Consider the following 72089-nt stretch of genomic DNA (forward strand, 5'->3'; position numbering starts at 1 on the left):
CCCACTGGAGCAGGATGGAGGGGGAGACCTGCTAAGGGTGATAAAAAGGTGAGGTGGAATTACAGTGAGTGTTAAGAATCACATTTGTGCCCTGGCCAGTTGGCTCAGTGGTAGAGCGTCGGCCTGGCGTGCAGAAGTCCCGGGTTCAATTCCCGGCCAGGGCACACAGGAGAAGCGCCCATCTGCTTCTCCACCCCTCCCCCTCTCCTTCCTCTCTGTCTCTTTCTTCCCCTACCACAGCGAGGCTCCATTGGAGCAAAGATGGCCCAGGTGCTGGGGATGGCTCCTTGGCCTCTGCCCCAGGCGCTAGGGTGGCTCTGGTCGCAACAGAGCGACGCCTCAGAGGGGCAGAGCATCGCCCCCTGGCGGGCGTGCTGGGTGGATCCCGGTCAGGCGCATGCAGGAGTCTGTCTGACTGTCTCTCCCCGTTTCCAGCTTCAGAAAAATACAAAAAAAAAAAAAAAAAAAGAATCACATTTGTTCCCTGTGTTACAGGCCTCAGGGAGGAACATGTAGACTGTGGTGCATGTCAGGGCGCAAGCCTTTGGTGGGCACATTGAATGTGCTTGTTTTTCCTGTGGCCTGTTTGACCCTGGAATCAGAGGCAGATTAAGGTCAATTGAGGCCCCGGGCACAGAAGAAAATATTGGGCCCTTTTAAAAAAAGAGAGAGACAGGGAAAATAAAAAATACATGTTAACCATATTTTTAAATAAATAAAAATATTATGAACTATTAATGTTAAAATTGCACGTATGAAACCAAACTTGGCATCATTAGGAAAAAAGTGTCAAGTTGGAGTTTTGCGGGGCCCTTCAGAAGTCGGGGCCCAGGGTGCACACCCATTGCACCTGCCGTTAAATCCGCCTCTGCCTGGAATGAAGCTGCCTCCTTCAAGCCCTTCCACAAGGTGTACCCACCCCCGAGGTCCACCCCTGCGAAGCCACAGCACTGGCAGTGTCTTCCCCTCTCTTCCCCTGGAGACTGCAGGCTCGGGTTGACCAGGAGAAGCAAGATGGAGGATTTGACTGGGAAGGAGATGATAGGTTTAGACCTTTGCCAGGCCAGGTAGCTAACAGGTCATATTCTAGGAAAATCAGCCAACAGCAAGGAGCAGTAGACAGTAAATACACATTTATCTCCTATGACCCACAAATCAACTCTGAAGCAAACAGGTAGAGCCCCCGTTCTGCGTAACTCCAGGGGTCTCCGTGAGCAGCCCAGGTACATGCCTCCTGGAGTCCTGACTTGGGCAGTGCCCAGCCTGTGCTGCTCTGTAGGCTGGGAAGGTTTGCTGATTCCTAGGTTTAGAAGAAGAAACTGAAGTCAAGAGAAGTACTGAGACTCATGCTCAAATGTCTAGACTCCAGCCCTGTGTGCTATTACGGCCTCACACTAGCTGCCCCAATGGCCTCTGTCAACAAATGCCTTAAAGCCATAAAGATGTCCCATAAAGACCCAATAGGCACTGAGCAGAGACTCCTCTTCTGTAAGAATAGAGAGAACCTAGGTAATGCCAGAGAAGCGGGCCTTCAGCCATTATGGTAGACTCCAGGCCTGGCTTCCAAAAACCAAATCAGGAGGCCAGCAGAGTTTAGAGCATCGGGAAGAGAGCCTAGGGAAGGCCTGGGGAGAGGAAGCCAGACTTCATCTACAGGGAGCATGTCGGGGAAGCCTGAGCAGGCGTAATTGCCTAATTGTGTAAGCCCTGCCATGTTTTCGAGACAGAGGGACGCCAAGGTCTCGAGATGCCTGCCATTCTGTGCAGCCTGCGTATCCCAACCGAAGGTCACACTCATTAACGCTGCCAAAAAAAAAAAAAGCTATCTTTCCCCACACCCAGCTGTTCCACTAATAGAACTTCCACCTCTGCCAGGCACAACAGAGTGAACACATGTGTGTCAGCGCTGGTGTCGTGCACGCCCCTCTGCGTGTCTGCCTCTGAATGTGTTTGCCTCTGTCACCAGACGTGTTTTCCTTTTCGTCTGGTATTTTTTGCGCTTACACAGTCAAAATTAATAGAATCAGGTTGATATTCAGATGACATCACAGTGGTGACTCACATCTTGATAGATAGATAGATAGATTTTTCCCTCTGCATTTCATTCAAGGTAACCTTGACTTGCCACACAGCCATTAGGGGATACTAAGAAGCAGATTTTTTTTCGCAGACATTTGACTTGGGCATCCACAGTTATCAATCCCAGCTGCTGGGGAAGAGGGACAGGAGAGGACAAGGAGCAAAGGCTGCACTTAGTCTCGCAGGGGCTGAGGGGTGAGCTAATTAGTGGAGTCGGGGGGGCCCCTGGTCCTGCCAGTACTGAGCAGCCTGTCACTCCTTCAGAGGTGGGGACAGCCAAGGGATCATCTCAATGCAGACAGCATTGTTCTTGCTTTCCTTTCTGGGAGTGACCTTTCTTCAGCCTCGTTTTTACCGAGATCCTCTGCTCAGGGAAAGTAAACAGGTACTGAGGGGATAATAGTGGGAGCAGCTGGAAACCCTGCAACAACAGGACAGGGTTGCAATTAGGCAATCATTTCCACTACTGGAATTTCTTTGAGAGAAAGTTTCACTGGGAAAATGCAAAGGAGAGAGGATGACTCACACTACTCTTTTAAGATCCAACCTGCCCCAAAATGTGCAAATCCAGAGGTCAGACTAATGTAGCGGCTGACCTGTAATTCTCAAGGCCAAAGGCATCAACAAAGACTTGTTTTTCCGCTTAGCATTTTCCCTTTTTTTTTTTTTTTTTTTTTTTTTTTTTTTTTTTTTTTTTGCACGAGCTCCTTTCTCTGCCTAGGGACTGGGGAGGTGTTCTTTCCTCAAACTTTAACTGCAGACACAGGGCCAAGTGAAATCAAACAATCTAGATGGTGACAAGCAAGCTGCTTGTTTGTTTATTTTTGTGATAGCCTAGTTCTGAAAGCACCCCCTGTCTGAGCACACACAGGGCAAGCAGTCGGCCTGTGTCCTGCTTTGGAGCAGCCCAGTGTGCCCTTGCCACCAGGAAGAAAAGACACAGACACGTAGACTTCCAGAATTGGAAAGCCTCTAATCAACCATCACGGCCAGGCTTCTCCCCTGACAGGTGAGGACACAGAGAGGGCAAAGAGTCACCCAGGGTGAGTGGCAAACGAGGGACAAGAGCTCTGGGCTTCTGGAACCGGCAGCACAGAGCTCTGCCTCCTTTGCTGCTGGGGTGCGCTCAGCGCTCCTCCGCCTGCCTGCTCAGCACAAGTGACAACACTCACCGTCTGCAAAGTGGAAGGAGCTTCCTCTGGTCAATCCAGAAAAGATGCCCAAGCCTGTTTTACCAGCCGCGCAGGGAAACCATGTGGAGGTGAGCCCCAGAAGATACCTATCAGGTACGGGACATGTTTGCGTCGTGGGCACGACCTCTGACCAAGGCAGGAGGCCCTGATGCCTGTCCTGGCAGAGGAGGCTCCACCGGGCCACCCTGCATGTGATCACAGGGTCCCGTCACGGGGGAGGCAAGGCCTCGACCTCTACTCTTCCCCTAGAGAACAGAATCGCCATCCAGCCCCCTGCTTCTTCTCCCCACCTGTGGTCACCTCACCACTCCTCCCCCGCCCCATGTCACCCGAGTCTCTGTGTCTCTGTGGCTCAGGACCTCCAGTCAAAACCAGCGCGCTCCATCTGCCCATGACCTCACCCCATTCATGAGCCTCAGCTCATCTCCACTGTCAGGATCCCCCTCTCTTTTCAAGACCCGTCTCCAGTGCCACTGCCTTCATGAAGCCCCCTTGGTGCCCCAGTAGCTTCTTCTCATGTTTCTAACTCTTTGCAGCCCATTATCATGTGATAAGAGTATCTCTCAGGCAGAGATGAGTCAGTCCAGGACAGTGTTTTTAGAAGGAAGCTCCTGCCTTGCTCAGACATCCTTGGAACACAGGTATCCTGAGTCTGAGCGTCAGTGACATCCAGCAGGTCAGGTTCACATAGAGCAGCGGTTCTCAACCTGTGGGTCGCGACCCCGGCGGGGTCGCCTAAAGCCATCGGAAAATACATAATGCATATCAGGTATTTACATTCCGAATCATAACTGTAGCAAAATTACAGTTATGAAGTAGCCACCAAAATTATTTTTTGGTTTGGGGTCACCGCAACATGAGGAACTGTATTGCGGGGTCACGGCATTAGAAAGGTTGAGAACCACTGACATAGAGCAACATACATACGGTTCTGGTACTTAGGCTTTCATGCACAGGAAAAATGGATTTGTCAAAAATGAAGCCACGCTGACTCTGAGGGCAAACTCTGTCTATGTATAACACGACCTGTCCGTAGGGGACCACCAGGTCATCAGCAGCTCCTGTTCCGATTTCAGCTACCGGTTCCTCCACACAGGAAGGAGCTGGAAGGAGCTCTGACCAGTGGTGGTGGGGGCCCAGTTCCGTCTGCTTAGGTTACCTTCTGCCTGTGCCAGGCTGCCCTCGGAGCCAGGGCCCCTCTTTCTTCAGGACCCGTGACACTGTGACCCATCCAGGTTGGCACTTCACCTTGGTACTTGGCCACAGCACTGCCCTCAGTGCCACCAAGTCTTCCCCACTGACTCTCCCCTCCCAGGGCCTGTTTTCCTCATATTCTTTGCAGATAGCGCCTGCCTTCTCTACGTCGATGGGTGCGGCTGTTGGATACTGTCGGTGCTGTATCTCTGACAAGAGATCCTTGTGTTTGTCTCCAGGTTCAGCACCACGAGGCATTTACATCTAGTTTGCAAGCAGCTCCCTCCTTGGACGCCATGCCCGCATAGACTCCCCACAGTGCAGTGCACTAACACTCCCAGGTCACACAGTTACACACCTTCCCAGGTGCGGAAGCTCCAGTGTCACTGTTTGTCAGTCCAGGGCAAGCATGCAGGCAGTGTTAGTAGTTATTCTGCCTTAAATAGCAATAACAACAGTGAAGAGTGTCTATCTATCCACTGTCTGTTAAGTATCAGTACTCCCATTTCACTGGTAACAAAACCAAGGCCAGCAGGTTAACACGAACTGCATAGAATCACACAGTAAGTGGCAGAATGAGAGCGCAAATGCAGATATCTCTCTCTCTTCAAGCCCCTGATATTGCATTGCTTTCTCATTGTAGCTTCTTGAATCCCTCCTTTCCCCAATTATCAAGCTCCCAGGTAGCACTGCATACCCTGATTCCACCTCTCCCCTTACCCCTCCTAGCATAACTAGTCAGTATCTCTTGTAATCCGGAGGAAATCTCACAGACATTTACCATGGCCCTGGTATAGGGCTGCACTGGGGCAGGCATTGTGGGGCTCACCGCGTAGCTGTTAGGTTCCCGAGGCTCTTGAGCCAATGACTAAATCTATCCCAAGTTATATGGGTGAGAGAACATTAAGATATAAGCCATCCACCCACCCTAGAAATATTTCCATTTGGCAGAAAACCCTGGCACCTACAAGTCTCATCCCAGAAGAGAGGAGTCCCCGTGATGGAAATCCAGACTGTGAAGTACTCCAGCAGAGGAGATATCTACCACAGAGTTGCCTTTTGGGTGATTTCAAGTTTTTTGTGATAACACATTTCCCTCACTTCTTATATCATGTCCCCTAGATATGGATTGGTCACTGTGAATGCCAAACACAGGCCCGGTCTCCAGCTGCCCTGGACATAGTCTACCAGAATCCAGAAGGATCCTCAAGGGCATCTAAGACAGCTCTCTCCAAGGGCAAGCAGGACATGAGCCAGGTGCCTCCCGCCTTGCAGAATCTACAGACAGCTCAGCCTCTGATTACAGGAAGGAGTTGATTCCTCCCATTTCCTAACCAGAGCTCTCCTCTGACCCTAATAACAGGGCTGTTGAAATCAGCAGTTCCATTTTCTGCAGCCAGAACCACATAAACCAAAATCAGCGGGTCAACCACAGCGCTGCATTTAGCAAGGGCAGGTAAGACTTCAGGGCAGAAATGTCATAGCATGGGAAGTGGGCAGGCAGTCCGCCCTGAACCTGACTCCATAATGTCCAAAACTGAGGTTGATCATCAGTTTTCTGCTCCTTAATAATAATACCACCATTTAAGCTGGTCCTAGCAGCCTCTCTAATGATCCTGCCCTTTTCAGATTTATCAGTGACCGGCACGTTCACCCACAGCCCCTCATTTAGTCCCCACAGCCCTGCTGCAAGGCGAGCATCATTACGATTTTCAGAGAAACTCAGGGCGGTGGCGGAAAGAGCAGGAGCCTCAGAGTCGGAGCCTGCACTGTAATACGATTTCTGTCTTTCTCCTGGGCCCCTCTGCTTCCCAGATGGTAACAACCTCTATTTAAATACTTCCAGAAGATTCAGGTGGCCAGAGAACAACATGGAGGGCCGAGGCTGAGGGGTACTGGGGACTTGTTCTTTGAAACTGCTCCTGAAGGTGAAGCGGCAGGCTCTTTGCTGAGGAAACAACCTTCTCCCGCTGATGAGAACGTGGTTGTCCAGGCCAGGCATGGTCACAGCAGACTCTGTCTGCTCACTGCGGCCAGAAGAAACAACAGCTTCAGATCAACCACTCTAAACCCAAAATTGTTTCCACGGCAAAACATCCTTTGGCATTCTATTGCCCCAACAACTCTACACCACAGTTTAAAATGTTCGCTTATCAGGAAATAAAATGTGTAAATAATGCATCATGGTGGTTTTGCCAGGAAGCTACATTGCTCAAAAGTTAAAATTCTAGGGGGCAGTATTTCTCAAAGTGTGTTCCAAGGATTGCTCCTAAAGGAGATCTGAAATGGGTTGACATGTGTCTCGCAAAAGAGATGTTGAATTCCTGACCCCAGTACCTATGAACCTGACCTTATTCGATGGCAAGGTCTTCACAGGTATAACCAAGCTAAGATGAGATCATACTGGAGGGAGTAGGGTGGGCCCTCTGCCTAATATGACTGGTGTCCCTACAGGGAGAAGAGAGAGGCACCCAGGGAGAAAAGCATGTGACGACAAGAGACAGAGGTTCGTGTGATGCAGCCATAAGCCCAGGAGTGGCCAGAGTTGCCGGCCACCACCGGGAGCTGGAAGAAAGAAAACTTTGAGGGAGCACAGCCCTGAGGACGCCTTGAGTTTAAATTTCTGACCTCCAGAACTGCTGTTTTCAGTTTGTGGTACTTGGTTGCAGTAGCCACAGGAAATTAATACAAGGTCTATGGTGAAATAAGCTTTTAAAAGCTGATGAGTTCACCAGCGCCTCTCAACCTGAGGAAACTTTAGTTAATATCATGCCATACACCAGTTAAATCATCATTTATGAGTGGTGAGGATTTTTATAGCATTCCTTTAAGACACCCATGAGATTCTGATACACAATGAACAAAATTAAACAGGTTTCCTTACCTATAAACCTCCCAGCATGACTAGCATGCTCTGAACCACTAAGAGAAGATATTTAGGATGCAGAATTTCTCAAACTGCTCTGACCACAGAAATATTTTTATGAAACAGCCTCTCCAAGTCACATGTGTAGCAAAACACACTTCAGAAAACTGCTGTCTTTTATTGGGTTGCTTATGGCCTTGGTGGGTAACACCTACTTTGCGATCTCTCCAGGCTGAACGGATAGCTGCTCTGAGGCACATGCAGAACTTGGCCCTCTCTCACCTCATATGCACACTCTGGAATAGATCAGACATTCTCACAGAGGATGTGTGAAAGGACGGAACCCATTTAGCCTGTCACATTTCTTACACAGACTCCTTTATTCTCCTGAGTAAACCTTGACCCTCTCCTCTATCTGGTAGGTTTCCAAGGCATATGGTTCTGTCTTTAAATGCCAACACTGGCAAGCTGTGCTCCCTCTCACCAAGAACTTTAAATAGTCTGTGTTCAAGCTATGTCAGGCATAGTTACAAAATATCATGCGTGTGTTTGTGTGAGCGTGTGTGTACCCATCCACATTTGTTTATAGAAGATGTCCCAAATCTCCCTCTATCCCCCTCAACAGGTATTCTTAACCCGTGGTTTTTAGAGGAAGAGGAGTCTGGGACTGTAAAGAGAAAAAAACATCTTTAGTTTTTCACTCAGTGAATGAAGGTAACAAATTACATATTCAAAAATAGTAGAAACTTTGACTTCGTCACCAACAGAAATCACAGACTTTTACATCACATGGCATCAGAGGGGTTGCAATTAACTCAAAATATCATTCATACTCATCATTTCTTCAAAACTCTTGCAGTTATGAGACCTGCTACCCGAGCTTGTTATTAAAGTGTTACTGACAAAGCTCAGACACTTTTTTTTATCAGAATTTTACTTTTGCTGAATATTTCAGTCATTGTTTTCCAATCTATTTGGTTTTCTTTGTAATCTTAAATACTTGATTCCCTGCTTTTAAATGCAGTATTCTGGTTAAAACGTTTCCCTGAAGGCCAAGGTGTACATAGTATAAAAAAAGATAAACTCTGTCCTACATCATCAGGTGTACATAGGTCACCGTGGAGACTTGTTAAAAATACAGATTCCTGGTTCTTACCCTCAGAGAATCTCATTCAGTTAGTCAGAGGTGAGGTCCAGAAATCTGCATTTTTTAAAGCACACCATACTGACACAGATGTTAAACAGACTCCATTTTGAGCAAAAAATGTTCTAGCTGTTCATAAATTTACTCCTGGGTCAAATTAGATCATCAGAGTCAAGTCCTTGAGAGATGTTTTAACTTACTACCTAATTATTTTGGTGGTTCCCACTTAGCTATGTCAATGGTTCACATTGAAGATGTCATCAGCAGTGGTTGTATAAAATTTGGTCCTGTACCCATTGTCAAGATTTCCTGAATATTATGAACTTCATCATTGTACGTTTCTGTGGAGGTCCCTGATAGAATTTTTATGAATCTCAAATCAGAAGATGTGCTATTCCTAAGCACAACTTTTTAAAATATCTTTGAACATTATAAATCCTGAAACATTGGCCATAGAGACATAAACTCAACTTTATGTCTTATCTCTAGACTTCATTGAGAACAGATGATAGGCATCTGTGGCCAAATAATATTTTGAATGACTCAAGCTATTCTCCATTCAAACCATATTAAAAGCATGCATTTGTTACCTCGGGACGCACTCTTACAGCAGAAAAAATATAAAACACAAAGTGCAGAGGCTCAGCTCTGAGCTTCAGTATCAACTACAGGGACTTAGAGCAGAGAAAAGACATTTTTAAGTCTCAAAATCCTGGCATGTCAGTATCAAATGCCACACACTAAAGCAGGGGTCCCCAAACTGCGGCCCCCCGAGGCCATTTATCCAGCCCCCACTGCACTTCCGGAAGGGGCACCTCTTTCATTGGTGGTCAGTGAGAGGACCATAGTTCCCATTGAAATACTGGTCAGTTTGTTGATTTAAATTTATTTTTTCTTTATTTTAAATATTGTATTTGTTCCCGTTTTGTTTTTTTACTTTAAAATAAGATATGTGCAGTGTGCATAGGGATTTGTTCATAGGTTTTTTTATAGTCCGGCCCTCCAATGGTCTGAGGGACAGTGAACTGGCCCCCTGTGTAAAAAGTTTGGGGACCCCTGCACTAAAGGAATTATAGCATAAAGTTTATGTTATAAATAATCCATTTAGACCCAGTGAGTCTACTTCTGAGAATTTATCCGAAGAAAACTGAGGCACTAATTCGAAAAAATATATACACCCTTATGTTCATTTCAGCATTATTTACTATACCAAATGTCCATCAGTAAATAAATGGATAAAAAGCTGTGATACATTTACACAGTGGAATACTACCCAGCCATAAAAAAAAAAAAAAAAATCTTATCTTTTGCAACAGCATGGACAGACCTGAAGAGCATTATGCAAAATGAAATAAGCCAGTCAAACAAAGACAAGTACCAGGCCCTGGCCAGTTAGCTCATTTGGTTGGAGTGTTGTCCCAAGTCACCAAGGTTGCAGGTTCAATCACCAGTCTGGTCACATATGGGAAGCGACTGATGAATGCACAGCTAAGTGGAACAACGATTGGATGCTTCTCTATCTATCTATCTATCTATCTATCTATCTATCTATCTATCTATCTATCTATCATCTATCTATCTGTCTATCTATCTATCTGTCTGCCTTCCTATCTATCTCTATCACACCCTTCCTCCTTCCTTCCCTTCTTTCTTCTCTCTGTCTAAAATCAATCAATCAATTTTTAAAAAGTACCATACGATTTCACTCAAATGTGGAATCCAGTGAACAAAATGAACTAAAAAGAAAAATAGAGACAGAATCACAGATAGAGAGCAGGCTGGCAGCTGTCAAGGAAAAGCAGTTAAGAGCTGGACGAAGAGAAGGGATTGGGCAAAAAGAAAAAAAGACTACTGGGTATATACCCACAAAACTCAGAAACATTGATATGTAAAGACACATGCAGCCCCATGTTCATTGCAGCATTGTTCACAGTGGCCAGGACATGAAAACAACCAAAAAGCCCGTCAATAGATGACTGGATAAAGAAGATGTGGCACATATACACTATGGAATACTACTCAGCCATAAGAAATGATGACATCGGATCATTTACAGCAAAATGCTGGGATCTTGATAACATGATACAAAGTGAAATAAGTAAATCAGAAAAAAACAGGAACTGCATTATTCCATATGTAGGTGGGACATAAAAGTGAAACTACGAGACATTGATAAGAGTGTGGTGGTTGGGGGGGGGAGGGAGAGGGAAAGGGGGAGGGGGAGGGGCACAAAGAAAACTAGATAAAAGGTGACAGAGGACAATCTGACTTTGGGTGATGGGTATGCAACACAATTGAACGACAAGATAACCTGGACTTGTTATCTTTGAATATATGTATCCTGATTTATTGATGTCACCCCATTAAAAATAAAATTATTAAAAAAAAAAAAAAAGAGAGAGAGAAAAAAAAACTCATGAACATGGACAACAGCGTGGTGGTTGCTGGGGGACAGGGTGGAGGGAGATGGAGGCTTACGAGGGATAAATAGTGAGGTGAGGACAGAGAAAGCAGCAGCAGCTCTCCAGACAGAGTCCTGCGGTCCCTCCCCTCCCTCAACCCAGGCCAGCGAAGGCCAAGAGGAGGCCAGGCCTGGGTGAAGCCTGGGAAGAGCTCTCCACGTAGGGCTCGCCCACGTGATGCCAGAATGCTAAGCAGCACCTCCGCCCAGAGGGCCCGGGGCAGTCCTCTGAGCTCTCAGCAGCCCGAAGAGATGGAGTCCCCCATGTTCTGCACCCTCAATGTGACTGACGGAGGACCTGTACACCCAGGAAGGCATGGGGTTCAAACAACAGGAACTCTGGCTAATCCCAGCCCAGATCGGAGCCCAAAATCAGATACAAACACCTCACAAAAGGCAGGAATACCTGCCTCAAGCCACAGAAGCTGGTATGCAAATATGGAACTTCTTTAAGTTTCCATAACTCAACTCATTTTCCACCTCAAGCCCCTGTTCTGCCTACTAATGGAAATGTGCCTTCAGCCAGTTCAGAGTTTTCCAGCGCTCAGAGGGTGTTCTCCCTCCTCTCTGCCTTTTCCATGGGGGTTGCCTATGTTCTGGGTGCTGGCAGCAGTCACTTAGCTTGGCTACTTTAACAAAATATCATACATGGGAAGCTTAAACAACAGACATTTATCTCTTACAGCTCTAGACTCTGGGAGTCTCTGTTCAAGGTGCAGTCAGGTTCAGTTCTTGGTGAGGGCCCCCTTTCTGGCTTGCGGGTGGCTGCCGTCTAGCTGTGTCCTTACATGGTCTCTGCTTGTGTGAGCACAGAGAGAGCCTTTTGTCTCTCTTCCTGTCATAGAGATACCAATGCTATCATGGGGGTTCCACCCTCACCACCTCAGCTAAACCTAATCACCTCCCAAAGGCCCCACTTCCTGATACCATCACAGAGGGGGTTTGGACTTCAACATAAAAATTGGGAAGGGGCACAAATTTTCAATCCATAACAAGCAGGGAGGGTCAAGGTTGCCCCTGGTGATATCAATTGTCCAGGTGGCATCCCCTGAGGCACCTCATTCCTGCTGCTTTCCATCAGCACTCCCAGCTCTGCTCTGACAGGGGTCCCACCTGAGACGCTCACATGCCCAACCGCCAGGCCCCACAGCTGCTGCCACCAGCCTGCGGAAGCTTGCCCTACAGGAGTCCTGCAGGGGGACTTTCCAGAAAGTCTGTGCCCAGCTGTGATCCCGAGTAACCCTTTCCTCTCAAAGGATGATCTCATTTATATACAACAAAATCTAGGTTGTAATGCCAGAACTGGTGGGCGCTGACAGCTTCTGTGTTTCTGTTATGAGAAGGGTGCCTGGACTAAGGGGGCAGATGAGCAGAGGTGTCCTGGAGGGGCAGGGCAGAGGGCTACAGGGACAAGACACAGATCGGCTGATGCTTCCAATTGTAATCCAGTGCCTGTCTGACTCCTGCCTCTGGCATTTTCTCACTTTTACTCTGACCTATCTAGGTTATTTTCTTAAATTGTGTGTGTGTGTGCTTGCTTGAAAGAGAGATTTTGGTCAAATCTTTTGTATTTAAAAGTGAGATCACCGATAACACAATGTAACATGTCACAGTAGGAAGAGGAGTTCACTACATCATAACTTTTCATTTTACAGCTAAGTAATAGTAGGCGCTCACTAAGTACTACTGGGTATTTAATCATATTCATTTTACAGCTAAGGAAATAAAGAGCCCAAGAGTTTAAGTGACTTGCTCAACAGGATACAACTAACATTTGGGAGAACCAGGACTCAAAATCAGATATCTTCTGTCTCTAAACCCTATGTTCTTTCCACTGTAACATATCTATTCCTTCCTAATACTTTCTTGAGTGATTTTACATTCGAGAACCCATTGGATTTATTACACTTTGCTACCAGAGTGTTCAGCTGAATCTTCAAATTATTTTTCTAAAGAACTTGGAATTTCCCAGGTGAAAAACCCCATTGAAAACAGATGTCTTTTCAGCTCTTAATTATTGGTGACAGCAAGAGATGGGGATAGAGCTGTTGGATGAGAATCATAAATAATCACCTTCTTCAAGTCAAGCATCTCCGCCTGCTCTTTCCACCACTTCTGCTGCTGGAGCTTCCCCCCTACCCCACCCCCGGCAAGTCACCTGAGTGAGGGGAAGCCTGTTTCCGGAGAGGCCCAGATGACAAGGCTGGAGCTGGGAGAGCTGTTGCGACCAGACATCTGCTTTTCGTGGCATCAAAGCAATGATCAGAGCCACCAAGCAGCACAGGCACTTAAGGAGAGGGCGGGAGTAATCCGAGCAAGAGACTTTCAAAGCATATTTTTTAACCAGAAGTAAACACTCAAATCAACATGATGGGTCTGGTTGGATTCTGCCATTTTTCTGGGTCAACACCACCACTGTGGGAAGGGAGAGGGGACCTCCTCATCTGTCAGAAGATCTGGAAGAGACAATAGTCTAAAGCATTTATGAAACACACACTTTCTAAACTTCTTTTTATTTCTCTTTGAGGAGTTATTGAGCCCATCTCAATTTTTGAGTCTCGATCCCCAGGGACAGAGGAATGATAAAGGGAACCAGAACTCGCTGTTTTGTCATAGGAATTATATTCTGAGAACCTCAAACGTTTGCTAAGTAACTACAGAGTGACAGGTCATGAAGCGTGTTGATGACTGCAAGCTGGAGAGCCACCACGCACCCTCTGGCCTTGGTGTCAGAGCTGGCAGAGGCGTTAAAGCCAGCCAGCAGGAAAAACAACGGAGGTCGTGCCGTCTACACCACGGATAAGTAAGTGACAAGGCACATGTCATTCTAGTCCTAAAACCACCCATCTGCTCCCTTCCTGATGGAAAAGATCCTCGCCCATGCCCTTGGTAAAAGCATCAGAATTAGACACAATCCCACACCTCTATGACAGCCTGCCAGTGTGACCGGCCAACTCTAGCATCTAAGACTGAGTTGGACAAAGACATATCGGAGCTAATTTTGACTCTGTCACACTGATACAAACGTAGGGGTCACAAAAGCAAGAATCCCAGGGCTCAGCAGACCCACCACACCCCAAGGAGAGCCCGCCTTTCATCAGCTCCTCACTGGCTGGCCTCTGAGACGTCTGAGGCTTCCAAAGAGACCTTGTGTCTTTATTCTCAGGTGCACCCTGACAGCAGTGCTCCTGCCCTCCCATTTCGGTGACAGCTGGAGCCAGGGAGTCCCCTCTGGCCCTGGCCCAGCCACCCACAGGACTGGGAGCCAGCTCTGTGGCAGCCATCAGGAAGCCTGGGTTTCATTTCTCCAGAGTAATTTAACCCAAAAAAGAAAGTGACATACAAATAGAACACTGAATGAGGCAGGTAATTACAAGGCTAAAAAATTTCTATACTTCCAGGACCTTTCCGATATTATGTAAACCAGTTAATTAAACACAGTAACATAAGTGGGATTAAATGGTAGAGATAAATCCTTGCTTCTCCAATCTGGGCTGGCTCCAGGCCTGAGCTCCCCAGTGGTCAGGACTGTTATGAAATTGGAGACCTACCTGTAAACAGGAAGATGAAGAGGAAAAAGGGGAGGAGGAGGAGGAACCTGTCCCTAGAAGAGGGGCTTTTGTTAAATACTCGAGAGGCTGATACCCCAGAAGAAGATAGAAAAGAAAATGCAGTGAGAACCAGTTAAAAAGACAGGGGGCCTGTAAAAGAGGCCAAACCCACACCCAGACCTACAAAGCCAGCTCCAAGAATTGAGGAGCAAAGACTGACGTGGTCCTAGTGACCAGGGGAGGGTGTGCCAGGCCACCATGCAGAGCGGGCCATGCTCTGGCTGTGCTGTGGACCAGGCGCCCCCTGACCTCGGCCCTCTCCAAATCTGCATATGACAAGGAGGTTTCGGGGGGCACTGTGGGAGGGGCACAAGAGTCCCTACTTTCCACCCTTTGGTTTCAGCAGGATCAAAGAAGAGCCCCAGACATCAGGGCCACAGTAAAGTTTTCTTAATTGAGGAGGAAAAAAAAACAATTTTTTTATCACAACAAATTAAAAGTTGAAGAAACTGATTCAGAAGAATCATTTTAAGACAAAGCTGAACGTGTCTGCAGGGCGCTAGAGAGCCTCACTTGAAGACATCCTGAGAAGCTGCCTCTGGTCTCTCCTGGAGGGTCCCCTGTCGCCAGCACAGAAAGGAGCACCTGACGCTGCCTGCAGCGACCAACAGGGTGCCACTGAGGTGCTCCTGCTCTGCATGTGCCGCCCTGCCGGCTCCTTCCACTGGCCCCCAAACTCGCAAAACGCGTATGCTTTGCCTGGCACACAGCGGGCCCTCAGTCGATGTTTGCCAAAGGCCACTGACTGGAATGGCCTGCCTATGCATCTTGTCAGTAAAAGAAGTTTCCTGCTGGGCCCTGATACTCTGCCTGACTAGCTCCAGTGGGATGCTTTATAGGCCCACAATAGGTATATATTTTAGCCTTACTGTTGTAAAAAAAATCAGAAAGATGAGAGGTCCCATCTACTCCCACTTTTTCTTCTCAAGGAGGTAAGTAGCACTATAAATCCTAGAAAGCATTTCTTTGGTCCACAGGTCAGAGCTAAAAAGATCTTTGTTTTTAGAAGTATGTGATCCTGGAGATAAAAAATAAAAAGAAAATATGGAGAGAAGGAGGGAGGGAGGGAAGGAGGGAAGGAAGGAGGGAGAGAGAAAAGGAAGGAAGGAAGGAAGGAAGGAAGGAAGGAAGGAAGGAAGGAAGGAAGGAAGGAAGGAAGGAAGGAAGGAAGGGAGGGAGGGAGGGAGGGAGGGAGGGAGGGAGGGAGGGAGGAAGGAAGGGAGGGAGGGAGGGAGGAAGGGAGGGAGGGAGGAAGGGAAGAAGGAAGGAAGGAAGGAAGGAAGGAAGGAAGGAAGGAAGGAAGGAAGGAAGGAAGGAAGGAAGGAAGGAAGGAAGGGAGGGAGGGAGGGAGGGAGGGAGGGAGGGAGGGAGGGAGGGAGGGAGGGAGGAAGGAAATGAAAAGGATTGAAAGAAGTAAAGTCCTGGGGTTGGGATGGGACAGCAGAGGGACAGCAGCATGACAGACGCAGACCCTGGAGAGGGTTGGGAAGGTGTACAAGACTAAAATGGAGAAGAGATCTATGGATTCTGGAGCAACAAGGACTGGGCTCCCTTGCCTTGCACGCCCCAGACTCAGAGGGAGATGACTCTGTGTTGTGCGTCTAGCAGATGAGACCTATGTGCAAGACTCCCGTGTCAGCAAAGGCCTGGCGTGCCAGCCCACACGGAGCCACCTAAGCTTCAGAGGACTGTGCAGGCTTACAAACTGGACACATTCATGTAAACTGAAGACCAGAGGGTGCCCCGCTAACATTCTGCACTTTTTAAGATTCTATTACTCACAGGTGAAGAAAAGCATAGAGTTGGGGGAAGGAACCCTGGTTGTGACTAAGATTGAATTTTCCACTGGCTTGGCAGGATGTGGGCTCAGAATAAATTAAATTAGAGTTCATGGGAAGAAAACTTTCCTTATAGTCCATGTTGTGTACAAAGTAAAATTCATACCCACTAACTAGAACTAAGCTCTGCCCCACCCACACCCCCTACCTGGCTCACACTTTATGGTGAAGTCTCTGAACTGCAGTTGGCAGCACCCCTGTTCAGCTTGACCTTGAGAAATGTCCACCCTTTTCCTGTACTCCCAAGCATCCCTGAACAGCTCAGCCGACAGGTCCCAACTAGTCCAAGGCAGATCTACCTTTCAAAATATATGAACCAACGCTCGTTAGAAGTTAATATTTCATAGGTTAATCCCTTACTGTACTGTGACTTTACCCTGTGAGAGTCTCAAAGCTTTGTCACGAATTCTGTCCAGCCTCCTAAGGACCGCAGCTCTGAGCTGGCATTGAATGTTCAGAAGTAACTTCCCATGTCAGCCACACTTCTGGCCACAAAACTGAAAACTGCAGCCTCAGAAGAATTTTGTTTTGTCCCCGTTTTTGTCATCTGCAAGGATTGAATCGGATGTGTGATGATAAAGTAATGAGACTGACTTTTAAACCATCTCAGACCTTATGAATCCAGATGAGTGCTGGCCTTCAATAATGTCACCTTTGGGAGGCTGGCCACATACTTGCTCCAATGAGGCTGCCACCCCAGCCACCTCACCTGGCATTTCTCTATGGAAATTGCCTGCAGGGACAATTAGCCAATTACAGAAGAAAATAGAAAATCAGTCTCACGCTTGGTGGCAGTCCTGGCTCTCCAACGCGGTTCATTGTTCATGTGCCAGCCTCCCTGGTAGCCTGTGTCCCCCTCGTTGTCATTGCACACCCAGAACCTGCTGCAGGAGGGGCGCTTCGCAAATGCTTGGTAAGTGCGCACAATGGGCTCCTCATTGGCCTAGTGCTTTTTTCCCCTCCTCTTTTCCTCCATCTCCTCCATTAGACACTCAATTATCTATTCTCTTCCCCTTTTTGCTGCCTGAGTCACAATGAAACATACCCAAAAAGGGAGCTAGAGTTGACCACAGAGCAGAGAAGAACTGAATCTTCTGTATTTATCGGGAGCATCATCCCGAAGCACAGGAGTTGCTAGTTTGATCCCCGGTCAAGGCACAAACAGGAACAGATCAATGTTTCTGTGTCTTGCTCTCTCCTTTCCTCTTTCTAAAATCAGTAAACATTTTTTAAAATATATAGTTCTTGTTCATGGCCAGTTGGCTTAGTGGTAGAGCGTCGGCACTTAGTAATGCCAGAAATATAATGGATTCTCGTTACATGGTAGTTATGTTCTATAAAGTTGCCAAGAAACATTGAATTAGCAAATACTGAATTATTGCTCTAGACTCTAGGCTATGCCTGTGGTAACCAATAAACTCAAAATCTCAATGGCTTAAAACATTAAAGATTAACTGCTAGCTTTTCGTATAGATACAGAGTGTGAAGGTAAGGGGGGGCACTGTGTTTCATGTAGTCATCACTCAGTTGCCTGCCCAGGCCATCAGAACCTACTACACTCTCAACAGAGACTTCAGGGTTCATGACGTATGGGAAGGATAGAGAGACAATAGGTGTTCGCAAAAACTATTAAATTTCCTGCCTGGCAATACAATCAGCTCTTTACTCACAGCCCACATAGCCCACTGGTCTCATGACCCTACTACAAGAAGGAATGGAGCAGTAATTGTACTTCCCTGAGTGCCTGGAAGAAGAGGAATACAAGGTCAAGGCAAGAGTAAAGCATTAGAATTCTTTACTACAAACCAAGTCCAGAAGTCAACAGGAGTAAATCACTGAAGGATGTCAAGTGTGATACACTGTCATATTAATGACCTTCAATGGATCATGCCTCCCAGAATTTATTTCCTATGTAGTTCACTCTCACATTGACTTTAAGCTTAGCCATGTGACTTTCTATGGCCAATGGGGCATGAGCAGATGTGATACAAGCCAGAGATTTATACATACTTGCACATTAAGGTTTGCTCTCTTATATTGCTGCCACCATCATGTAAGAAGTCCAGGTTTTCTGCTGGAAAGGCTACACAGAAAAGAGTAGAGGCACCCCAGGTCATAGTCCCAGCCAACTGGAAGATGTGCACGATGTCATCTCCATTAGCCAACTCCCAGATGAACGGACAACTGAGTGAGAGCATATAATTGAGCCCAGCCAGCACCATGTCAGACAGAGATAAGCATCCAAACTAAGCCTTTCCAAATTACTGAACCACAGAAAAGTGAGCAAATAAATGGTTCTTGCTTGAAACCACAAAAATGTGAAGTGATTTGTTGCACAGCATTAGATAACTGCTAAAGAAATTTGTATCTAAAGAAGAGTACTTCCATAACAAAAATCTAACACATGTGGTGTTGACTTTGAAACAAGACAGCAGATAGGAGTGGCAAAAGCAGTGAACAGATTGCTAGCAAAGGCTGGAGAAATGGTGAACCATCTTTTAGTGTATGCTTAAAAGAGATAAAAAAAATTGTTACTAGAAGCTGGGAAAAGAACAATCTATGTTATGCAGAAAGTAATGCCTGCAGTAACTCAAAAAATACAAAATATTTAAACTTAAAATAAAATGTAAAAAACTTAAAATATAAATTACTAAACTGGATTTAGCTAAGAATATTTTTAGACACAATGTTAAAAGCATCAGTTGGATGCTTCCAGTTGTTTATGATAAGATACTGACAGAGAGAGATAAGTTAAGAAAGAAACTGGTATCCAAGCATGTTTTAGAAGAAATATAGTGGGCCCATAAATTTCTGCTTTAGAAAAAGTTAAACTGTTTTTCATCCCTAATATCTTCAGCCAGGCAAAGAATCTCTTATAAGAAATAGTCATGGCCCTGGACAGGTGGTTCAGTTGTAGAGTGTCAGCCTAGCATGTGGATATTCTGGGTTTGATTCCTAGTCAGGGAACACAGGATGAGTACCCATATGCTTCTCTAACTCTTTCTCTCTCCCTTCCCCTCCTGCAGCCATGGCTTTTTTGGAGCAAGTTGGCCATGAGTGCTGAGAATGGCTCCATAGCCTCTGCCTCAGGCACTAAGAAGAGCTCAGTTGCAGAGCAACAGAACAATATCCCAGATGGGTAGAACATTGCCTCATAGTGGGCTTGCTGGGTAGATCCCAGTCAGGACACATGAAGGAGTCTGTCTCTCTGCCTTCCCTCCTTTCACTGAAAAAAAAAATGAAAAAAGAAATAACCTTAGCATGAAGATCAAATAAAGAGTATGCTTCTAAGATCTCTAAAAGTAAGAGCCTAGAACAGTGGTAGTCAAGCTGGTCCCTACTGCCCACTAGTGGGCATTCCAGCTTTCATGGTGGGCAGTAGTGAAGCAATCAAAGTATAAATAAAAAGATAGATTTAACTATAGTAAGTTGTTTTATAAAGATTTATTCTGGGGAGAGGCAGCGGAGGGGAGCGAGGGGGTGTCCTCTATTAACTCGGCCTCTCGGGAGGAGCCTCACGTGAAAAAAAAATTGCAAGTGAGGACAACAATCAAGAAGCAATGTGAAGGGAGAAAAAGATGGCAGCGGAGTAGGCGGATGCACAGACGCCCAGCTCTCACCACCAAGCTGGAATGCAAATCAATTTAGGAAAAATCAGCATGAAAACCAATTCTGAACTGCAAGAACGGCTCTCAAAAACCAAGGAGCAAAGAAGAAACCACAGGAGTCCTGGTAGGGAGCCCCTGAACCTCCTCTGCTTGCCGGAATGGAGGGGTGGGATGGAGCTGAGAGCCCAGAGAGGATCTCCGAGGGAGGGGAGCAGAAACTACTGCTCACAGCCACTTGCCTGGTGACCAGGGAGCGAGGTGCGTTGAAAGGACCAGCTTATCTCCCAGGTGGAGAGGACAGGGAGAGGGACAGACTGTGAGGGGCTAAGGAATGCAAGAGACAAGCTAAAAGGGCTGACTTATCCGTGCTGGAGGTGGCCATAGCTGGGGGAGGGACTGAACCTTTCACAAAACAGAGCTGAAGTGCTTCCGGATCAGAGATCTCTGGACATCTCTCCAGCTCCAATCAGCGCAACAAGACTAAGCTGAAAACAAGAAGTGGGGAGGAGGGGCAGTAACTCAGGTCTCCATGAAGATCTGAGATACACCTCCCCCTACTGAAGCTGAGAAAACGCCCTGCCCCCAGTGAGGTTAGCTGGCTAAAGAGGCCTTCAGAGTCTCAGGTTACACCCATCGCATTCCTGGATACAGTTTCAAGGAAGCCCCCTGCTGAGATCAGTAAACAAGACTATCACCTGTTAAGAAAACAAACAAATCAAGACTTCAAAGCTGCTCAAATCCCGAAAGTGGATTACAGATAACAGCTGATACCAACCCAAGAAGACCTAGAAATAACACAACTGAAAACTGGAGGCAGACAACACCAAGCCTAGACTCAACCAACTCTACAAATAAAACATCATGATGAGAAGACAAAGGAGTGCAATCCAAATGAAACCACAAGAGACACCTTTGAGAGATGAACTGAGTGATATGGAAATAATCAAACTTCCAGATGCAGAGTTCAAAATAATGATTGTAAGGATGCTTAGGGATCTTAGAACAACAATAGATGGTCAGTATAAAAACCTAAATAAAAAAATAGCAAGTATAAAAAAGAATCAGTTGGAGATGACAAATACAATATCAGAAATAAAGACCAAAATGGAAGGAATTAAAAACAGGATAGATAGAGCAGATGATCGAATCAGTGAGTTAGAGGACAACTGGAATGAAGGCATGAAAGCAGAGAAGAAAAGAGAAAAGAGACTCAAAAATTCAGAGAAACCTCTGAGAGAGCTCTGTGACAACATGAAGAGAAATAACATCCACATCATAGGGGTTCCTGAAGAAGAAGAAAAAGAACAAGGGATAGAGATTGTGTTCAATCATATCATAGCTGAAAACTTCCCTAAATTAATGCAAGAAACTCTCACAAATCCAAGAAGCACAGAGGACTCCATTAAAGAGAAACCCAAAGAAACCTACACCAAGAAACATCATAATTAAAATACAAAGCTAAGCAATAAAGAGAAAATAATAAAAGCTGCAAGAGAAAAAAAAGTTATCACCTACAAAGGAGCCCCCATAAGGATGACATCTGACTTATCAACAGAAACACTTGAGGCCAGAAGGGAATGGCAAGAAATATTCAAAGTAATGCAGAACAAGAACCTACAACCAAGACTACTTTATCCAGCAAGGCTATCGTTTAAAATCGAAGGAGAAATAAAAAGCTTCCCAGACAAAAGACAACTCAAGGAATTCATTACAACCCAACCAATGCTGCAGGAAATGTTAGGGGGCCTGTTGTAAACAGATCAAAGTGGGAAAAGAATATAGCAAAAAAGGAATACACCTTTAAAGAAGAAAATGGCAATAAACAACTACATATCAATAATAACCTTAAATGTAAATGGATTAAATGATCCAATCAAAAGACATAGGGTAGCTGCGTGGATAAGAAAACAGGACCCATGCATATGTTGTCTACAAGAGACACACCTTAGAACAAAAGACACACATAGATTGAAGGTAAAAGGATGGAAAAAACGTTTCATGCATACGGGAATGAAAAAAAACTGGAGTAGCAATACTTATATCAGACAAATTGGACTTTAAAACAAAGACTATAGTAAGAGATAAAGAAGGCCACTACATAATGATAAAGGGAGTAATCCAACAGGAAGATATAACTATTATAAATATCTATGCACCTAATATAGGAGCACCTAAATATATAAAGCAGACTTTGATGGATTTAAAGGGCGAGATCAACAGCAATACTATAATAGTAGGGGATTTCAATACCCCACTAACATCACTAGATAGATCCTCAAGAAAGAAAATTAACAAAGAAACAGCAGACTTATTGGAAACACTAGATCAACTGGATTTAGTAGATATCTTCAGAACCTTTCACCCTAAAGCAGCAGAATATACATTCTTTTCAAGTGCTCATGGTACATTCTCTAGGATAGACCACATGTTAGGGCACAAAAGTGCTCTCAACAAATTTAAGAACACTGAAATCGTATCAAGCACTTTCTCCGATCACAACGGCATGAAACTAGAAATGAATCACAACAGAAAAGCTCAAAAATTCTCAAACACATGGAAACTAAATAGCAGGTTGTTAAATAATGAATGGATTAAGAATGAGATCAAAGAAGAAATAAAAAAATTCCTAGAAACAAATGACAATGAGCATACAACAACTCAAAATTTATGGGACACAGTGAAAGCAGTGCTGAGAGGGAAGTTCATAGCACTACAGGCACACTTTCAGACACTAGAAAAAGCTCAAATAAACAATTTAACCCTGCATCTAAAACAATTAGAAAAAGAAAAGCAAGTAAAGCCCAAATGTAGTAGAAGGAAGGAAATAATAAAGATCAGAGCAGAAATAAATGACATAGAGGCTAAAGAAACAATACAGAAGATCAATGAAACTAGGAGCTGGTTCTTTGAAAAGGTAAACAAGATTGATGAACCTTTAACTAGACTCACCAAGAAAAAGAGAGAGAGGACTCAAATAAATAAAATTAGAAATGAGAGAGGAGAAATAACAACTGACACAACAGAAATGCAAAATATTGTAAGAAAATACTATGAAGAACTGTATGCCAAAAAACTAGACAACCTAGATGAAATGGACAAATTCCTTGAAACATACAATCTTCCAAAAATCAATCTGGAAGAATCAGAAAACCTAAACAGACCGATTACAACAAAGGAGATCGAAACAGTTATCACAAAACTCCCAACAAAGAAAAGTCCAGGGCCCGATGGCTTCACAACAGAATTCTACCAAATATTCAAAGAAGAACTAACTCCTATCTATCTCAAGCTATTTCAAAAAATTCAAGAGGAAGGAAGACTTCCAAGCTCCTTTTATGAGGCGAGCATAATTCTGATTCCAAAACCAGGCAAAGACAACACAAAGAAAGAAAATTATAGGCCAATATCTCTGATGAATATAGATGCTAAAATCTTCAACAAAATATTAGCAAACTGGATCCAACAATATATGGAAAAAATCATACACCATGATCAAGTGGGATTTATTCTGGGGAGGCAAGGATGGTACAATATTTGTAAATCAATCAATGTAATTCATCACATAAACAAAAAGGAGAAAAACTACATGATAATTTCAATAGATGCAGAAAAAGCATTTGATAAAACTCAGCACCCATTCATGATCAAAACTCTCAGCAAAGTGGGAATACAGGGAACATACCTCAACATGATAAAAGCCATCTATGAGAAACCCACAGCCAACATCATACTCAATGGGCAAAAATTAAAAGCAATACCCTTAAGATCAGGAACAAGGCAGGGGTGCCCCCTTTCACCACTCTTATTTAACATGGTCCTGGAAGTCCTAGCCACAGCTATCAGACAAGAAGAAGAAATAAAAGGAATTCAAGTGGGAAAAGAAGAATTAAAACTATCATTATTTGAAGATGATATGATATTGTATATAGAAACCCTAAAGTCTCAGTCAAAAAGCTACTGGACCTGATAAATGAATTCAGCAAAGTGGCAGGATATAAAATCAATACTCAGAAATCAGAGGCATTTTTATACACCAACAATGAACACTCAGAAAGAGAAATTAAGGGAACAATCCGCTTCACAATTACAACCAAAAAAATAAAGTACCTAGAAATAAATTTAACCAAGGAGATTAAAGACTTGTACTCGGCAAATTACAAAGCATTGATAAAAGAAATCAAGGAAGATACAAACAAGTGGAAGCATATACCATGCTCATGGTTAGGAAGAATAAACATCTTTAAAATGTCTATATTACCCAAAGCAATCTATAAATTCAATGCAATACCAATTAAAATACCAATGACATACTTCAAAGATATAGATCACATATTCCAAAAATTTATATGGAACCAAAAGAGAACATGAATAGCCTCAGCAATCTTAAAAAAGAAGAATAAAGTGGGAGGTATAACACTTCCTGATATCAAGTTATACTACAAGGCCACTGTACTCAAAACAGCCTGGTACTGGCATAAGAACAGGCATATAGATCAATGGAACAGAACAGAGAACCCAGAAATAAAACCACAGTTCTATGGACAACTGATATTTGACAAAGGAGGTAAGGAAATACAATAGAGTAAAGACAGCCTCTTTAACAAATGGTGTTGGGAAAATTGGACAGCTACCTGCAAAAAAATGAAACTAGATCACCAGCTTACACCACTCACAAAAATAAACTCAAAATGGATAAAAGACTTAAATGTAGGCCGTGAAACCATAAGCATCTTAGAAGAAAACATAGGCAGTAAGCTCTCCGACATCTCTCGGAGCAATATATTTGCTGATTTATCTCCATGGGGAAGTGAAATAAAAGACAGGATAAACAAATGGGACTATATCAAACTAAAAAGCTTTTGCACAGCTAAAGACAACAAGAACAGAATAAAAAGACAAACTACACAATGGGAGAACATATTTGATAATACGTCTGATAAGGGGTTAATAACCAAAATTTATAAAGAACTCGTAAATCTCAACACCAGGAAGACAAACAATCCAATCCAAAAATGGGCAAAAGAGATGAATAGACACTTCTCCAAAGAGGACATACAGATGGCCAACAGGCATATGAAAAAATGTTCAACATCACTAATCATTAGAGAAATGCAAATTAAAACCACAATGAGATATCACCTCACACCAGTCAGAATGGTGCTCATCAACAAAACAACACAGAATAAGTGCTGGCGAGGATGTGGAGAAAAGGGAACCCTCCTGCACTGCTGGTGGGAATGCAGACTGGTGCAGCCACTGTGGAAAACAGTATGGAGATTCCTCAAAAAACTGAAAATCGAACTGCCTTTTGACCCAGCTATCCCACTTTTAGGAATATACCCCAAGGATACCATAGAACGGCTCGAAAAGGAGAAATGCACCCCCATGTTTGTGGCAGCATTGTTCACAATAGCGAAGATCTGGAAACAACCCAAGTGTCCGTCAGAGGACGAGTGGATTAAAAAGCTTTGGTACATATATACTATGGAGTACTACTCAGACATAAGAAATGATGACATCGGATCATTTACAATAACATGGATGGACCTTGATAACATTATATGGAGTGAAATAAGTAAATCAGAAAAAAAACTAAGAACTATATGAATCTATACATAGAAGGGACATAAAAATGAGACTCAGAGACATGAACAAGAATGTGATGGCAACAGGGTTGGGGGGTGGGGGAGGGGGGATGGGGTGAAGAAGGAGAGAGGGGTTGGGGGAGGGGAGGGGCACAAAGAAAACCAGATAGAAGGTGACAGAAGATAATTTAACTTTGGGGAAGGGGTATACAGCACAATCAAATGTCAAAATAATCTAGAGATGTTTTCTCTCAACATATGTACCCTGATTTATCAATGTCACTGCATTAAATTTAATAAAAAAAAAAAAGATTTATTCCGCCCAACTTAGCAAAAATCCGACATAAAGTACTTGGTAAGTAATTATTATTATATGCTTTCACTTGCTGTAACTCTGCTTTATAAATTTTATAAAGTAAAGTTACTTCCCCACTTTATAAGTCACCATTACTGTGGAACTGGTGGGGGGTTAAAAAATTTTACTACTAACTGAGATACAAAAGTGGGCAGTAGGTATAAAAAGGTTGACTACCCCTGGCCTAGAAGACTCTCTCACATAGACAAAAGGACTCCTAAGAATCTTGAGAGCATTGTCCCATAGTAGCTTGACATACCCAGCCAGGAAGGTCTGACTGAAAAACAATGATGAATAAAGTTTTGGGGACATGGAGTGAATCCCAATATTTATAGAAAACTCCAAAAAAATTTAAGTTTAGTCAACAAAAGTACTATAATGTTTGACTAAAAGTGAAAGAAAAGTTTAAATGTAAAGAGACTTCTGCGAAGGGGAGGCAAAATGACAATGGAGTAGGCGGACATACCAACTTCTACCTCCCATAACCAAAGTAGATTACAACTTAATTTTAAAAACCATCATCTGGAAAAACCAACTTTGGTCTAAACTAAGAGGACTCTTCAACCAAGGAACACTGAAGAAGCCACACTGAGACTGGTAGGAAAAGCAGAAACGCAGAAAGAGCTGCCCAGCTCCCGGGAGCGAACGGCAGCTGGGAGAGACTCCTGTGGCGGGAAGTGAGTTTAGCAGAGAGGGGAGGGTCCTGGGCCCCAGGAACAAAGCCCCAGCCTGCAGCCCCAGAGCCTAGAAGATGCGGATGGACAGTGTTTAGCTGCAAAACAAGTCAGGATACTGTTTTTAAGAAAGAGACAGATTTCTCAGACCCAGAATTCTTCTTAAAGGGACCGCATAGAAAACCTCTTTTACAACCTCTCACCTGGGGCTCCAGCGGACGGGGAGAAATGAGAGGACTAGAGTAGCAGGAAGAGAGTGTAATCTAGGAGGCACAGGGAGAAACACTTTGAGGGACAGCCACCCTAACCCCTGGGCTGAATCACCCCCCAAATCTAAAGTGAATATTTCCCCTGGAACAAACAATACCAGCAAAGGGAAGCAGGACACCAGCCAAACAAGCTCTCCCGTGGCACTCAGAGCAAAGTCGCTTCAGGAATATAGTATTGAGTGCTGAGGTCTGAGAAGCAGTGCCCCCACCCACACTGCTGAGGGCTCGCCCGAGGGCAGATGGTGTCAGGACACAGAAGCACAGTCCTCTCGGCAGGGGCAGAAGCCTGGCCAGCCACAACTGAGGCCTGGTGTGAGTTCGGTCTCACCCAGCAAGAGTGAAAGGGTGCACGAAAGCAGTCTAACCCAGCTGTGGGTCAGATGAGCAAGAGTGGTCCTGCCTGCAATCCCACCCACAGGTGAAAGGTGAAAGCCAGGGAAATGCAGACCGGCAGCTGAGTGTGGAAGCACAACCAAGCCTGGCCCATGGGGCTGGGGTTTGCTGCCAGCACATGAGTGCAGCTCCACCTGTGGGTGCGGAGTGAAAGCCGGGGAACAGGCAGAGACTTGGAGCTGAGCATAGGTGTGCAGCCCCATCTGCAGTGCTGGGGCTTGTGGCCCTGGTGCAGCATGCAGCTCCACCCATGGGGGCATGGCAAAGCCCAAGGCTGGCAGAGGCTTGTAGACCGGCCCACAAACACAGCCCCTCCCATGGAGGAGAGGTGGAAAGCGTAGCTACTGCCACAGCAGGCTGGCAACCACAACACCCATACCCAAACACCCAAGACAACGGCAGAGGGGGGTGGTAGGCCTGCAGACAGAACACACCTAGGGAACACAGAGGTCACACCCATTGGACTCCAGTGACCACACATTTCTTATACACGGACAGAATGGGAAGGCAGAGAAATGCAACCCAAGTGAATCAAGAGAAATCCCCAGAGAAGAACCTGAATGAGTCAGATATAGCCAAATTACCAGATGCAGAGTTTTAAAATAATGTTTGTTAGGATGCTCCAAGATCTTAGAACAACAATAGATGAACATAACAAACACCTTAATAAAGAGATAACAAGTATAAAAAAGGACATTGAAATAATAAAAAAGAATCAGTCAGAAATGACAAATACAATATCAGAAATAAAGACCACAATGGAAGGAATTAAAAGGAGGATGAATGAAGCTGAAGATCAAATCAGCAAGTTAGAGGACAAGATAAATGAAGGCATGGAAGCAGAGCAGGAAAAAAAAAGAGACTCAAAAGTCTGAGGAAACTCTAAGAGAGCTCTGTGACAACATGAAGAGAAATAACATCCTCATCATAGGGGTTCCTGAAGAAGACGAGAAAGAACAAGGGATATAGACTTTGTTTAATCAAATTATAGCTGAAAACTTCCCTAAATGGATGAAGGAAAAAGTCACACAAGTTCAAGAAGCACAGAGAATTCCATTAAAGAGAAACCCAAAGAAATTTACACCAAGACATATCATAATTAAAATATCAAAGCTAAGAGATAAAGAGAAACACTTAAAAGCTGCTAGAGAAAAAAAAGCTATCACCTACAAAGGAGCCCCCATAAGGATGACTTCCGACTTCTCAACAGAAACACTTGAAGCCAGAAGGGAATGGCAAGAAATATTCAAAGTACTGCAGAACAAGAGCCTACAACCAAGACTACTTTATCCAGCAAGGCTATCATTTAAAATTGAAGGAGAAATAAAAACCTTCCCAGACAAAAAAAAAAAAAAAATACTCAAGGAATTCATTACAATCAAACCAATGCTACAAGAAATGTTAAGGGGCCTGTTGTAAACAAATCAAAGGGGAAAAAGAAAATAGCAAAAGAAAAATACAGCTTTAAAGAATAAAATGGCAAGAAACAACTACATATCAATACTAACCTTAAATGTAAATGGATTAAATGATCCAATCAAAAGACATAGGGTAGGTGTGTGGATAAGAAAACAGGACCCATACATATGCTGTCTACAAGAGACACACCTCAAAACAAAAGATGCGCATAGCCCTGGCCACTTGGCTCAGTGGTAGAACATCGGCCTGGTGTGCAGGAGTCCTGAGTTTGATTCCCAGCCAGGGCACACAGGAGAAGCACCCATCTGCTTCTCCACCCATTCCTCTCTCCTTCCTCTCTGCTCTCCCTTCCCCTCGTGCAGCCAAGGCTCCATTGGAGCAAAGTTGGCCCAGGCACTGAGGATGGCTCCATGGCCTCTGACTCAGGTGCTAGAATGGCCCTGGTTACAACAGAGCAACACCCCAGATGGGCAGAGCATTGCCCCCTAGTGGGCATGCCAGGCCGATCCTGGTTGGGCGCATGTGGGAGTCTGTCTGAATGCCTCCCTGTTTCCAACTTCAGAAAAATAAAAAATTTAAAAAAAATTTAAAAAAGATGCACATAGACGGAAGGTAAAAGGATGGAAAAAAATATTTCATGCAAATGGAAATGAAAAAAAAGCTTGGGTAGCAATACTTATATCAGACAAAATGAGCTTTAAGACAAAGGCTATATATAAAGGCAAGAGATAAAGAAAGTCATTACATAATGATAAAAGGAGCAATCCAACAGGAAGATATAACCATTATAAATATCTACGCACCTAATATAGGAGCACCTAAATATATAAAGTTGACTTTGATGGATATAAAGAGCAAGATCAAAAGCAATACTATAATAGTAGGGGATTTCAATACCCCACTAACATCACTAGATAAATCCTTAAGAAAGAAAATTAATAAAGAAACAGCAGACTTAAAGGACACACTAGATCAACTGGATTTAGTAGATATCTTTAGAACTTTTCACCTTAAAGCAGCAGAATATACATTCTTTTCAAGTGCTCATGGTACATTCTCTAGGATAGACCACATGTTAGGGCACAAAAGCGATCTCAACAAATTTAAGAAGATTGAAATCATATCAAGCATTTTCTCTGATCACAATAGCATGAAACTAGAAATCAACCACAACAGAAAACCTGAAAAATACTCAAACACTTGGAAACTAAATAGCATGTTTTAAATAACAATGGGTTAACAATGAGATCAAAGAAGAAATAAAAAAATTCCTAGAAATGAATGATAATGAGCATACAACAACTGAAAATTTATGGAACACAGCAAAAGCAGTACTGAGAGGGAAGTTCATAGCATTACAGGCATACCTTAAGAAGCTAGAAAAAGCTCAAATAAACTTAACCCCACATCTAAAAGAACTAAAAAAAGAACAGCAAGTAAAGCTCAGAGGTAGTAGAAGGAAGAAAATAATAAAGATAAGAGTGAAAATAAATGACATAGAGGCTAAAGAAACAATACAGAGGATCAATGAAACCAGGAGCTGGTTCTTTGAGAAGGTAAACAAGATTGATGAACCTTTAGCCAGACTCACCAAGAAAAAAAGAGAGAAGACTCAAATAAATAAAATTAGAAATGAGGGTGAAGAAATAACAACTGACACAACAGAAATACAAAGGATTGTAAGAAAATACTATCAAGAACTGTATGCCAAAATATTAGACAACCTAGATGAAATGAACAAATTTCTTGAAACATATAATCTTTTAAAAATCAATCTGGAAGAATTAGAAAACCTAAACAGAACAATTACAACAAATGAGATCAAAACAGTTATCAAAAAACTTCCAACAAACAAAAGCTCGAGGCCAGATGGCTTCACAGCAGAATTCTACCAAATATTCAAAGAAGAACTAACTCCTATCCTTCTCAAGCTATTTCAAAAAATACAAAAGGAAGGAAGACTTCCAAGCTCCTTGTATGAGGCAAGCATTATTCTGATTCCAAAACCAGGCAAAGACAAGAGAAAGAGAGAAAATTATAGGCCAATATCTCTGATGAATTTAGATGCTAAAATCCTCAACAAAATATTAGCAAACTGGATCCAGCAATATATGAAAAAAATCATATACCATGATCAAGTGGGATTTATTCTGGGGAGGCCAGGCTGGTACAATATTTTCAAATTAATCAATGTGATTCATCACATAAACAAAAGGAAGGAGAAAATCCACATGATAATATCAATAGATGCACAAAAAGCATTTGATAAAATCCAGTACCCATTTATGATCAAAACTCTCAGCAAAGTGAGAATACAGGGAACATACCTCAACATGATAAAGGCCATCTATGAAAACCAAGAGATGATGCCAACATCATACTCAATGGGCAAAAATTAAAGGCAATCCCCTTAAGATCAGGAACAAGGCAGGAGTGCCCTCTTTCACCACTCTTATTCAACATAGTTACATAGTTCTGGAAGTCCTAGCCACAGCAATCAGACAATAAGAAGAAATAAAAGACATCCAAATTGGGAAACAAGAAGTAAAACTATCATTATTTGCTGATGATATAATATTGTATATAGAAAATCTTAAAGTCTCAGTCAATAAACTACTGGACCTGATAAATGAATTCAGCAAGATGGCAGGATATAAAATTAGTAGTCAGAAATCAGAGACATTTTTATACACTAACAATGAACTGTCAGAAAGAGAAATTAAGGAAACAATCCCCTTCACTATTCCAACCAAAAAAATAAAGTGCTAGGAGTAAATTTAACCAAGGAGATTAAAGACTTATACTCGGAAAATTATAAAACATTGATAAAAGAAATCAAGGAAGATACAAACAAGTGGAAGCATATACCATGCTCATGGTTAGGAAGAATAAACATCATTAAAATGTCTATATTACCCAAAGCAATTTATAAATTCAATGCAATACCAATTAAAATATCAATGACATACTTCAAAGATATAGAACACATATTCAAAAAATTTATATGGAACCAAAAAAGAACACGAATAGCCTCGGCAATCTTGAAAAGGAAGAATAAAGTGGGAGGCTTCTTGATATCAAGTTATACTACAAGGCCATTATACTCAAAACAGCTTGGTACTGGCATAAGAATAGGCATATAGATCAATGGAACAGAACAGAGAACCCAGAAATAAACCCACACCTTTATGGACAACTGATATTTTACAAAGAAGGTAAGGGCATACAATGGAGTAAAGACAGCCTCTTGAACAAATGGTGCTGGGAAAATTGGACAGCTACCTGAAGGAAAATGAAACTAGACCACCAACTTATACCATTTACAAAAATAAACTCAAAATGGATTAAAAAACTTAAATGTAAGCCGTGAAACCATAAGCATCTTAGAAGAAACACAGACAGTAAGCTCTCTGACATCTCTCACAGCAATATATTTGCTGATTTATCCCCACAGGCAAATGAAATAAAAGACAGGATAAACAAATGGAACTATATCAAACTAAAAAGCTTCTGCACAGCTAAGGACAATAAGAACAGAATAAAAAGTCAAACCACACAATGGGAGAACATATTCGACAATACGTCTGATACAGGGTTAATAACCAAAATTTATAAAGAACTTGTAAAACTCAACACCAGGAAGATAAACAATCAAATCAAAAATGAGCAAAAGAAATGAATAGACACTTCTCCAAAAGGACATACAGATGTCCAATAAGCATATGAAAAAATGCTCAACATCACTAATCATTAGAGAAATGCAAATTAAAACCACAGGGAGGTATCACCTCATACCAGTCAGAATGGTGCTCATCAACAAAACAACACAGAATAAGTGCTGGCGAGGATGTGGAGAAAAGGGAACCCTCCTGCACTGCTGGTGGGAATGCAGACTGGTGCAGCCACTGTGGAAAACAGTATGGAGATTCCTCAAAAAATTAAAAATTGAACTGCCTTTTGACCCAGCCATCCCACTTTTAGAAATATATCCCAAGAACACCATAGCACTGTTTCAAAAGGAGAAATGCACCCCCATGTTTATGGCAGCATTTTTCACAATAGCAAAGATCTGGAAACAGCCCAAGTGTTCGTCAGTGGACGAGTGGATTAAAAAGCATGGTACATATATACAATAGAATACTATGGGGCCATGAAAAAGAAGGAAATCTTACCTTTTGTGACAAATGGATGAACCTGGAAACTATTATGTTAAGTGAAATAAGCCAGGCAGAAAAAGAAAAAGATCATATGACCTCACTCATTTGAGGAATCTAATGAACAATGTGAACTGAGGAATGGAATTGAGGCAGAGGAGGGATCAGAGAGACAGAGGAAAAGAGGACAGAGGGAAAGGGGATGATAGGATGGGATAAACCTGAAGGGAAGTGGGGAGGGCACTATCAGGAGGGGGGTAAGGGAGATGTTGAGGGGAATACGGGGAAGGGGGATGCATTTGGGGCAACAGTAGAATCTACGTAAACACAATAAATTAAAATCAATAAAAAAATAAAATAAAATAAAAGAGACTGCTGGACCTTCACTTTCTGCAAGCAACGATCAGGTTGAGAAATCTATGTAGCTGTAGACATGAGTAATTTCCTATGGGAAAGAAAAGATATCAGTGAGGGAAGCCAAGAGCCCAAAGAGAAGATCTAACTGTCACTGTGAACAATTGACTATATAGCCCTCTCAAGGAGCAGAATCAGACCCTAATCAAGAAATATTCTCACACTCATATGGGCGAGCTGACATGTCACCAGCTGAACTTCAAAATTGTTGTGGACCAGTGACTGCTTTGCAGTTCCCATCCTCTCCGTTTTAAATAAGAGTGTCTATATGGTCTATTCAGTCTGTTCTCACTACAATGTTTTAAGGGTGAGGGAGAAAAATGCTAATCTTTTAAGTTCAAAACCTATGTAGAAAAGCTACACCTGACAAGTCATGTTTGAGAGGTCTTATCTACATGATAATCTGATGCAGATCATGAGATAACAGATTTTGAACTTGGTGCCATCATGACATAAAACTTTGGGGGGGGGGGGTCTTGGGAAGGATGAGTGTATTTTTCAAATAACAGGGAATGATTTGCTGCAGCCAGAGGACAGACTGGTCTGTTTCTTCCATCCACGTTGCATACCCCTTTGCAGTGTGACTTGGCAGTTCCTTCCATTACAAAGTGAAACCTATTTCCACCCCTTGAATCTCAGCTGGCTTGTGACTTGCTTTGGCAAATCAAATATGCAAAAGTGATGTTGTGTGACTTCTGAATCCAGAACTCAAAAGTCTTAACAGCTGCCACTCTCTTACCTTGAAAAGTGTTTGTCATTATCTAAAAGGAAAATTGATTATCCTGCTAAAAAAAAAAAAAAAAAATGTAGAGGAGAACCAGACACCCCAGCCAAAAGCCCTGGCTGAAAACACATGAGTGAAGACAGGCGTGTGAGTGAATCTATCTTGGGACATCCATCCCCAGCTGAGCTGTGAATGACTACAACCACAGAAGTGACACCCAGCAAGACCAGTAGAAGAACCACCCTGCCAAGTCCAGCCCACATATTAGAACCATGAGCAAATAAATGATTGTTGTTTTAAGCTCATAATTTTTTTTAATTTATTTTTTACAGAGACAGAGAGTGAGTCAGAGAGAGGGATAGACAGGGACAGACAGACAGAAATGGAGAGAGATGAGAAGCATCAATCATTAGTTTTTCATTGCGCATTGCAACACCTTAGTTGTTCATTGATTGCTTTCTCATACGTGCCTTGACTGCGGGCCTTCAGGAGACTGAGTAACCCCTTGCTGGAGCCAGCGACCTTGGGTCCAAGCTGGTGGGCTTTTGCTCAAACCAGATGAGCCCGTGCTCAAGCTGGCGACCTTGGGGTCTCAAACCTGGGTCCTCTGCATCCCAGTCCGACGCTCTATCCACTGCGCCACCGCCTGGTCAGGCTTAAGCTCATAATTTTTTAACATGTTTTATTATATAAAAGTAAAACTAAAATATCAAAAAACAGACTAATGGTTTAATTATCATATTTGTGCTCTATAAATGCCAACCATTCATTAACACCTTAAGATGCACGGTCTTATTTGATTCTTTTTTCCTGGTGTGTGTGGTAAACATTGCTACCATTTCCACCTATAAATAAAAAAACAGAGGCTTCGAAAGATTAAGTTCTTATTCAGAGCCATGCAGCCTGTATGAGAATCAGGACTCAAATTCTCCAATTCCAAAAACCAGGTACAACTTCTCACTTAGCAGCTCTAAGTCTCTGGATCAAGAGAAAGTGCCCCCGAAGACTTACACCTGAAGAACCTTATCTGCTTCCAAACCGGATGCGGATCCTGAGATCCTGAGGTACTGGACTTCAAGCCTGATGCCCTATGAGAAATAACTTTTGCCTCTTAGATACTGCAGTTATATAACATTAACACAATCTGGAAATGCAAGCCACTAAAGCTCCAAGACTGAAATGAAAGACAGCTTATCTGTGTACAGGTGGCTGAGCACCGGATGGTACGTAGACAGACAGCTGTTAATGAGAGCACCAAGTACACTCTTCCATCTAGGCCTTTGCATATATTTTTTCCACTGTCTGAGTAGTCTCCCAGGAACCCACGGGGTTGCTTATTCTCTTCCTGTAAGTCTCTGTGCAATATTGCCTTATTTTCATGGCCTCTTCTGGCTGCCCCAGCCACACTCATGCACAGTCTACAACCTCTTTCTGATTTGTCAGTCATTAGAGGGTCCCCTGTCTCCCAAAAATGGACCTTCTTTACCATATCTGCCATACTCATTCATTGGCTGAGAACAACCCAGAGAAGTGTGACCTCAGGAAAATGTGATGATGAACCTCACAGCACAGCAGCTGGCATCATTGGTGCTCTCTGCAGTTGGAAGTCCACAAGGCACATTCTCGTACCCACTGCAGTCCACCTCTTGCACCAAATAGACCTACTTCTCTACAAAGATTTGGGCAGCAGCTTCTGCATGGTTCCAGTGGGCCTTTCTTCCTGAGGGGGAACAAGAAAAAAGAGGTTGAATATTTCCTCCATCTTTGCTGTTGACCATGAGACCACAATTAATACCGTCATCTTCCTTCTCTATTATTCCTTTATCTTCAGCCTCAGCAATGACTCACCAAGACTTTCTCAGGTAATAGTGACTTTCCTGGTTGTCTAACCCAAACCCTCATTCCTGTGAGTTATAAACCCATGTAACTATTCATCTCAGGTCAGTGTAGCTATGTGTGTCCAATCATAGATACAATGAGGCAATGGAGCACCGGGACAGACTGAGGTGAGTTAGTGGGTGGATTAGTCTGCTTCGGGTACTATAACAAAAAAACAGACTGGGTGGCTTAGACAACAAAATTTTACTTTCTCCCATTTCTGGAGTTGGGAATTCCAAGATCAAGGCACTTTCAGGGTTGGTGTCTGATGAGAGCTCCTCCCTTCAGTGTAAACAGCCACCTTCTCAATTTCTACTCACAGGGTCTTTCCTCAGTGAAAGAGGTCTCTGGTGTCTCTTCTTATAAGGACCCCATTCTTATGACATTTAATCTTAATTATTTTTGAGAAGCCCCATTTCCAGATATAATCACATTGGAAGTTAGTTTCCACATATGGATTTTTTTTTAGCAAGGGGTGGTGGGGGCACAAACATTCAGTCTGTAACATCTGGATTCCACATGTATTGTTTCCTGCCTCCATTGTGTAAAAGCAGATCTGTGTCTTCCTGCCCATCCAGGTCACTTGCTGCTGTAAGTATGATGACTCCTTCTCTTTGCCCACTGTCTCCAAGTACAGTGGGTCCAAAGTGTCCTGGCAGCAGCTGTAACTTATAGGTCAATGGTACACTTACTGTGACCCCTGGCAAGTGTGCACTACTTGGGTAATCAGAGCCACCAAATCTGCAGAACCCGAAGTTGCAGGGACAGGCATATTATATCCCCATGGGTAATCGGCATGAGAGCAAGTGAGACCATCCATGTTTCTGATTCTTTGTTCCTAGACCCTTGCATTATTTCTACTGGAGATGGAGTATCATATAAGGATCACTGGTTTTAAAAATGCACTATAGGCCTGACCTGTGGTGGCGCAGTGGATAAAGCGTCGACCTGGAAATGCTGAGGTCGCCGGTTCGAAACCCTGGGCTTGCCTGGTCAAGGCACATATGGGAGTTGATGCTTCCAGCTCCTCCCCCTTCTCTCTCTCTGTCTCTCCCTCTCACTCTAAAATGAATAAAAATTAAAAAAAATAATAATCTTTAAAAAAAAATGCACTATACCCCACCCCTCTAAGCTAAGGCTTCCACTGTGCAGACAGAAGGCTGTTTCAGCATTGCACGAGGATGGCTCTGAGTGATAAAGTATGCGATTAAACCAGTGGGTCCTCTCATCAGGACCACTCTCACCTTTTCTTCAATGTGAAGTGGATCTTATAGCTGATGCTGCTCTGTGTGGGACTCCACGCCAATGGGCCAGACATTCTATAAGCTCCAAATAGCAATGCTGGATGAGACTTCAAGGGCAAGAAGGGTAAACCCATCTCTGGCAAAGGTACCAATCCTTATGACAAGGTACTGCTGGCCCTACCAGGACAGAACAGGGCCAAGGTAGTCAACTTGGTACTAAGTGGCCAATTGGTTTCCTTGAGGAATAATGCCTGCAGGGATTAATTACTGTTGCTAACAATTGGGACATTCAGAAGTGACAATAGATGATCAGCCTTGCTCAGTGGGAGTCCATGTTGTTGGACCCACATAATATCATCCTCTCTGACACTTGGGAACTTCACTCATGAGCCCATGATGCCAGTCTGGGGTGGCTGATGATGAAGGGTGGCTAGTGTCAACAGGACAAGTCATTTGTGTCTACTTGGTTGTCCAGCAGATAGTGAACAGTTCCTGGTGAGTGCTTATACAGGCAAACTTACTGGTGAGTGCAATAAAAAGGCTTCATACTTCATGCTCACACCCATGTATTCACCATATCCCTCTTCCCAGGCCTCCTTGCCTGTGATCCCTAGTCCTTTGCTTTCCGAACACTGGACCAGTCATTGGCAGGTACCTTGGGCCACTTTTGGGTGCATACAAAGTAGATGAGTAGATACACCACTTGCAGCTCTTCCTTTTGAGAATATGCTCCCTCTCTATTGTCCTTTAGAGCAGCGGTTCTCAACCTGTGGGTGGCGACCCCGGCGGGGGTCTAACGACCAAAACACAGGGGTTGCCTAAAGCCATCAGAAAATACATATTTATTATACAATACATTTTTAAATAAAATATGTATTTCCGATGGTTTTAGGCGACCCCTGTGTTTTGGTTGTTCGACCCCCGCCGGGGTTGCGACCCACAGCTTGAGAACCGCTGCTTTAGAGGCATCATCACTAACTATGGGGGAAATTGAGCCACTATCTATCTATTTTAGACTTGCACCCATCTACTGAGTTAATCCATCGTAAACCAAGCCTGGGCTCTGTCCTCTTGTTCCAGCTGGTTGTATGGGGTCCTCTATATGGCCGCAAGAACAAGTTGAAGGAGGCATTGGCCCCACTGTGGTGGGCGACAAGGTTTGGACTACCAGTGCTTTCCGGTTAGCCGTGCCTTCCAGTCCTACTCAGGCTCAACCCCAAGTATAATATTTCCACACCGCAGTGGACACCTGCTGGACCTGTCTGACTTTATGACTTGGCAGGTTGGACAGAACCGAGATCATAATAAGCAGTTCCAGATGCCATGTTATGGCCAAATGTGCTGTCTCTACCAGGATCCAGCAACATGCCAAGAGCCATTTCTCAAAAGGTGCACAATTCTCCACTGCAGATGGCATGACTCTGCTCCAGAACTCCAGGGGCAGGCGCTGTGACTCTCCCAGGAGAGCCTGCCAGAGCCAAGGTCACCCCTCCCACCCTTCCCTCCTCCAACCAATTACTGTCTCACACCTTGTATCTGTTTTGTTTGGTTTTTAATCTCAAGACTCTATGCATTGACCTATATAACACTGTATTGGTTTCCTACAGCATAACAAAGTACCACAAACAAGGCAGTTTAAGCAACAGCTATGTATTGCCTCACAGCAGTGAAGGCTGGAGTCTGAGACCAAAGTGTGGGCAAGGCTGGTTCCCACAGAAGGATGTGAGGGAGAGCCTGTTTCACACCTCCTTCCCAGCCTGCTGGGCCAGCTCTGGTGTTCTTGACTTATAGAACACCCTCATCTCTGCCTTTGTGTTCACATGGTGGTGCTGGTGGTGGTGGTGGTGGTGGTGTGTGTGTGTGTGTCCAAATTTCCTTTTTTAGTAAGGACACTAGTCATATTGATTAGAATCTAACCCTATTCCAGCACGACCTCATTTTAACTAACTACATCTACAAAGACCTTATTTCTAAATAAGGACATGTTCGGAGGCTTTAGGAGTTAGGAGTTCAACCTGAGTTTTGGGAAACACAGTTTGACAAGCATCTTGATATCCTCTCCTAAGTGAGCACCTCTGTGGGACTCCCCCTGTTCCTGGGGTGAGGACAGGTGCTTCCTGCCTCATCCAGACACCACCATCAGTCTTCCCATTTGAGCTGCTCCGTTGGAATGTCTGTGAACAGGAGGCCGCAGGGACAGTCCCTTGCACTGACTCTCACAGCCCAGGCGAGGAGCCATACTCACAAGAGCTCTCCCCCTTGTTAGACCCTCTCGACTCCAGGACAACAGAGTGTCCTGAGACCCGCCGCCCTCCTGACCTCAGCACCACCATCTTCCCAGTGAGGCCCTTTCTCCATGAACAAGGCATTAACATTCATTTCACAATTTGCTCACTAGACAGAGCATAAAATGGTCCCTCTTAAAGAAACTGTCTTCCCCAGAAGCATGGGGTGGGGCATAGCTTTCAAAGAGTCCAGATGATTTCAGACCCCAGCCCCTTTCTCATCCTCATAAGGCCTATGGACTCTCTCAACTCACCCCTGCCCCCAACATCAGTATTTACAAGTTGCACAATGTCACAACAGAGCTCCTAGCTAGGAGTCCCAACAGCTGGGGATCCAGCCCAGGCTCTGTCTCTTGGCACCCAGGTGGCCTTAGGCAAGTGACTTCACCTCCCTGATTCTCATCTGTAAAGCAAACAGAAAAACAAATGATTATTAGATGATTTCCAAATGACTTCATGTATGAATGTCCTCAGACCCAAGCTTAGCAGGTCATTAACTTGTCCTAAGAGAGAGGAATGTATTGGCTAAGTTAGGGCAGTTTATTGAAAATGCCCCTTGCTTCTGGAAGTAATTGTGAAACTACAGACTTAGGAGAAACTTTGATCCCTATTTAAAATTCAGGAGCTTGAGTATTTACCTTAAAAATATTTCTAGTTCTCTATCACTGCATAACAAATCATCCCATAACTTAATGGTTCCAAGCATTGAATGATGATCACCCCTCCCAGCTCTGCGTTAACTGGGCTCTGCATGGTTCTTCTTCCAGGATCTCTCGCCCCAGTGCAGGCAGATGGCAAACAGGCTGCAGGTCTGAGGGCTCACCTGCTCCCTCGGCTGGTGGGAAAGCTGTTGGCCCGCAGGCAGTGGCTGGGGCACTGAGCAGAGCACCAACACCAGGCTTTCCTATGTCCTTTGGGTTTCTTGGCCCACGCTAGATTCCAAGAGTAAGTTCCCAAGGGTGAGCATGCCAGAGAAGAGAGGCAGAGACCACAGGGTTCCGCTGACCTAGCCCTGGAAACCCCAGAACACCACTTCCACCATGTTCTGCTGACCAAACAACTGAGTACAGCCCAGATTCAAGGGAAGAGGAATCCATCCCACCTCTTTTTTTTTTTTTTTTTTTTTTTTTTTTTTTTCATTTTTCTGAAGCTGGAAACGGGGAGAGACAGTCAGACAGACTCCCGCATGCGCCCGACCGGGATCCACCCGGCACGCCCACCATGGGGCGACGCTCCGCCCACCAGGGGGCGATGCTCTGCCCATCCTGGGCGTCGCCATATTGCGACCAGAGCCACTCTAGCGCCTGGGGCAGAGGCCACAGAGCCATCCCCAGCGCCCGGGCCATCTTTGCTCCAATGGAGCCTTGGCTGCGGGAGGGGAAGAGAGAGACAGAGAGGAAAGTGCGGTGGAGGGGTGGAGAAGCAAATGGGCGCTTCTCCTGTGTGCCCTGGCCGGGAATCGAACCCGGGTCCTCCGCACGCTAGGCCGACGCTCTACCGCTGAGCCAACTGGCCAGGGCCATCCCACCTCTTGATGGGGATGGTGCCCAGACCACACTGCAGAAGAGCGTATTGGATGGGAGAATGGTTATGTCCAACTTTGGAAAATGTAATCTGCCCAATGTAGTATAAACCTGTATAATAGAATGCGTAAAATGCATAGAAAAAGAAAAACATCAATAACACCTATTTCTAGGTGACAGGATTTTAAATTTTATTTGTCAAATGCTTACACAGTACTTATTCTGTATGTATCAGGTATTTTTGAGCACCAGAACACCCAGAAACTCATTTAATCCTCGAGAATTCATTTTTACCCACTATCATCACCTTTGTTTTACAGACAGGATAACTGAGGCTGTGGGAGGTTAAGGAAATTGCCTGAAACCACACAGCTAGTCAGTGCCTGAGCTGGGATTTAAACTCAGGCAGTCTGGCTGCAGAGTTCATATGTTACAGTTAAGGTGAATGCTCGCTTTTCTTTTTATTGACCTATGATTTCCAAAGTTTTCACAATGAACCTGTATGATTTTACAAGTTAGGAAAGTGACTATTCTGATATTGAGAGAAACGAAGTCTATACAGACATCTCTGGAAAGTCAGCCACGGTCTGTGTCACCTTGAACGTGACGTTAGAAACAGAGCGCTTCGGTCTGAGCTGCAGAGGGAGTACAGGGGGACCGCAGCAGCTCCAGAGAACACGAGTGTCGTGGAGAAGCCCGGGCTGCTTGACCTCCTCTGACTCAGCTCTAACTGGATCCATTCAGGTGAAATTATGCGGATGGCATTCCCAGATGCAGAACTCCCAAATAAAATACTTTCAGACCTCTTCCAATAAAACACAAACACTTGCAAAACATGAGTGTATCTTAAATAGTGCATAAAATACACTTACACTAGACGTGGATTTGTTTTTTAACTGAAATTCATGTTTAATAGAATATTTTAATTTGCTGATCTCGGTGACCCTGCCCGGCAGTAAATGTGGCCCCGGGGGTCGTGGGGACACTGGAACCCATGCAGGTCTGTGCGCCTAGGAGCAGGACTTTACAGAGGGGTTCAGCTCCATGGTGTCCTCACTGGAGGCTGCATGGGGACCGAATTCTGAGACCAGGAACACCCCAACTGGGGCTACTCTGTGCTTGTGCCTGACAATTTAAAAATAAGTCAAAAAAAGGTGAAGGGATTTAACCGTACAAATGGTAGTTACAGAATAGTCACAGAGATGGAGATTACAGCACAGGGAATATAGACAATAATATCATAATGATTATGTATGTGTCCCGGTGAGTACTTGAAACATCGGGGGGGACCAATCTGTTAAGTACATGATTGTCTAACCACTATGTTGTACATCTGAAACTAACACAGAATAATATTGAATGTAAACTGTAATTGAAAAAAATAAAATTTTAAATTAAAAAAAAAAAATAAGACAGAGAACAAAATAAGTCAGGAGAGTGGGTATCCATTACCTTCCCTGCTCTGCAGTTTCCTCAAGCCACACTTCCTTCCTGTCACTCCAGGTGTGAAACCACTTCCTGTGCTGCCTGTGAGGGCAGGGATGAAGGGAGCCAATGAGGTTGCGGATGAGGGAGAGATGCCCTGGGTTATGGAAGGGTGGGCAATGCAAAGGGCTACAGTTTAGTGAGAGAACATCTGTCTGATTAACCTGGGGAGTGACATCTTTTCTCTCTGTGGTTTTAGCCTAAGGTGAGTCACAAATTCCTGTGGCAGCACTTACTTCACCAGGCAATTCTTGACCAAAGTGTCTTTAAATGTCTTCTTTGTTGAGGTTGTGGAGGGGGTTAATTTAACTCTGACAGCAGTGGCAATCCTATTCCCTAGGTGGGGATCCAATCTAAGGACCAAGAGCATAGGGTTTGAATCTCTGCCTCCTGTTTGCTGACCATATGCCTTAGACACATGATTTCACCTCTCTGGGCATAAATCCCTTTGCAGAAAAGCAGGCTCTCCAAAGCAGTCTCCCTTCCTTCCCTTCATTCCCTTCTTTCCCTTCCTTCCCATCAAGGACTCCTTCCAGAGCCTCAAGTCAACAAAAGCACATTTTCCTGATCCTACACTACTGTGCGCCCCACACTCAATACTATCTGAACTTTTCCCTCTGCTCCCTCCCATCTCCCTCACCGCCACTTGCCCCAGGCTCAGAGCCTGAGACTTAGAGCACCCTGCCTCTGCCTGCCTGGGGAGGTGCACACACAGATGGGTGCCAGGTTGTGGCAGACTCCTGCGATGCCCAGGAGAGCCAGAAGGCAGCAGCGCTAGAGCAAGGGCAGAACCCAGAGAAGGAGAGCATGTGTCTTGTGAACATTTTTATATGACAATAGTGAGTAGGCAGGAAGCTTATGGCCACCATTCATGTGCGATGAAGCAATCCCAGAGTTGATGTGTGTCAGCGATTTAGTATCTACAAAACCTTCCATATGTGGGGAACCATTATCTCACCCTGCATGTGTGTGCTTGTGTGCGTGAGCAAACACATACATGCGTTTCAGAAACTCCAAGTGTCGTTAGAATTTTCATCTGGATCTAGGAATTTCATGGGGTCCTGAGCTCCAAGCGGTATCAGGGAGCTCCCGCTCACTGCCCACCTGAAAGACCACAGCATGATCAGTCTTGTTCTCAGGATGCAGCCTCCAGGGCTAGCCCTTTGGCCGGGTTCTGTGAGGGATCCGATTCCATTCCAGATGTCTGAAAAGTGTTCTGGTAAGGGCTGTACCGTCCTGCAAGTTCCAGTACAAATGATCCCCATCATTGTCCCAGCATCTTTCTGTAAAGAGGCCAGCTGCAGAGAACACTTTCATTATCTAATCATCTTAACTTGCATAATTATTTCCCTAAAAGTGCAATTAGCAGATACACTTTGGGGATTTAAAATATATAGATAGCACAGCCTAATACAAAAATTGTATCACAAAAGGGAAAAGAGGCTGAGACACAAAAGAAAAGCGAAATTAAAAGATGAGGAGGAGGCAGGGGCAGAGGTGGACAAGTAAGCAGAGCAGCGGCAGGAGAAAGGGGGAACGAACAGGAAAGAGTAGGACAGAGAAAGAGCTAGAGATAAGAGAGAGCAAGAACTGTTTGCACAAAAACTGGTAGCCCCCACAAAAATGACCCTCAGCACCCTGCATCCCAATAGCCCAGTGGCTCTCCTCCTGCCTACGTACTGGTCTGAGAACCCATCAAAACCTACTGCAACCAGGATCTCCAGCTCAGAGAATGGCTTCTGCTCCACCTTCTCCTGTCCACTTCTGGTGCGGCTATCCTGGTCCCATCCCACTGCCTTGCTCCCAGAGCCTCCCTCACTGCCTCATTCTCCAGACTGACCACTTGCCTGCTGAGGAGCATGCCACTTCCTGGGCATCACTCTTGGCTCCAGAGACACCAGAGCTTCTAGAAACGGGACTCCACCCCAGTGCCCTTGGCCAGGCTTCTGGAGACTATACTTCAGCCTGACACCTGTGTCCTGGATCCTAATTGCTTGGGAATGGCTATCAGACATCAAACTCTTCTCATTCCTTTCTTCCATCCCTAGAGAGTATAAACGTGCCATTCAGAACAGGCTTGAGGAACCTAAGGCTCCGTGGCAGCCCTGAAGTTCTTCACCTCCTGCAGGTATCACAGAGCAGGTGTGGTGAGAACCAAGCCCGGAGTCTGACAGCTGGGCTGCAGAGTCCCAGCACCAATTCATTTGCACCCCCACCAGACCTTGGCTGGAAGATGGAGAAGGACTAGCACTCTGAGATGGAGGGGAACTTCGCATCCATACGAATTGACAACTCCTAATCCTTCTTTGCCCCTCAGGATGGGGTGGCAATGACGCTTCGTAGTCCTTAAATAACTGGCCCACGATGATATACTGTCCGTTAAAACCCTACCCACACTGTTGTACCTCGTTCTTCACTAATTTCACCCTTTTTAAATTATTTCTGTTTGAGTGTGTCTACTCTTTCCTATGAGCTCTAAGGCAGGTAACATTTGATATAGGTGTTAACAAATGTTAAGAGAGGAAAGGAACAATGTGACCAGATAAAGCCAGAGAAGTCAAGGTTAAATATAACCAGGTTGTCCAGCTGCAGGGTATGGCCAAATATTGTACTGGGATATTAATGTGTTTTTCATTCTCGTTGCCATCAGAGACTCAAAAGGATTGGGGTGTTCCCAGTCCCCAACCAAGGAGCTAGCTAACCTTGCTCCTTCCTCTCAAGACTTCAAAATCTATGTCACTTGCAACCATTCACTTCTCTCTCTTTTTCTCTCCTGTTCTTAGCTTCTTAGGCAAAAGAAGTCTGCACTCAGTGTCCCCACTTTCTTATCTCTGACTCCCTCTTCAATTAAACATGATGTAACATGTTGTTCCTGCCCCCATCATGCGAGGAAGCTCTCCTTGCCGAGGGTACCCTCCAATTGACCAGTAAAACAATGCTTCTTAGTTCTTAAATAACTTGGTTCTTTGGTGTGTTTAGTACTCTTGACTAAATTCCTTCCTTTCTCCCTCTGTGACCACACTCTTCCCTGCCTCTTTCTCCTCCCTTTTTCACAATTCATTTGCTCACCCCTTTTGAAGGAAAGTTTATTTTAATTTTTATTTATTCATTTTAGAGAGGAGAGGGAGAGACAGAGAGAGAGAGAGGAGAGACAGAGAGAGAGAAGGGGAGAGGAGCTGGAAGCATCAACTCCCATATGTGCCTTGACCAGGCAAGCCCAGGATTTTGAACCGGCGACCTCAGCATTTCCAGGTCGACGCTTTATCCACTGCGCCACCACAGGTCAGGCCTGCTCACCCCTTTTGAACAGTTCATTACTACCCCAGGCAAGGCTGGGCTCTGGAGCTCACAGGCTGGTGGAGGGGGGGCCAGAGGAGGCCAGAGCGTGGAGTGCTACAGGCGCCGCGCCTAAAGTCTAGGTGCTAGGGGAGGCACAGCGGACGGAGACATCCTTTACCCTTGGGAGAGAAAGCTCCAGAGTGGAGCCGAATGACAGCAGAGCACATGCCAGAGAGCCCAGGGGAGACGCGTGGTCCAGGCAGAGGAGGTACAGCAGCAGAGGCGGGAGGTCTGCGGGGCCTGGGGCCCGGGCCTGCGAGCTGTGTCCGAGGCTGCAGGGTGAGCAGTGGTCTGCCCATCACTAAGTCCTCTTCCTCCGTTAGCTCCCTAAACTCACCATCACCACAGCTGCTCCTTTGTCTCTCTTGTCTTCCCCCTCCAAACCCTCTCCTTGATGGACTCAGACCCCTCCCCCTCCAGAGGTACCAAATACAACCACTTCCTGCTCTATATCCTCTTTGGTGGTTGATGGCATCCTCATGTTCCAGTGGCCAAAGATGGAAGCTTGGGGGCCATTTTCAACTCCCATTTGTCCTTCCATTCTCCCATCAACATCCAGGTTCCCTCAATCCTACTCCCATGTATCTCTCTTTCAGCCCATGGCCACCACCATGGAGGTGCCCTCAGCTTCCCTAAAGGGAGCTATCACCAGTGTAGGGCCTCCCTGCCTCACACACGTCAGCCTCTTTCTTCTTGCTGGTCACTAAGTTGCCTGTCTAAAACATAGACAGGATGGTGACTCTTCCCTTCACTTCCTGCCATGGCAGTTCTCCTGAAACTTTCCAAAAGAGTGTCCCCAGCAACAGAGCACAGCAAACATGCCCCCTAGGGGCTAGTGGTCCCCAGCCCCAGGGCTCTTCCCAGTGCTGTGATAATACTTTAAATTACCTCACTACGGTCCTGGCCGGTTAGCTCAGCGGTAGAGCGTCGGCCTGGCATGCGGGGGACCCGGGTTCGATTCCCAGCCAGGGCACATAGGAGAAGCACCCATTTGCTTCTCCACCCCCCCTCCTTCCTCTCTGTCTCTCTCTTCCCCTCCCACAGCCGAGGCTCCATTGGAGCAAAGATGGCCCGGGCACTGGGGATGGCTCCTTGGCCTCTGCCCCAGGCACTAGAGTGGCTCTGGTCACGGCAGAGCGACGCCCCGGAGGGGCAGAGCATCGCCCTCTGGTGGGCAGAGCATCACCCCTGGTGGGCGTGCCTGGTGGATCCCGGTCGGGCGCATGTGGGAGTCTGTCTGTCTCTCTCTGTTTCCAGCTTCAGAAAAATACAAAAAGAAAAAAAATTACCTCACTACTTCCCAAGGATGTTCAAGTAAAATAACTGCCTCAGGAAGACTGAGATGCGTTTATTTGTCTCTTGGTGACTGGAGCTCTCCTGACACACCACCCCATGTCCCCTGTGTATCCATTCCCACCACTAGGAACTGAACGCTGGCCCTGAGCCTGGCACGTAAACAGTCTACCCGTCACCTCTGCCCAACTCACACTGTCCCTGCAGCATCCTGTCTGCATGCTCAGGTACAGAACAGGGCCCAGGTAGAAATAACTGAACTAATCATGCTCTGATTCAGAAGTTGTCTTCATCCAGAAGGTCTGTCTTGCTTTAAACCTCAGCGTCCCCAGAGTGCAATGGACTTCTAGAAAACTCACCATGTTGTATTATTATTTTATTTCTTTTTAGCTAGAGAAAATAACTGAATTTAGTACAGATGTAGATATGAGAATTCTGCACACATGAGAGTCAGAGACCCCGCCTGCAGGATTGGCTCAGAGACAAAAGAGGGATTGAGGTGTATAAGATCCCGAGCCAAGGATGGTGTGATGCGATCGAGCGGCTTCAAGGGGTCTGTAACGCCGGCAGCCAAGGCCAGGCCATCTCACGCTGGATTCGGGCAGACGGTAGAGAAACTGCAGAGCCAGAAAGGGTTGGGCCATTCCGTTTAATAAAGTCTCACAAAGGCAGACAAGCACACAGGCAGGGGAAACTGCCTCTCGGGCAAACAAACAGCAAAATGGCCCCTCACAGTGGCGGGTAGGCAGTCCGCGCATCCCCAATCCCCAATCTCTTCTCTCTCTCTCAAGTGCAACCACCAATAGCCTCACATAGGCTATGCACACGAGCCTCTGCCACATGCTCACACACTAATCAAGCAAAGTGCTTGCAGCTGGTAACCCCACGAGCAAGCCTAACACAGCTGTCCCATGGGTCATTGAGGGATGATAAGAACAAACATATAGTAAATAGAAGTTTGTCCTGCCCTATGTTTGATAATCCCTTATTATGGGCAGGGCCCCTGATTCTAGTTCTCATTCTTTACAAAGGACACATGTTCATTATTTAAAAGCAGGCAATACCAAAAATTATAAAGAACTCAGTGTCACGCACTCCCACCAGTGTCAGCTGTAAACGTCCTTTCAGCCCTCTGTCTTGCACACCGCTCTGTGGTTGTTGACACGTCTGTCTGCTCCAGTGTCCCAGCCTCATTCTCGCATCCAGAGGCCTGACTGTGCTAGGGGAACAGAAGGGGGGCTCCCCAGAGTCACGCCCTTGGGGGGCAGGAACCCACCTTCCTGTGTGGGCTCGGTCCCCTCTCTGCCTGCTCCCTATGTTCTGCTCCGGGGCAGAGATGGGTCAGCTGAAAACCTGGCAGCCCTTCTAATTCCAGGAGGGTTGACAGGGCATGTGGAGAAATGTATACTTTTAACTTTCTTCAACTCCTGTTCCTGAACTCAGCAGGTTCCCAGGGCCTTAGACGTGAAAAGTTTTGGAATGAGAGTGAGTGAGCAAGAAGAAGCTACATGCAGGGCTGGTGGGAGGAAGAAAAATGGTTAACACCATAGTCAGAATAGTTGTTTGGGGGATGTTTGTAAAACAGTGGAATGTGTTTACTGTTCAGTGTTGGAAAGCTAACAAGAAACAGATACAGAGGCCGTGTGACACTAACCGTCTCTGACACTGGTGATGGCCCTTTGCTTGCAACAGATTCACCCAGTGCCAAAACAGATTATTTCACGCATCTGTTGTCTTGAGAGCCGCCCTTTGCAAATATTCTAATGCCTGACTGGGCTCATCTGTCCCCTGATTGATTTATTTGAAGGCAGGTTGGGGTGGAGAAGCACCCAGCAGGAGGAACCCTGAAGGATGCAGGAGCCGAGGGCAGGGGAGGATGAGGTCGCTGGTAAGACTCATACCCAGCCCAGGCCCTCGGACAGGGGCCATCCTGGGGGCCACTGGGGTGATGACCCCTTCTGACCTGCCATTACCACTCATTTAATCCTCACAAGTACACAAGGACAGCAGAACTCTTAACCACACTTTATAAAGAAGAACATTTTGTAGCTGTTTAATGGCAGAGAGGACATTTTGGCTAAAAGCCTTTGCACCCCCCACTGCTTGACCTGTGTCTTGCTTTTGAGAAAGGAAATCGAAGCCTCTTCTCTCTGGGGCCTGCACCAGGGACACATTCACCCATCTCTCACTCCCCCTGGGCCTCCAGGCCTCCTCTGGAGAGGTGCTCTGTCCTGCCCAGCTTCATACAGGCACAGGGTTCAAATCCAGAGCATGGGGATGTCAGTCTTTCTCCTGTAATTAGAATACTAATGCTGATTTATGTTTTCCTAGCAATTAATATTTTTCAAAACATTTCAAGCATATTTTTAAAAATAGATCTCATTAATATAGTTCAAGAGGTTGACTGGTTACAGCTGCTCTGAGTTGGGATGGGTTCTGAGGTCAAGTCCAGGTTCAGTGGGAAAGAATCCAGAGGTTGCTGCATAATATCTTCTATCTATCTATCCAGTAGAGTCGCACATAAGCACATTTAATTCACTCAAATGCAACCATTCAGGCTCCATACAGGCAAAAGGAGAGAAAGTAATTTAAAAAGTGTGGATGACTCTACCCATTTTTACACTCAGTGAGCACATGCCCTGGACTGAGGTGGTGTGGGCTGTCAGCCCTTTATGTATCTGCTGGTGTGAGGACCTCTCCACACTAAGTGGGATTCCAACATTTGGGGAAAAATTAGCAAGTGTTTTCATGCAACAGACCCCATATGTGATCCAAATTCTTTATCCACCTCATCCTGTTCAGACACTGGAGGAAATTTTTAAAAGGCTTGGTTCTCCAACATGGAATCTCTTCCTAAGAGATTTTTGGGGCTCATGTTGATTACATGCAATTGTTCATCCCTGTAGAACCCATCACTTATACCGAACATAAATCTTCAGTATGCCATGCCGGTGGGCTTGAACAAGTCCTGGGCTTGAATTTACACCTGCCAGCTCCATCCTCTACTACTTTCCCAGTAACTCAGCAACTTTTTACACACCCCCGCAGGCCTCACTGGAGATAGAAATCAGTACCAGGAGCTAGTCCCCAGAATCAAGTGCTAGGAAAAATGCTTCAGCTATATTGTTTTTCCAAGTTTTTACATTTATCTTTCCCCTCCACATCCTACTAACTAAGCCAACTTGGGCAATTCAGTAACCTTTCTGCATCTGTTTCCTTATCTTTAAAATGGGGCTAATAATCCATCACAGCGTGGTTTCAAAGAACAAACCCAATCAGATAATGTTAGAGAAAGGTATTTGGAATTTTAAAAAGCACTCCACCAATGTATTTTTACTTTGCTTGTAAATGGTTTTCTGTTTGTGTTTTCAGGCTACTGTTGCATATTAGAATGCAGACCTGATCCTACCACTACCTGAAACCCTCTGCTATAGACTGTGTACCCCTCCAAAATTCAAATGTTGAAGCCCTAAGCCAAAAGTGTGATGATGGTATTTGAGGATGGGGCCTTTGGGAGGTAATGAGGGTTCAATGAGATAATGTGGGTGGGATTAGTGTCCTTATAAGAAGAGGAAGAGAGAGGAAGAGACTCGAGATCTCTCTCTCTCTCTCTCTCTCTCTCTCTGCATGCCCACACCAAGGAAAAGCCATATGAGGACATACCCAGGAAGAGACCCCTCACCAAGAATTCAATCATGCTGGCACCCTAGTCTTGAGCTTTCAATTCATAAAATGTGTTGCGGCACTCTGAGCTCTCTAAGACCCTTTCACTGACCACCCATGCCCTCAGGGCAGAGACCACACACCAGCCAACATACAAGGTCCTTCACAAGCTGGCCTCAGCCTCTCTCTCCAGGCTCGCCACCCCTTCTCAGTCCCACAAACACATCCCTAACTTCAATTTCGCAATACTCCCTGCTTCAAATAACTCTTTTTTACTTGAACATGTTGTTTCCTCTGTTGGTGGATGAGTCAGACTTCAAGAATCAACTCAAAAATTATTTCTCTGTGAGACTGAATCAATCATTCTGTTGTCTGTTCTTGTGCCATTTCTGTGGTAGTCTTTATCACATCACACTAGGTATTTAACTAACTTTTGCCCCTGGTTGATCATGCTCAGCAGACAGAGCTGTTACTGCTTTAATTGGTGTCAACCCTTGGACTAGATCACAGTAATTGATGGGTGGATGAATGAAAGAAGGTATGAAGAATCCATTATCATGGTATATATTTATGACCATCTCTAGACTGTTCTAAAAGGGAGGAAAATATGGATAACAAGTTAAAATGAAAACACCTATCACATTTCCACTAAAAGTAGAAAGTTTCAATATGCTAAGGTAGTCAAAACCTGAAGGTCTCTTTTTCCCCATCCACCTGACTACTCAGTTTCCTCCGAGACCCCATCTGAGTAAGAGAAGTCCTGGAAACTCCACTGAAGCAAAAGAATTGATAGACTTAGAAGAGCACTCACAGTCATGATTAAACTGAACTACCAAGTATTTTTTATTTTCATTTAGAAATCATCTATTTGTACCCAATGTGGGTTTTTTCAAAATCCCTTTAAAATGCCTATGAAGATACTGGGGGAATAAAGTAAATTTGCAACAATAAAAAAAAATAGAGCTTTACAGGAAAGTAGATGTAATTGTATTATAGGAGGGGGGAAAAAACCTAGCTAAGCTTTGCCTTCTGACAGAAAAGGTTCTGTGCTATATGACAGAGACTCGTTCTTTAATACAGGAATGCATTCCATGCTTCCCCTGCCGTCTGCTCTCTGGCACAGAGACCCAGAAACCAGGTCTATGCCAAGCTTGAATCTGAGGAGCCATCCCTTGGTTCTGACCTAGGTTTAGACCACAGAACTGTTGCCTGATCTCTTGCCCCTTCTTAGTGGTCCCCAACTTAAACTTCACATCTTTTTACATCTCTTTCATAAGAACTCTAAAAATGACTCATCAGAAGTGTAGGCAGCTAGGGAAAGTGCTTTTAGATGTGTTCCATCCATTCAGCTTAGAGCAGCAGGAAAAGATGCTTTCTAGCTAAATTATTGCTAGAGTTTGGCATTTAGACTAGAGATTGTATGCACGAACTTAGCCAACCATGTTAGGTCTGAGAAAGTGAGGATTAGATATGTTGCCTCAAGTGGACAAAGAACAGGGAAATGTCTACTCACAGATATTTAACAAATTAATAACACAGATTTTAATTTGTTTGGAGATGAATACAAAAAACTAATTCAATGAAAGAAAATTGCTGAAAAAGAGAAACAGAATGGCATCGAAGAGTCAAAGAACTTGGCTCTGAAAGATCACTTCTAGGCATAAGAAAAAAAATCCTGGAACTGTTTATCCTCAGTAGAATGAAGGAAGTCATTAGCTCTTATAAAACAGAATGAAAAGAAGCTAAGATTTAAAATAAATAAATGGAAAGGGGACATGAGCAAAATATAGAAATGATTATAAATCTTCTAGCATTAAGATTAACTAGACCTGGATGTATTATAAAATCACCTTTTAAAGCATTTTTAATTCTCACAAAAAGAAAATCTATAAAGGAGTGAGAGATGCAGAAAGAGACAGTAGCTTCAGGTAAGAATACAAAGCCAGTATTGGTTTGTAATTAAATCCTTGTATCTGCATTAAAATCAAGATGCTAAACTTGTGTCATAGATGTTAATTGAGGAAAATGAACCTGAAGATCTTTTATTAAACTGAGGTCCAAAAATTTTCTCCAAATTCACAAAGAAATAAGCTACCATGATTAAGAATCAACAAACCCCAGCCAGGGCACATACAGAAAGCAACCAGTGAATGCACAGCTAAGTGAAACAACAAATGAACTTCTCTCTCTTTATCTCTTCCTGGCTTTCTAAAATGAATCAGCAAAAATAATATATCCATATTACAAGATTTTTTTGAGAAAAACTACAAACTCTGATGAAAGAAATCAAAGAAGAACTAAGTAAACAAACAGATACTCCATGTTCATGGATAGAAAGACTCAATATTGTCAAGATGTCAATTCTTCCCAACTTGACCAATAGATTCAATATAATTCAGATCAAAATCCCAGCAAGTTGTTCTGTGACTATCAATGAATTGATTCTAAATAACACTAACACTACTTGACTTTAAAACAATGTAAAACTGAAGTAATCAACAAAGTGTGGCACTGGTAAATTAAAAAATTGAATAAATAAATCAGTAGAACAGAATAGAGTCCAAAAATGCAATCAACTGATTTCTGACAAAGAAGCAAGGCCATATGGCAAAAAATTGACAAAAATGGTGCTAGAATAACTGGACATACATGTAAAAAAAATGAATCTAGACACAAATCTTACACTTTTCACAAAAATTAACTCAAAATGGATTATAGTCTTAATTATAAAATGCAAAACTATAAAACTCCTAGAAGATATCATATAAGAAAACCTAGGTGAATGACCTTGAGTATGGTGATGCCTTTTTAGATACAACACCAAAGGCATGATTCATAAAAGAAAGAATTCATAGGCTGGACTTCATTACAATTTTAAAATTCCACTTTGCAAAAGACATGGGCAAAATAATGAGAAGACAAGCCAGAGACAGGGAGAAAATATCAACACAAGACCTACCTTATAATGCACTGTTCTCCAAACTACAAAGAAGTCTTAAAACTCAACAATAAGAAACCAAACATTTGATACACCTGAAACCTATATAATTTTATTAACCAATGTCACCCTAATAAATTTAATAATTTTTTAAAAAGAAATCCAACCTTTGATTTTAAAATGGACAAAAAAAATCCTTAAGACACCTTATAAAAGAATATATACAGATGGCAAATAACATATGACAAGATGTTCCATATCAGTCATGAGTTTTTGTTTAACAGTCATAATTTATAACTTACATATGCCATATATAATATAATTTATTTCTACATAAAATTTTAAAACAAAAGAAAAATTGCAAGATAATTTTAAATATGGCATCAGAGTTAAACAAAGACAGAAATAAACAGCAGTTCTTGCTCTGCTAAAAAATAATAAATAAATAAATAAATAAATAAATAAATAAATAAATAAATAAACAAACAGTGTTATGAAGTATACATGTCAACCTGACCTGTGGTGGTGCAGTGGATCAAGAGTCAACCTGGGCCTGACCAGGCAGTGGCGCAGTGGATAGAGTGTCGGACTGGGACGCGGAGGACCCAGGTTCGAGACCCCGAGGTCACCAGTTTGAGCATGGGCTTATCTGGTTTGAGCAAAGCTCACCAGCTTGGACCCAAGGTCACTGGCATGAGCAAGGGGTTACACAGTCTGCTGAAGGCTCATGGTCAAGGCACATATGATAAATCAATCAATGAACAACTAAGGTGTCACAACGAAAAACTGATAATTCATGCTTCTCATCTCTCTTCGTTCCTGTCTGTCTGTCCCTATCTATCCTTTTCTCTGACTCTCTCTCTCTGTCTCTATAAAAAAAAAAGTAAACCTGGAACACTGAGGTAGCCAGTTCAAACTTGGCACATATGGAAGTTGATGCTTGCTGCTCCATCCCCCTTCTCTCTCTCTCTCTCTCTTCTCTCTAAAATGAATAAATAAAATATTTTTTAAAAAATAGAAATACTTATGTCAGAAGCCTTTTGTATTAACAGTCAGGTACCACTAAACAGTGGAGATACATCCTGGAAAATGTATCCTTACATGATTTGGTTGTGTGAACGTCACAGAGAGCACTTACACAAACCTAGGCGATACAACCTACTATGCACTAAGTCACAGAGGCTAGCCTGCTGCTCCTAGGCCACAAGCCTGCACAGCATGTTACTGAACAAACATTACAAGGTTAAATCTAGCACTAGAGAAAATGATGTGAACAAGAGATAAGGTAAACACAAGATAGATGAGGCCGCTGCTGGAGTGACACAGCAAACAGTTTCACAGTAAATTTTGTTTTATAAATAGAAACAGTAAATAACAATAAAAACATAATATAGTAAATGCACAAACCAGTAGCATAGTCTTTATGGTCATTATCAAGTTTTATGTGCTGCACATAATTGCATGTGCTATACTTGTATATGGTGGGCAGAGTAGGTCTGTTTACAACAGTGTCACTGCAAACACTGGAACAATGCATTGCACTATGACTTTATGATGGTTACAGCATCACTGAGCCATGGGAAATTATCAGCTCCATTATGATGTTATGGGACCACCATCATATATGTATATGTGATCCATTGTTAACTGAAAAACTGTTATGCAGTACATAAATGTAAATGAAAAACCCTAAGACACAAAGTCAAAGAGAGAACGCAGTGTGGATATGGAAGACAGTGAATAGAAACAAGCATGACTGCTGCTCCTGAAGGGAAACAACAACCAGAATACATGGCACAGCAACAAACAAAGACAGAATTAAAGAAAACTCTCCTGATAGAAAAAGCAACTGGAGTTGCAAGACCAAAAGAAATCACAGGGAATTTTAAAAAATGAAAGAGAAATACTTTAGTGAAAATGTTTAATTTCAAAAATAAAACAGAGAACCATATAAAATCTAGTCAAAGAAAATAACTATCCTAAAACAAGATAGTCACCTAACCCCAGAATGGACTTCCTAGATTTAATCGCCAGAGGTGACAGAACAATTGCAACAGAGTTAGGAGAGGAAAGAAGTGCTACCTGAGAATTCTGTGCTGCTTGTTACTGATGTATGATGGCAACAGAAAATATCCTTTCATAGAAAAGGTCACAAAAAACATTTCACTCACAAAACACTTTTTGAAGAAAATAAAAACTACTTAAAAACAAAACAGCTGATAAAAATGAATAAATAAAAACAAATGTTTCACATCAATACATTTATTTTAGTGTGGATTGATGTGTTTACAAAAAAGGGTAGTGCCTGCATAACTAGTGATATAATCCAGACATATTCGAGGTCTTTAACTTTATGAATGGACATGTGTTGAAAAAAAATCTTTCATCTTTTTTATTGGTAAAATAAATTAAAACATAACTTCAGGCACACTATACTCAGGATTCCCTAAAATCATTTGCAAATAGAGACCAAATACAACTCATCTGAATCAATATGTTATGGGTCCATTAAAACATTTTCAAGGCCCTGGTGGGCTAGCTCAGTGGTAGAGCATCAGCCTGGCATGTAGAAGTCCCGGGTTTGATTCCTGGCCAAGTCACAGAGGAGAAGCATTCATTTGCTTCTCCATCCTTCCCCCTCTACTATCTCTCTGTCTCTCTCTTCCCCTCCCACAGCCAAGGCTCCATTGGAGCAAAGTTGGCCTGAGTGCTGAGGATGGCTCCATGGCCTCTGCCTCAGGCACTAGAATGGCTCCAGTTGTAACCGAGCAACACCACAGATGGGCAGAGCATCACCCCCTACTGGGCATGCTGGGTGGATCCCGGTCAGGCACATGCAGGAGAGTCTGTATCTCTGCCTCCCTGCTTCTCACTTCAGAAAAATACAAAAATAAAAATAAATAAAATAAATTAAAAAAAAAAAACATTTTCAAGTGTGCTTCATTCTGATAAGTATGTTCATGTATACACACCCCTACCCCTGAAGATACTATGAGATAGGTAGAAGTTTTCAACTTCATTAAACTAATTTACTGTTTAAATCATTAAAAAAAAGTCTCAACAATGAAGAAGCCATACTATAAAAGGATAGATAAATACTGAAATTATTAAGACTAAGATTTAAATGAAAACATCTGCTCTCAACAGAGTTAAAAAACAAAAGGAAATATCAAAAAATATCAAAAGATAAGATGTATGGGGGAATTCCAAGATGGCGACAAAGAAGGCAGGCGTTCCAACTGCCACCTCCCAGGACCAAATTGGATTACAACTTAATTTAAGAACAATCATCTTGAAAAATCAACATTGAACTAAATGAAGAGAAGTTTATAACCAAGAATCACAGAAGAAGCCACACCAAGACTCTAAGGAAGGGCAGAGAGGCTGAGGGAACTGTCCTGCTCCCAGGAGCAAGTGGCGGCTGAGGGTCTGGAGGGACTTTCAGGGCAGGGAGGGTCACCTGAGAGGTGTGGGTGCTCAGCCCCAGGCCCAGAGCCCAGTCTAGAGCCCCAGAGCCTAGAATAATTGTCCCCACAGCATTTGGAGGTAAAAAGAGCCAGGTTTCTGCCTGCGAGAAAAAGATGAAGATCTCCAAGATGCAGGGTTCATCTTAAAGGGCACATGCAGAAATTCTTGTTCACAGTCACTTACCCAGAGTTCCGGTGGAGGGAGAGCTGAGAGAACTAGAGTTGCATAAGGAGAGTGTAAAGTTGGAGGCCCAGGGAGAGACACAGTGAGGGACAGCCACTGGAAACACTGTGCTTAGTCATTCTCCAACACTGTAATCGCCATCTTTCTTGGGTGGAGCAGTCCCCTCTGAGAGGCATCAGCCTGGGGAAAAGCAACTTCTCTGCCGTTGTGAGTCTCTCCTACCCCAGTCATGGAGACTGAGTTGTTCTGAGAGGCCAGGAAGCAGGGGGTGCATCACCAACTCCATTTTCTGGTGTTGAGGCTGAAGCTCTCCCCTACACATTCTGGAATCTAAGACTGCTGCTTCAGCCCCACAGGAGACTCAGTAGAAACGGTGTGGTCTGTGGGAAAACCACACCTCTGGGTCTCAGAGGCCACACCCACCAGACTCCTAGGGCTACACCCTACTGAGGTCTGTGAAAAAAGTCTGGACAGACTCACACCTGGAGCCAAGAGATGGAGTCACACCCACCACTCTTCCTAATCCCTGAATTGCTGCAGGTTTTAGACTCTTCCAGAGGTTTCTTCAGTGGCTGAGCCAAAAAATCAGCCAGCAGACAGAGGCTTCAGGAGACAGGAATCAGGAAACCTTGGCCTTTTAAGTGGACCTTTCCCCAAGCCCAGTATGAATAAAAGTCAGCCTAGGTGTGCAGCTTTGTATATTCATGCGCACCTGGGCCCAGCAGAGGCAGCCACAAACACTGGATTGCTTGTAGCTCCGAGAAGGTTGCTGAAGGCCAGTCACAAGCAGAGTCTCCTAATGGTCTGTGCCGAATTCTTGCCAGGGAGACCCAGGGCTGGTACATCCAGTGGCCAGCAGCAGAGAGCATCAGTACAGGACTTAACAACCCTTGCTAGTGTGATATCCTGAGGAAGGGCTCCTCATACCTGGCCCAGCTCAGGCGAGTTCCACTCTCTGTAATCAGTACCGACACAGTGGCTCATGTGCATTGGATAGGGTGGAGCTTCACACTCAGTCAGCCTGGGAGCTGGATATCCTGCACTGCTGGGCTAGATTCCACAGGGAGAAGGGAGAGATGCTTGGAGCATGGTCATTCATAGTGTGGATCCCTGTGAACCTATTGTTGGATCTTGTTGAGGGGCTTAGCCAACTTCTGCAGGGGCACAGTCAGCCTCAAGAGAGGACTCTTTCAGTCTTCCTTCCTGAGACCAGGGTCTCACCAGTTATAAGAATTTCTGCAGAAGGGAATGTCGGTCATACTCAATTTGAACCTGTTGCTCACCTTGTTGGGAAGAAATAAAATTTGAGTATACAGCTGTGGCTAAGGGATTAGGCTCTGGAGTAGGGACCACATTCCCCATACTGAGCTCCTGACCAAGAGATCTCAAAGTAGGGGGTCCCACTAACATTGTATTCCCAATCTCAGTTGCCCTAACCCACAAAGCATGCAACCTGTAGAGGGATTGGTTGGGTGAGGCCAGTCTGAGCCCACACTACAATCTTTCTACAGAAAACTCTGTGGGAAGACCAGGCAGCTGCAAGAGAAGAAGCAACTGAAAAGTGGAAACAAATCTTAAGGAGCTTGGAGCTTTTACAGAGCTGCTGTCATCTCTAAGAAGGAGGAAGCTGATCTTTATACTAAGGTTGGCCCTCCCATACTACCCAGGCACAGAAAATGCAAACACAAACAGTAAAAATAGCAGTAGCTACAGACAGGTAGCCCACAACAGGTTACAAACAACAGCTGGCACCAACCCCAAAAGATCTAGAGCCAACACAACTGGTAGTGGGTGGCAGACAACACCAACTCCAGATTCAGCTAGCCACACAAGCAGCAAGCCCAAAGAGGGAGTCTAATAAGCACCAGACACTGTGAAGAATAAATACACCACACAGGACAGCCATTGAACAGTGTGTAATACACATGCTTAATGTTGACCTTTAGAGCCAGCCAGCCTAAAGGGATAACCATACCCCATGAAAGGACCAGCTGCATTCAATACTCACATACAATAGGAGGAAATATAGTACCATCAAGAAGTATTCCTAGAACAAGAAAAACAGGTGACCTGGAGGTCAGTACAAACAAGCCCATCTTCCTCATAAAGACACCACAAAAATTTCAAAATTAGACAGTGCTACCTAATAGACAAAATAGGGAGACAAAGAAATGTGACCCAAATGAATCAACAAGAGAAATCCCCAGAAAAAGAACTAAATGAAATGGAAGTAACCAAACTACCAGATGCAAAGTTTAAAATAATAATTTTTAAGATGCTCAGGATCATAGAGCAATGATAGATGGACATAATGAGCATCTAAGTAAAGAGATAGCAAGCATCAAAAAGGAAACTAAAATTATAAAAAAGAACCAGTCAGAAATGACAAATACAATATCAGAAATGAAGACTGCACTAGAAGGAATCAACAGCAGGCTGGAAGAAGCAGAGGATCAAATTGATGATTTAGAGGACAATATAAACAAAAGCACAGAAGCAGAGCAACAGAAAGAAAAGAGGCTCAAAAAGACTGAGGAAACTCTAAGAGACCTCTGTGACAACATAAAGAGAAACAACATCTGCATCATAAGGGTTCCTGAAGGAGAAGAGAACGAACAAGGGATAGAGAACCTGTTTGAAGAAACCATAGCTAAAAATTTCCCTAAATTAATGAAGGATAAAGTCACACAAGTTCAAGAAGCACAGAGTCCCATTAAAGAGGAACCCAGGAAGCCTACACCAAGACACATCATAATTAAAGTGCCAAAGTTAAGAGACAAAAAAAGAGTACTAAAAGTTGCAAGAGAAAAGCAGTTAATTACCTAGAAAGGAGCCCCATAAGGATGACAACTGACTTCTCAACAGAAACACTTCAGGCCAGAAGGGATTGGCAAGAAATATTCAAAGTGATGCAAAATAGGAACCTACAACCAAAATTTCTTTATCCAGCAAGGCTATCATTTAAAATTAAAAGAGAAATAAAAAGCTTCCCAGACAAAAAAAAAAAAAACCTCAAGGAATTCATTACAACCAAACCAGTACTGCAAGAAATGTTAAAAGGTCTGTTGTAAAAAGAGCAAAGGAAAAAATAAATCAAGAAAAAGAAGATTGCAGACTTAAAGAATAAAATGGCAATAAATAAGTACATATCAATAATAACCTTAAATGTAAATGGATTAAATGCTCCAATCAAAAGAAATAAAGTAGCTGCATGGATAAGAAAACAGGGCTTGTACATATGTTGTCTACAAAAGACCCACCTCAGAACAAAAGATACATATAGACTGAAAGTAAAGAAATGGGAAAAAAGTATTTCATGCAAATGGAAATGAAAAGAAATCTGGGGTAGCAATACTTATATTTGACAAAATAGACTTTAAAACAAAGGCTATAGTAAGAAATAAAGATTACCACATAATGATAAAGGGAGCCATCCAACAGGAGGATATAACCATTGTAAATATTTATGTGCCTAATATAGAAGCAACTAAATACATAAAGTAGATTTTGATGGACATAAAGGACAAGATCAACAGCAATACTATAATAGTAGGGGATTTTAATACTCCACTAACAACAATGGATAAATCCAGCAGACAGAAAATTAACAAAACAACAGTGGCCTTAAATGACACACTAGCTCAACTGGATTTAATTGATATCTTCAGAACATTTCACCCCAAAGCAGCAGAATATACATGGTTTTCAAGTGCTCATGGTACATTCTCTAAGATAGACCACATTTTAGGACACAAAACAAGTCTCAATAAATTTAATAAGATTAAAATCATATCAAGCATCTTGATATGATTGATCTGATCACAATGACATGAAACTAGAAATTAACTACAATCGAAAAACTGAAAAACATACAAATACTTGGAGGCTAAATAGCATGTTATTAAATAACAAATGGGTTAACAACAAGGTCAAGGAAGAAATAAAAAATTTTCTTGAAACAAATGAAAATGAACATACAACAACTCAAAATTTATGGAACACAGCAAAAGCAGTCCTGAGAGGAAAGTTCATAGCATTACAGGCATACCTTAAGAAGAAAAAAACTTAAATAAACAACTTAACCCTGCATCTAAAATAACTAGAAAAAGAACAACAAATAAACCCCAGAGGAAGTAAAAGGAAGGAAATTATAAAGATCAGAGTGGAAATAAATGACATAAAGGCTAAAAAAACAACACAAACAATCAATGAAACCAACAGCTGGTTCTTCGAAAAGGTAAGCAAGATTGATGAACCTTTACCAAGACACATCAAAAAAAAAAGATAGAGGACTCAAATAAATAAAATTAGAAATGAAAGTGAAGAAGTAACAACTGACACCACAGAAATACAAAGGATTGTGAGAAAATACTGTGAAAATCTATATGCCAAAAAATTGGACAACCTAAGTCAGTGGTCAGCACACCGCAGCTTGTGAGCCACATGCGGCTCTTTGGCCCCTTTGGGTGCAGCTCTTTAGCCAGCTTAGGAATATCCTAATTAAGTTAATGACAATGTACCTACCTATATAGTTTAAGTTTAAAAAATTTGGCTCTCAAAAGAAATTTCAATCATTGTATTGTTGATATTTGGCTCTGTTGACTAATGAGTTTGCCAACCACTGATAGGTGAAATGGATAAATTCCTAGAAACCTACAGTTTTCCAAAACTCAATCTGAAAGAATTAGAAAACTTAAACAGACTGATTACAGCAAATGAAATTGAAACAGTTATCAAAAAACTCCCAGTAAACAAAAGTCCTCAACCAGATGGCTTCACAGGCAAATTTTACCAAATATTCAAAAAAGAACTAACACCTATTATTCTCAAGCTATTTCAAAGAATTCAAGAGGAGGGAAGACTTTCAAACTCTTTTTCTGAAGCAAACATTATCCTCATTCCAAAACCAAGAAAAAAAACTATAGTCCAATATCCCTGATGAACATAGATACTAAAATTCTCAACAAAATATTAGCAAACTGGATCCAGCAATATATTAAAAAAGCCATATATCATGATCAAGTGGGACTTATTCCAGGGATGCAAGGCTGGTACAATATTTGAAAATCAATCAATATGATTCCTCATATAAACAAAAGGAAGGATAAAAATCACATGAGTATATCAATAGATGCAGAAGTAGCATTTGATAAAATCCAGCACCCATTTATAATCAAAACTCTCAGCCCTAGCCGGTTGGCTCAGTGGTAGAGCGTCGGCCTGGCGTGCAGAAGTCCCGGGTTCGATTCCCAGTCAGGGCACACAGGAGAAGCTTCCATCTGCTTCTCCACCCCTCCCCCTCTCCTTCCTCTCTCTCTCTCTCTTCCCCTCCTGCAGCGAGGCTCCATTGGAACAAAGATGGCCCAGGCACTGGGGATGGCTCCTTGGCCTCTGCCCCAGGCGCTAGAGTGGCTCTGGTTGCGACAGAGCGACGCCCCAGAGGGGCAGAGCATCGCCCCCTGGTGGGCAGAGCGTCGCCCCCTGGTGAGCATGCCGGGTGGATCCCGGTTGGGCGCATGCGGGAGTCTGTCTGACTGTCTCTCCCCGTTTCCAGCTTCAGAAAAATACAAAAAAAAAAAAAAAACTCTCAGCAAAGTGGGAATACAGGGAACATACCTCAACATGATAAAGGCCATCTATGACAAACCCACAACAACATCAATGGGAAAAAATTAAAAGCAATCCCCTTAAGATCAAGAACAAGGCAGGGATGCCCCCTTTCACCATTCTTATTCAACATAGTTCTGGAAGTCCTAACCACAGCAATCAGACAAGAAGAAGAAATAAAAAGCATCCAAATTGGAAAAGAAGAAGTAAAATTATCATTATTTGCTGATGACATGATACTGTACTTAGAAAACCCTAAAGTCTCAATCAAAAAACTACTAGACCTGATAAATGAATTCAGCAAGGTGGCAGGGTATAAAATTAATATTCACAAATCAGTGGCATTTTTATACACCTACAATAAACTGTCTGAAAGAGAAATTAAGGAAACAATCCCCTTCACTATTGCAACAAAAGAATTAAGTATCTAGGAATAAATTTAACCAAGGTGGTAAAAGACTTATACTGAGAAAATTATAAAACATTGAAAAAAAAATCAAGGAAGATACAAACAAGTGGAAGCATATACTGTGTTCATGAATAGGAAGAATAAGCATCGTTAAAATGTCTATATTACCCAAAGCAATCTATAAATTTAATACAATTCCTATTAAAATACCAATGGCATACTTCAAAGATATAGAACAAAAATTCAAAGATATATTCCAAAAATTTATATGGAACTAAAAAAGAACATGAATAGCCTCAGCAATCTTAAAAATGAAGAATAAAGTGAAAGGTATCACACTTCCTGATATCAAGTTATACTACAGGCCATGATAATCAAAACATCTTGGTATTGGCATAGGAACAGGCATACAGATCAATCAATGGAACAGAACACAGAGAACCCAAAAATAAACCCATGCCTTTATGGTCAATTGATATTTGACATAGGAGGTAAGAGCATACAGTGGAGTAAAGACAGTCTCTTTAATAAATGGTGATGGGAAAAGTAGACAGGTACATGCAAAATAATAAAACTAGACAATCAACTTACACCATTCACAAAAATAAACTCAAAATAGATAAAAGACTTAAATGTAAGTCTCAAAACCATAAATATCTTGGAAGAAAACATAGGCAGTAAACTCTCCAATATCTCTCATAGCAATATTTTTGCCGATTTATCTCCATAGGCAAGTGAAATAAAGGGCAAAATAAACAAATAGGACTATACCAAACTAAAAAGCATTTGAACAACAAAAGACACCATGAAAAAATAAAAAGGCCACTCACACAATGGGGGAACATATTCACCAATACATCTGATAAGAGGTTTATAACCAAAATTTATAAAGAATTTATAAAACTCAACACCAGGAAGGTAAATAATTCAGTTAAAAAAATGGCAAAGAGCTGAATGGACACTTCTCCAAAGAGGACATACAGAGAACCAATAAGCATATGAAAAAATGTTCAACGTCACTAATCATCAGAGAAATGCAAATTAAAACCACAATTAGATATCATCTCACACCTGTCAGAATGGCGCTCATTAACAAATCAACACACAATAAGTACTGGCAACGGTGTGGAGAATAGGGAACCCTCCTGCACTACTGGTGGGAATGCAGACTGGTGCAGCCACTGTGGAAAACAGTATGGCATTTCCTCAAAAAATTTAAAACAGAACTGCCTTTTGACCCAGCTATTCCACTTTTAGGAATATATCCTAAGAATACAAAATCACTGATTCAAAAGAAGATATGCACCCCCATGTTTATGGCAGCATTGTTTACAGTAGCCAAGATCTGGAAACAGCCCAAGTGTCCGTCAGTGGACGAGTGGATTAAAAAGCTGTAATACACATACACAATGGAATACTACACAGCTGTGAAAAAGAAGGAAATCTTACCTTTTACAATGGCACAGATGGACCTGGAGATTATTATACTGAGTGAAATAAGCCAGGCAGAAAAAGACAAATACCATATGATCTCATATGTGGAATCTAATAAACAAAGTGAACTCAGAAATGGAATAGAGGCAGAGGCAGGGTCACAGGGAGCAGAGGGACAGATGTCAGAGGGAAGGGGGATAAGGGGATGGGATCAGAGAAGGTGAAGGGATTAATGAAATTATATATTCATGACACATAGATACAGATAAAAGGACAGCAAATCCCCGAGGGAAGGGGGGAGGGAGTTAAGGGGATACAGGGGTGGGAGGTATGGGTGTTATATTGAGTTGGACACTTGAATCCATGTTAACACAATAAATTAAAATTAATAAAAAAAATTTTAAAAGATGTGTAATGTGAAATGATAGTAACTACACAATAATTAACTAGTCCAAGCATTACAGATTGAATTGAAACATACTCTACTTAAGAGAATAATTGATGGAAGTAAAATATGCTAATTTTTAAATAATATATCAGAGGGTATTAGATGGTATTAGATAATACTGATAATATTAGATTTTTTTGTTAGGTAATAAATTATTGGCATTGATAACAAAATAAAGTTAGGGGACAAATATGTCCTTTTAATTATAGGTATTTACTAGAAAAGAAAAGTAAAAGAAAGGCTAATTAATTTACCAAAAATAAAACAAAGGATTTATATTTTCAATTATACAAATGGCCAAAAAAAACAAGATGACTGAAGTAGGACAAAACTTATCTGATAGCAATAAATAATAATATGATAAACTCACCTACTGCAATTAAAACACTCAGATGGGATTGTTGTAATCCAATTATAAATTATCTTGAAGACATGCATTACAAATGACACAAAAAGAGTAAAAATAAATAATGAACAAAAATGTCCCAGGCTAATGCAAATAAAGAGGAAGCAGAGGCCATATGATTAATGTTGAAGCAGAACTCGAAACTGTGTGCAGTAAAACATAAAGAGTCTCATATTTTATAGATAACAGGCAAAATCCACAATGCAGGTAAAATAGTACTAAACGTCTATGCTTTGAATAACATAGCATCAAAATACATGAAATAAATGCTGTTTGAAACATAAAGGAAAGTTGGTAGAAATACACTTGAAGTATGAGCTTTCTTAACACATATTTTAGGGCCTTGAAAGAACAATGGAAAAACAGAAAAATCTGAATAATGTAATTAAGAGGGTAAATTTAAATTCTTCATTAAACCTGGCACTTTAAAGAGAACACCCTTCTTTTCCCAGTGTCCATGAAAATGTAGATAATTGGACCACATAATGAGCCCTAAAGAAAACCTCAAAAATATATTCAAAAGCAAAGCTGACCATCCTCATTCTCTGTTTTACACTATAATAAGTCAAGAAAGTCAATAAAGATGCACATGCATAACAAACCAACTAGAAATGGTAAAATATCTTCTTAAGTAATTATGCAACTAAGGAGGAAATCAATAATACAATTAGAAAAAACTTGGATAAAAGGAGAGACAGACAATGCTCTCCAAAAAAAAATTCAACATTGCAAAGAGAACAATTTCTTACCAAATTTAATTTATAACTTGTAGTGTCATTCTAAAATCTATATATAAATGGATTAACTGACAGGCTTTATTTGTATAATAAAAGAGATTTTGAAAAATAACAATGATGGTAGAGGGACAAGCACTGTAAATTATTAAAATAAATAAAAGTGCTAAAAACAGAATTTAAGAAAAGTACTAATAAAAGAGAAAATTTTATTTAAAGGTCTAAGTGTATATAAAATTTTGATATATTGGAGTGACGTCACGGAAATGGCGCCGTGAGCAGCGCGTCCGACAGATCTCCGCAAAATCACAACAAATTAATCAACTAGAAACAGGAAAATTTATCTTCGGAGCAAACTGAAAGCAAAAGGACTGTTATCACTCGAATCTGAGAGACGAGGGTGTGGAGGAAGCTACCGCAGGGACGTTCATTCAAGCCCCGAGAAAGTGCGCCTGTGGTAAGTCATCCCGCACTTGGAAGCCGCCGCCAGCCGCCGCCGCCAGCCGCCGCCGCCTGGCCGCGGCGAGCAGCGCCCGGGTCGGTTGCAGAGCAAGCGGCGAGCAGCCGCTGGCGCGCTCCCGGTCTGGTTGCAGACCGAGCACCGCTAACGTTCCCAGCGGCCCGCGCACGGGGAGCGGGAGAGGCCCCAGGGCGGTATTCCCTACTTGGGAGATTCTCTCCGCGGGCGGGGCACCTCACCCAGCCATTCAAGCTAACAATCAAGCGTTGGGGGAGGGGCGCGCGCAGGCAGCCTGAAATACCTTCGGGAGCACAGCTGCGACCCAATTACTAAAATTAATTTAACCCGTGAAATCTGCGCACCCTCGGTTCTAATTGATAAGATCTCTCTCAGTTCACCGACCCAAGACAAGAGGCATGATATTTTTTTGGTGCCTCTCGCCAAAGGGGTGGGGGCAACTTCTGATTGATAGAGCCTCCATATTCAGGGATAAACGCTAACAAGAAGGACTTGGCAGATAATAAGATCTATACCACCCTAGTAGCAAGCAGAGACTAGTGCCTCTTCTTACCGGCCAAAACAGGCTACAAAGTGTGGAAAGCCTGGGTTGAGAGGTCCAACGGAATGCTAGGCGCTGAACAATCACCTTGACAACAATTGACTCCCACCCCCGCCTGATTACACTGGAGGCCCTGACTGTCAGAGCCCTTCCCAGAGCCTTGCACTGAGTGGGGATAGAGTGGGGATTTCCCAGTTCTTTGAGCCTCTTACTCCCCAGGCAGAAGCAGTGGCAGCCTTGTGGCTGGATCGCCAGGCTGCTGGTTCGGGAGGGGGGGACTGGGAGAGAGAATCCACGAAGGCGAACTCTCTCGTCGTTAGACCCTGCAGACTCCGGCAGGCCTTGACTACCAGCAAGACTAAAGCCAATTGTATGACATTGCCGTAGAACCCCATCAACTGCAAGTCCCTGCCTGGGTGTGGCGCAGGGGCAGGGCCTGGGGTGCAGAGTCGCTGACCGGGAAGAGGGAGAGAGGAGAAGGAGGAAGAGGTTGACATCTCAAAATCAGGAAAAATCCACAGACTTTGCAGCTTGTTCCACTGTTTTTTTTTTGTTTTTTTTTTTGATGTTGTTGTTGTTTGTTCCTTCTATCTTATTGCCTTTATTTCCTCCACCTCAGTCCTTCTATTCTCTGCCCATCTTATGCTTCCCTTTTCTTGAACTACACTACCCATAAGTGTTACATTTATTTCTCTTCTTCATCCTCACCCTCCTTTGGGGTTATACTCCAGGACACTTAATTCTCACTCTCTCCTCTTTTGTTTTTTTTTTGCCTTATTTTGTTTTTTTCTCTTGCTTTTTTATTTCTTCCTTCGTTTTTCTCTTTTTCTTATTTTTTCCTTTCTATTCATTTTTTCTTTTCTCGTTTTACTTTCCTCCCATTTAATCCTCAATCACGAACAAATTAGTTAATTTGGGACTCAAGGGTTTTTTTGGCTTTGTTTTTCTTTTTCGGTTTTGTTTTTGTTTTTTTCTGGTTGGTTTGTTTTTGGGGCATTTTGGGTCCCCCCAACCCAAGGTCTCCATTGTATTTGGTCTTTGCTCCACTTAATACAACGTATTTTTACTTATTATTTTTATTTTTTCTTCTTTATTATTCCTTTTTTTGTCCTTTTTTCTGGTTCCCTCTTGTCCCTCTCATTATATCTCTTGGTTGACCGTCACACGCAGGCAGATCAACTTATGCTTGTCTAAGATTTTCTTCCTTTTTTTTTTATTTTTTTTTTTTATTATTTATTTATTTATTTATTTTTTGCCCCATTGAACTCTTCACCGCAAACCAGGCCCTCCATTATAGGCACGATATTTCCCTGAGGAGGGGAGAAGAGGGAAGGAGAACAAAGAAAAAAAAAAGGGGGAAATAATAAATTATTACTGCTTTTTTTTGTGGGGTGTTTTACCCTTTGGTTTTTTTTTTTTGGTTTTTTTTTGTTTTTTACTTTTTACTCTTTATTAATTCTAATTAGTGCTATCAACAAGAACACCCTCAGATGCCAATAAGAAAGAGGAAATCGAATATTATGGATACAAAAGAAAGAGAGGTAACACAAATAGATGTGGAAAAATCTATGGAGAAAAGACTTAACATATTGGAAGCCTTGGAGCTAAATGACAGAGAATTTAAAATAGAAATCTTAAAAATACTCAGAGATATACAAGAAAACACGGAAAGGCAATATAGGGAGATCAGAAAACAACTCAATGAACACAAAGAATATATTACCAAGGAAATTGAAACTATAAAAACAAATCAAACAGAAATGAAAAACTCAATTCACGAGCTGAAAAACGAGGTAACAAGCTTAGCTAGCAGAACAACCCAGATTGAAGATAGGATTAGTGAAATAGAAGACAAACAACTTGAGGCACAACAGAGAGAAGAAGAAAGAGACTCAAAAATAATAAAAAATGAGAAAGCCCTACAGGAATTATCTGACTCCATCAGAAAGAATAACATAAGAATAATAGGTATATTAGAGGGAGAAGAGAAAGAAAATGGAATGGAGAATATACTCAAACAAATAATAGACGAGAACTTCCCAAGCCTGTGGAAAGAACTAAAGCCTCAAATTCAAGAAGCAAACAGAACACCGAGTTTTCTTAACCCCAACAAACCCACTCCAAGGCACATCATAATAAAGATGACACAAACCAATGACAAAGAAAAAATTCTCAAGGCAGCCAGGGAAAAGAAGAGTACAACATATAAAGGAAGGCCTATTAGATTATCATCAGATTTCTCAGCAGAAACTCTACAAGCTAGAAGAGAGTGGACCCCAATATTTAAAGCCCTGAAAGAGAGGAACTTTCAGCCAAGAATACTATACCCATCAAAGCTATCCTTCAAGTATGAAGGAGATATAAAAACATTCACAAATACAGAAAAGATGAGAGAATTTATCACGAGAAAGCCCCCACTCCAGGAAATACTAAAGGGGGTTTTCCAACCAGATTCAAAGAACAAAAGAAAACAACACCACAAGTAACAGCTCCACCAAGAACACAATAAAACCAAAATTAAACTGTGACAACAAAGGAAAAAAAAAAGAGGGGGAGAGAATGGAGATTAACAGTAGCAAAGGACGATGAAGTGCAGAAATACTTATAAGATAGGGTACTACAATGAATATGGTAGGTACCCTTTTCATTACTTAATGGTAACCACCCTAGAAAAAACCACCACAAAAACACATGACTTAAAAAAGGTAGCAACAGAGGAAAGAAGTATGGAACACAAACAAACAGAAACAAATGATAGAAAAACAAAAGAGAAGAATCAAACTAGATACAAAACTAACAGAAAGCAATTTATAAAATGGCAGTAGGGAACCCACAAGTGTCAATAATTACACTAAATGTAAATGGATTAAACTTACCAATAAAAAGACACAGAGTAGCAGAATGGATTAAAAAAGAAAATCCAACTATATGCTGCCTACAAGAAACACATCTAAGCAACAAGGATAAAAACAAATTCAAAGTGAAAGGCTGGAAAACAATACTCCAAGCAAACAACACCCAAAAAAAAGCAGGTGTAGCAATACTCATATCTGATAATGCTGACTACAAGACAGAAAAAGTACTCAGAGACAAAAATGGTCACTTCATAATGATTAAGGGGACACTGAATCAAGAAGACATAACAATCCTTAATATATATGCACCAAACCAAGGAGCACCAAAATATATAAGACAGCTACTTATTGACCTTAAAACAAAAACTAACAAAAATACAATCATACTTGGAGACCTCAATACTCCGCTGACGGCTCTAGATCGGTCATCCAAACAGAGAATCAATAAAGATATAGTGGCCTTGAACGAAATACTAGAACACCTGGATATGATAGACATCTACAGGACACTTCATCCCAAAGCGACAGAGTATACATTTTTCTCTAGTGTACATGGAACATTCTCAAGAATTGACCATATGTTGGGCCACAAAGACAATATCAGCAAATTTAGAAAAATTGAAATTGTACCAAGCATATTTTCTGATCATAAAGCCTTGAAACTAGAATTCAACTGCAAAAAAGAGGGGGAAAAACCCACAAAAATGTGGAAACTAAACAACATACTTCTAAAAAGTGAATGGGTCAAAGAAGAAATAAGCGCAGAGATCAAAAGATACATACAGACAAATGAAAATGAAAATACGACATATCAGAATCTCTGGGACGCAGCAAAAGCAGTAATAAGAGGAAAGTTCATATCACTTCAGGCCTATATGAACAAACAAGAGAGAGCTGAAGTAAACCACTTAACTTCACACCTTAAGGAACTAGAAAAAGAAGAACAAAGACAACCCAAAACCAGCCGAAGAAAGGAGATAATAAAAATCAGAGCAGAAATAAATGAAATAGAGAACAGAAAAACTATAGAAAAAATCAATAAAACAAGGAGCTGGTTCTTTGAAAAGATCAACAAAATTGACAAACCCTTGGCAAGACTCACCAAGGAAAAAAGGCACAGGGCTCAAATAAATAAAATCCAAAATGAAAGAGGAGAGATCACCACAGACATCATAGATATACAAAGAATTATTGTAGAATACTATGAAAAATTATATGCCACCAAATACAACAATCTAGAAGAAATGGATAAATTCCTAGAACAATACAACCTTCCTAGACTGAGTCATGAAGAAGCAGAAAGCCTAAACAGACCAATCAGCAGGGAGGAAATAGAAAAAACTATTAAAAACCTCCCCAAAAATAAAAGTCCAGGCCCAGACGGTTATACTAGTGAATTCTATCAAACATTCAAAGAAGACTTGGTTCCTATTCTACTCAAAGTCTTCCAAAAAATTGAAGAAGAAGCAATACTTCCAAACACATTTTATGAGGCCAACATAACCCTCATACCAAAACCTGGCAAGGATGGCACAAAGAAAGAAAACTACAGACCAATATCTCTAATGAATACAGAGGCTAAAATTCTAAACAAAATACTGGCAAACTGAATACAACAACATATTAAAAAAATAATACATCACGATCAAGTGGGATTCATCCCAGAATCTCAAGGATGGTTCAACATACGCAAAACGGTTAACGTAATACACCATATCAACAAAACAAAGAACAAAAACCACATGATCTTATCAATAGATGCAGAAAAGGCTTTTGATAAAATACAACACAATTTTATGTTTAAGACTCTCAACAAAATGGGTATAGAAGGAAAATATCTCAACATGATAAAGGCCATATATGATAAACCATCAGCCAACATCATTTTAAATGGCAT

This window comes from Saccopteryx leptura, chromosome 1 (genome assembly GCF_036850995.1).
Source record: "Saccopteryx leptura isolate mSacLep1 chromosome 1, mSacLep1_pri_phased_curated, whole genome shotgun sequence".
NCBI lineage: Eukaryota > Metazoa > Chordata > Mammalia > Chiroptera > Emballonuridae > Saccopteryx > Saccopteryx leptura.